The sequence below is a fragment of the Schistocerca piceifrons genome, chromosome 1 (genome assembly GCF_021461385.2).
Source record: "Schistocerca piceifrons isolate TAMUIC-IGC-003096 chromosome 1, iqSchPice1.1, whole genome shotgun sequence".
NCBI classification, from domain to species: domain Eukaryota; kingdom Metazoa; phylum Arthropoda; class Insecta; order Orthoptera; family Acrididae; genus Schistocerca; species Schistocerca piceifrons.
Genome location: NC_060138.1, coordinates 76374914 through 76447002, shown reverse-complemented (window position 1 = coordinate 76447002; position 72089 = coordinate 76374914).

Here is a 72089-nt window from a genome sequence, read left to right as displayed (position 1 = left end):
GTCTCGGACTATTCGTTTGCCAAGGAGACACTTATTCATTTTTGGTTTACCAGTCGTGACGTTTGGTATCCTTGCGCGCTCTGTCAGATAAGTGAGCCAAATTGATCCTTGGTACGACCAACGAACGGGTGTGTCACACACTGAAATCTACCGTGATTTCAGGGCTCTGATAGTAAATTACGGTCCATCTGGCTGATCGCTAGACCGTGATATTTTTGCATTTGTTTCGTGGCCGCGATCGATTCACAGGTGCCGCCTCCAGGTATCGTCTTCACCACAACATCTCACCAGCTGCAAGTTACATCGCCGCACGAAGCAAACAGGGTAATGTACTGCAGCTATGGCACTGTCAGGGCGTACAGATCTCAATCACCACTTGCTCTCAGCTGCACCTGTGTAGAGCAACTACAGTAGATTTTATCACTCAAAGTCTGATGAGCGTCAGATTAATTCAGACTGCGTTATACACATTTTTAGGGCCAGAGTACTTGACTTACTCCACTAGTTAAACTGCCACCCAGGATCCTTACCCAGTGTAGTCTTAAATCACCTGTTAGTTGTTTATGGTATTCAATCAATAACTTGTTTAGCATAATTTATGTCTGTTTTAGGAAAATACGAGGCCTGTTCAGAAAGTAAGCTCCGATTGATTGCCAAATTGAAACCACAGTGAACATCAGAAATGTTTTACTTGTTACAATTAGCTACACCTTTCAGCTACTTCTCTACGTAGTCGCCGTTCTGACTTAGACTTTTGTCATAGCGTTGTACCAACTTTTCAATAGCCTCATCATAGAAGGCAGCCGCCAGTGCTTTCCGCCAATTCTCCACCTAGCCTACACCTCGTTGTCTGTGTCAAAATGTTGTCTTCAAAGACAGCGGTTCATGTGACCAGAGATGAAACTCAGGGGGAGACAATTGCGGACTGTATTGTGGGTAATCTCACATTTCCATTTGAAATCGATGCAGGAGCATCTTCATTGCCCCTGCAGAATGCGGCTGAGAATTGTCTTGAAGAATAAACAGCACGACAGTTATGTAATGTTAGCTGCATAGCTTCAGGCGAAATTTCTCACCAGGCCCTCGTACTTGGGGGCAGACACTATTTTCTAGACATCTTTACGCACTCACAGCGAGCTCAGAAATGAGAAGAGCGACGTGATGCTAACTGGGGTTATACTAGAGACACTACCCAACACATCTGTGCAAAGCTTTATCGGATTTTCATAGTCGTTTCCATTTCGCGACCGATCGGAGCTTACTTTCTGAACGCCCCTCGTAAATGTTGTTATTACACAAAATTTTGCCTACATTCTCAATCATTCAAATAGTCCCACCTGGGTAACATTTCAGGTACAATGACGTAACCCAATGGTTCACTGAGCTCTACACCATAGCTGTCTAAATGATTACAAATACCATTCATCAAGGGTAATCTATTACAAAAATGCTTAGCTGCCACTCACTATTTAACTGTCATCCTTCTACAGACTAAGTATCTATGTACACATCAGTAACACCACCTGCCCTTTCCTGTTCATACGGTATCAGTCATATAGAAGAGAGATTTAACAATAACTTGCACCTGAAATAAGGGGAGCACTGTATGAAAACACACTCACGTGGCTCAAGATGTTGCCCCAATTCGTGCTTTTCGTCTACTGCCAATAACAGACTACTTTACAGCGAACAGCACCAGACGTATCTTATTTGCACTGTCTGGGCAGTACATTTTTCATATTGGCCCCACACTGGATCATGGCTACCCAAGCATTCAATAAAATTCGTTATGTTCGGCTGTACTGGTGGTATTCCAAGATTCCGTCTCACATTATATGCACAGCTGTATTCCCAGTTCAGCCTGACGTGTCTAGGTGGCCTCGCATATCTACTCACGTCAGCACTGGTATCATGGTGTTCTCGCTGACAGCACACTACAGTGTCATGCTGTTGCAGCGGCAACTCTATTCGCATGGCTGTTCAAACTGCCACAGCTCAGTGAGGTCTTGTGATCGCACAAATGGTTCAAATTTTACATTTGAATATTAAGGTTGACACAGTCGAGAGCTTTATCCACTAAAATAATAACGATGTGTGAGTTTTTTTCTGAATATTCATCAATACTTGAAAGTATCACAAATCTTAAATGCTGTAAGTGGACTAAATACTACTCATGTGAAACGAGAATACGGCGCTTCGAGCTGCTAACAGCCAGTGGACACACTGGTGATAGTGGGTGAAGGGGAGGGGAGGGGGAGGGGATGCGCTTAAGATCCAGGGTGGCCGAGCTGTGTGCCCGCCACCCTCTAGCGTCGGCACGCGGTCGCCAACGAAATTTTTAACTTGTCTCTTCCCGAAATTCTGTGAATACTGGAGAGTTAGCCGCAGTCGGTCCCAGCTTGTTTCCTCTCTGGATCCGATTACTTACCGAAACACTTCTGCGCTGGAACGTACCACTAAAATCGGAGGTATCGTTTGTGATGAGAGGCTCCATATAGGTGGCACTAGATTTTACAGTTTATACCCCACATACCGCCGTTGCTACACTAGTCACAGGAATTCTGGAAAAGAGATTGAAAAACTGTGAATAATTCAGTATCCCACATCTGATGAATGAACCTATGCCTCTGAAACACGAAAACATTGTGTGATTCATACACATTTAGAATGAAGTATTACTCTGGCATCAAGTCACAATCTAATCTCTCTGCCAACTCACATGGTAGCGCAAGGAATAGCCTATGCTTGCCAGTAAGAACAGCTATGTAATACTTTACTTTCAACTGATGATGCTCCTGTAGTGACTGAAACGTATTGTAGCTGAAGTATTGTGTCTAATGCAGAATTATATGCTCATTTTTTAATCAGCATTTGCTATCCTCACTTCGCAGACCTTAATGAATGAAACTCTAGCTCCTAGAACTTGTAGCGTGATGAATAAATTAATTCACATTTGTGGGGTTTGGACACTCTTTTCGCAAAATTTTCGGACAAAATACGCTTATAGACAGTGTGAGTTGTAAACTCGCCGATCAAACTTGCAAATTATTTAGCTACAGATGATACTGGAATACAACAGAGTAAAGAGGGTCTTACAGAATCCAGAATAATCCATATATATATATATATATATATATATATATATATGTGTGTGTGTGTGTGTGTGTATGTGTATGTGTGTGTGTGCGTGTGTATGTGTATGTGTGTGTGACTCTGTGTGTTGTGTGTGTGTGTGTGTGTGTGTGTGTGTGTGTGTGTGTGTGTGTGTGTGTGTATGCACATGCGAGCGCGCGTGTGCGATCCGCATCTCCTCCTAAGCAACTGGACCGGTATATATACCTCCTCCTGTCAGGCAACAATCACTGTCAGAATAAGAACCACCTTCAAGTCATAGTTCAGGAGATATGGCGTCATAGCAAACGACATGCGTGACGAATTGCCGCATTGAGCATGACGCTTTACTTTGTTGCATCATTGTATTAACTCTGTTCGTAACACATGCATCCACAACAGCCGCTGAATGCAAGTACAAAATTATATCATTGTATGACACACAGATTAGAAGCTACGACGTCGTGAACACCGAGATGCGTGAGAAGCTGCCTCAACATGCATTATATTACAATTTATTACATCTTTGCTACTAACTCTATTCGCAACATTTATCGCAGACAGTATCCACATATGCCGCTAAATGTACCTACGAAAAAAATGTCATTGTACGACATATTGTTCAAATATGACGTCATACAGTAAGATGCGTGAAAAAATGCCACATGAAGCATGTAGTTTTAATACATTTATTCTTTACTACTAAGACACTCCTGCAGTCGTGTTAACTTAAAAAATTTTTGTGTAACTGGCAGAGCTTTCGACAGCTTTCAGTTGTAAAGCGCAAATGGCTGCAGGCGAAAACAATAGCCATGTATAGGGCTACGAAGAGACGTTTACAAAATAGTGTTTTGGACGTGCGAAGCATCTGTTCTATATTACAAGGGAAACACAGTTAATTTTTTAGGTTTTCGTTTGCAATTGAAAACTGGCAAAATGAATACTTGAGCAATATCAGGTTAGTGAGACAGTAGAAAACAAAATAACAACCACAATTAACAAAAATTGGTTTTAGGCTTATATTTCGTTTGAATAATTGGTATCTGAAACATTTGAATTTCGCAGGTCTCAATAAAAGTACCCACTGATGTCGCAACAAACGTGCTGAATCGGGTTTAAGCATTTGTAAACGGTAGTTGTTTGCGAAGTAGCCAGCAGGTCTACAAACACGGCTGCTGCTACATCTTCAGAACCAATATGATTAGCACAACATATGTAATTATTACTGCAGTGTTCCTTGAGCTATAAAAAGGCGGAAAAGCAGGTGCGAAATCAGACGAGTATCAAATATTTCAGCGTTGTAAGAGAAATATCCTTTTTGCAACTATAACTCGGTTATGTAAAACGAACTGTTTTCAGTCTACCTTAGCACGCTCTGTGTCTCGGTTTGGTAACAACAGCTGCCTTCTCGTAATTGGCCTGACAGCGAGATACACGCCCTCCAGGAAGATCCCTCAATTAGCAGCGCGGGATCTAGGAGCCGCCCCCGGCTAGATGGGCCGCTAAGACCAGGACAATAGAGCGCCCCGGTACGGGGAACCAGGTGCGCGCAGCTGCGCCTGCGGCTACAGACAACCAGGCGGTGCGTTCCGCTCAGCGTCTCCGGCAATACAGTGAATTCTGCGTGTCCAAGAAAGGACTCCCTGATCTTGAAGCTAAATTGCACGAGCACAAATATCCGTAGAAGAATGCAATAAGCAGTACGTTAAATGTTAAATTTGTAAGAATTTTATACAAAATTTTCAAAATAATAGCTGCCGTCACAATGAGCTACACGGTGTACAGCTCGTTCAGCAAGCTTCAATAAACTCGTCCTTTGCAAGATGTCTCTGTAATCACTTCACTATTTTTTCGAAATGTCCTCTGCTCATGGTAGACACGTAGTGCAAACTGTAAGGTCTTCTACCGCAAGGAAGCAAGGGAGAGGATGTTATGGGTGAGCAGTATCATCTTTCTGAAACACAAAAGCACACATGGATTAATACGGTTCTTTATTTACATGAACTGGAAACATTTTCTTAACTTGAATAGAGTCCATGTTTTCTGGTACAAGCTCATCAGTTTTAGTTCTCTTGCAGACTGATGTAACGTCAGCAGCGATAATCTTGCCAATACAAACTTTAGTTTCTCACTGCTAATAAAGTACAATTCTACTTGAGGTAAGCTAGTCCCTCTGTAGTCACTAATATAGTCACTGTGTACTGTCATAGCATGTGATGAACTAAACCCGCTCTGCGAGTAAACTGACAGACGCCACACTGGATGACTGAATGAGGCCCTCTACCAGTGATGGGCAGCCTTAATACATGTTACCCAGAGGATGTTGTCGGCGTGTTGCTAGTGAGTGTGTCTGTGGCTTCTCTCATGATGGGTGGACTTGATCCAGCGCCTACTAATCGATCTTCGCACTTCATCTTTGCCGACCGGCGTGCTGGTGACAGCTTATGCAAGCACGCAAACGAGCACTGAAATTTGCCATCATATTTTATAGTCTACCAAACTAAATGGATTCAGTTGTCACACAGATGAACGGTTCCAGTTCGTACAGCACAGTGGTACAGTTCTGGTAGTCAGAGTCTTTTAATATGCCGCACAGAAAGTAGTCAGAAGCAGAGAGGTCAGGTGAATATGGGAGCCAGTCCATGCAAGACCTACTAAATTTTAGATAATGAAATGTATGTCTTCAACAGAGAAACACATTTTCGATGCTATGTGGTGAGGCTCAGTACCAAGTGAACCACATGGCAAGAATGATACCTCTCCCCACGTTGCTGCCAAATTCACTGTCAATAGTCATCTGGGATAGCGCAGAAACGTGATTCATCGCTGTAAACATTGCGACGCCATTAATCAGCAGTCCATGCTTCCTTGTCACGGCACCACTTCAAATGCAGCTGTTTGTGTTGTGGTACTAACGGCAGACGACTCATGGGGCGGCAGATCCCGATTCCGGCTATTGCTAGCCTCTAACCAATGGTGCGGGATGTCACAGAACGTTGGAGGCAGTGTTTCACTTGTTCTCGGATGGCCGGCGCCGATGTGAACTGGTTATGATGTGTTTGGGATACAATAATGTTATCCTCCCTTGTGGTGGTCAGTGTGGTCCAATGGAAGTTTGACGGAACATGCAGGCCAACATCAAGCCAGTGTCACATACATATGCCCCACAAACCTCGACATTGCAGTACTGGTCATCCAGCCAAATCGAGACTCACAGTGAAGGTACACTCCTGGAAATTGAAATAAGAACACCGTGAATTCATTGTCCCAGGAAGGGGAAACTTTATTGACACATTCCTGGGGTCAGATACATCACATGATCACATTGACAGAACCACAGGCACATAGACACAGGCAACAGAGCATGCACAATGTCGGCACTAGTACAGTGTATATCCACCTTTCGCAGCAATGCAGGCTGCTATTCTCCCATGGAGACGATCGTAGAGATGCTGGATGTAGTCCTGTGGAACGGCTTGCCATGCCATTTCCACCTGGCGCCTCAGTTGGACCAGCGTTCGTGCTGGACGTGCAGACCGCGTGAGACGACGCTTCATCCAGTCCCAAACATGCTCAATGGGGGACAGATTCGGAGATCTTGCTGGCCAGGGTAGTTGACTTACACCTTCTAGAGCACGTTGGGTGGCACGGGATACATGCGGACGTGCATTGTCCTGTTGGAACAGCAAGTTCCCTTGCCGGTCTAGGAATGGTAGAACGATGGGTTCGATGACGGTTTGGATGTACCGTGCACTATTCAGTGTCCCCTCGACGATCACCAGTGGTGTACGGCCAGTGTAGGAGATCGCTCCCCACACCATGATGCTGGGTGTTGGCCCTGTGTGCCTCGGTCGTATGCAGTCCTGATTGAGGCGCTCACCTGCACGGCGCCAAACACGCATACGACCATCATTGGCACCAAGGCAGAAGCGACTCTCATCGCTGAAGACGACACGTCTCCATTCGTCCCTCCATTCACGCCTGTCGCAACACCACTGGAGGCGGGCTGCACGATGTTGGGGCGTGAGCGGAAGACGGCCTAACGGTGTGCGGGACCGTAGCCCAGCTTCATGGAGACGGTTGCGAATGGTCCTCGCCGATACCCCAGGAGCAACAGTGTCCCTAATTTGCTGGGAAGTGGCGGTGCGGTCCCCTACGGCACTGCGGAGGATCCTACGGTCTTGGCGTGCATCCGTGCGTCGCTGCGGTCCGGTCCCAGGTCGACGGGCACGTGCACCTTCCGCCGACCACTGGCGACAACATCGATGTACTGTGGAGACCTCACGCCCCACGTGTTGAGCAATTCGGCGGTACGTCCACCCGGCCTCCCGCATGCTCACTATACGCCCTCGCTCAAAGTCCGTCAACTGCACATACGGTTCACGTCCACGCTGTCGCGGCATGCTACCAGTGTTAAAGACTGCGATGGAGCTCCGTATGCCACGACAAACTGGCTGACACTGACGGCGGCGGTGCACAAATGCTGCGCAGCTAGCGCCATTCGACGGCCAACACCGCGGCTCCTGGTGTGTCCGCTGTGTCGTGCGTGTGATCATTGCTTGTACAGCCCTCTCGCAGTGTCCGGAGCAAGTATGGTGAGTCTGACACACCGGTGTCAATGTGTTCTTTTTTCCATTTCCAGGAGTGTATTTTGAATATCCGTCAGATGCTGATACGCATGAGTACGCAACATTTCAGTGTCCTGCACAACGATTACTCAGCATCTGACGCTCTTCACGCCTCTTACACAGGGTGTCCCAGGAGGATTGTACAACATTCTGGAACATGTTAGGAATGAAAACTGGATGAAAAAATGTCTTGCATAGTCAGAGCTATCAGCAGTTCTTCATCTTCGATATGTGGAACTAATCTACTGCAGAATCTTTGCTTTTCGTATTTTGAGAGATAGTTATATGGAACAAAACAAGAAAAAATGCCTAATACTACTCTCTCTACCGTAAATTCACTGGTGTCCAAGATTAAAGCAACAAACCTCCATTTCCCTGTACTGTGCCTAATTCGCGATATAATCGTACAGGCTGTCAACAGATGTCCGTATTATCGTGTTCTGCACGGAAAACGGCATTCCGGTCGACGGACAACCACGTCATCGAAGACCTACCAAACGGGGTAGTTTTTGCCGGATAGTCCCACATCCACAATCGCTGTGTACTTTCACGGACGGTGCAGTATTGCACAGAGAAGACACCAACCAGAATCTCTGCAGTGGAGGGGCATACGAAGAATGGAAGCAGGACAGCCACTAGCTGATGTGGCCCGATGGCCTAATATTAATCGTTCTGTTTTTTCTCCGATGTGGTTACAGTTTATAGAGACCGAAACTATCCTGAAGACCAGCACAGGGACCACCACGTGTGACATAAGAAAAAGAGGACCACTATTTGGCTGTAAGGGCACGACTCTACCGCCGAAGTGCCGGCCGCGGTGGCCGTGCGGTTCTAGGCGCTCCAGTCCGGAGCCGCGCTGCTGCTACGGTCGCAGGTTCGAATCCTGCCTCGGACATGGGTGTGTGTGATGTCCTTAGGTTAGTTAGGTTTACGTAGTTCTAAGTTCTAGGGAACTAATGACCACAGCAGTTGAGTCCCATAGTGCTCAGAGCCATTTGAACCTCTACCGCCGAAGTAGTGTACGGAAACTCGAGTCTGACCACGCATCATTCACTGGACGTGCTGTATCGAGCCAAACTGTGTACGGAAGACTTCGGCAAAGTGACCTTTACTGTCGGAAACCTGCTGTATGCGTATATCTGACGCGTTTTCACAGAAGGAAACGTCTAAAATGGAGTCGTCAACGTTCCACCTGGACGGTCGAACAGTGGGCCGATGATCTTTTCACAGATGACGCCCGATGTGATGTTGAGAGTGATTCTCGACGGATTTGCCTCTCGAAGAAACTTGAGAAACGGATTCTGGGCCCAAACTTTGTGGAAATAGACTGATATCAAGGAGGAGGGCCAGGGCTTATGTTGACCACTCGAAGGCTTCTTCAGGAAATTGTACGGGTGATTCGGTAAGGTTTAACTGCTGTCAGGTACCGTGACGAGATCTTGGGATATCCAGTGCGGTTGTTGCTAGGTGCTGTGGGCGCAGACTTCCATACTGATGGACGATAATGCTCGACACCATAGAGCACACGTGGTTGATATTTTCTTGGAGATGGAAGATATTACACACATGACTTGGCCTGGTCGCTCTCCCGACTTGAATCCCGTAGAGTATGTCTCGGATTCACTAACGAGACGTGTTGCTTGACGTCAGCATCCATCTCTCCAAGAGTGAGCAGCTCTGCTGGAAGAATAGGCATTGTCACCTCAACATGATGTTGATGACACCATTCACAATATGCCCCGTCTTGCCTGGCTTGTCTTGTTGCCAGAGGTGGCCGAATCCTGTATTGAACGCATTAAGGGGGGTAGGGCGTCAAACGGGCAGACTTGGAGCAGGCGAGTCACCACATGACATTTTAATTTCTGCTGTCTATACTTTTACAAATAAATTCATAAAACTTTGTCACCATGACCAGGAAGGATTGAGGACGCACCCGTATCGCAGTGGACGTTCGAAAACGTAGCAAAATACCTTTTTTTACAAGTGAAATTTCATCATTTCTTCACTTATTACTGACTGAACTTGTTCCTATAGGTACACTTTTCTTCCTAAGTAAGAAAGATTCTTCGATGAATTTTTCATAGCATACAAACAATAGTTACAGGTGCATGAGACTCTAAAATTTTCAAAATCTATTAAAGAACTGTGGAAAAATTTCAGATAATGAACTGTAAAACTTGGATTTTTTCGAAGCATGAAGTTTAAAATGTGACAGTTCATTCATTTTTTCATATATTAAATAACTTATAGAGTTTCATACACCTGTAACTATGGTTTGTATTCTGTGCAAAAGTCATCGAAGAATCTCTCTTACTTAGGGAGAAAAGTGTACCTATAGCAACAAGTTCAGTCAGTAGTAAGTGAAAAAATGATGAAATTTCACATTAAAAAAAATGTGTTTTGTTACGTTCTAGAGCTTCCACTGCTATGAGTATGAATCCTAAATCCTTCCTTGTCATGCTGTTAAAGTTGTATGAATTTATTTGTAAAAGTATAGACAGTGGAAATTAAAATGTCCTCTGGTGCCTCTCCTGCTCCAAGTCGGCCCGTTTGACGTCCTACCCCCCTTAACCAGTGGTCGGAAAGTGTGTTCGTTCAAATCCGTTGAGTTGGAAAAGACGAAAAACATTTTTGTCTACCGTTATGCTTGTTGCAGTTGTTTACATTCTGCAATCTTTACATTGTTTCTACTTTAGTATCACTTGTTTGTACTGTTATGTGGCAAAATAAATGCAGCATTGCAAAATATCCATTTATTGCCTTAATTTTGGAGATCTGTGTACTTAAGGTCAAGTTCCTATTCAAAATGGTGAAAAAGTTGACTTTTTGTTGCATTTTTCGAAAGTTATACGTGTCTAGAATGTAGGGACGAAAAGGCCTTTTTAATTCGTGAGTTACAAAAATTCCACAGCGCTTTGTTCGTAGCAGTGTCACTACCGCCGTAGGACGCTCTCGGGTAGAGACGCTCGGTTCGGGTAGAAAACATGTCGTGCCGTGACGCACGTTCACAAAATGATTTATCTACATCTACATCCATACTCGGCAAGCCACCTGACGGTGTGTGGCGGAGGGTTCCCTGAGTACCTCTATCGGTGGTTCTCCCTTCTATTCCAGTCTGGTATTGTTCGTGGAAAGGATTGTCGGTATGCTTCTGTGGGGGCTCTAATCTCTCTGATTTTATCCTCATGGTCTCTTCGCGAGATATACGTAGTAGGGAGCAATATACTGCTAACAAAAGCCCGTACCGAGCTACTGAGCGTCTCTCCTGCAGAATCTTCCACTGGAGTTTATCTATCATCTCCGTAACGCTAAATGATCCTGTAACGAAGCGCGCTGCTCTCCGTTGGATCTTCTCTATCTCTTCTATCAACCCTATCTGGTACGGATCCCACACTGCTGAGCAGTATTCAAGCAGAGGGCGAACAAGCGTGTTGTAACCTACTTCCTTTGTTTTCGGATTGCATTTCCTTAGGATCCTTCCAATGAATCTCAGTCTGGCATCTGCTTTACCGACGATCAACTTTATATGATCATTCCATTTTAAATCACTCCTAATGCGTACTCCCAGATAATTTATGGAATTAACTGCTTTCAGTTGCTGACCTGCTATTTTGTAGCTAAATGATAAGGGATCTATCTTTCTATGTATTCGCAGCACGTTACACTTGTCTACACTGAGATTGAATTACCATTCCCTGGACCATGCGTCAATTCGCTGCAGATCCTCCTGCATTTCAGTACAATTTTCCATTGTTACAACTTCTCGATACACCACAGCATCATCTGCAAAAAGCCTCAGTGAACTTCCGATGTCATCCACAAGGCCATTTATGTATATTGTGAATAGCAATGGTCCTATGACACTCCCCTGCGGCACACCTGAAATCACTCTTACTTTGGAAGACTTCTCTCCATTGAGAATGACATGCTGCGTTCTGTTATCTAGGAACTCTTCAATCCAATCACACAATTGGTCTGATAGTCCATATGCTCTTACTTTGTTCATTAAACGACTGTGAGGAACTGTATCGAACGCCTTGCGGAAGTCAAGAAACACGGCATCTACCTGTGAACCCGTGTCTATGGCCCTCTGAGTGTCGTGGACGAATAGCGCGAGCTGGGTTTCACACGACCGTCTTTTTCGAAACCCATGCTGATTCCTACAGAGTAGATTTCTAGTCTCCAGAAAAGTCATTACACTCGAACATAATAAGTGTTCCAAAATTCTACATCTGGTCGACATTAGAGATATAGGTCTATAGTTCTGCACATCTGTTCGACGTCCCTTCTTGAAATCGAGGATGACCTGTGCCCTTTTTTAATCCTTTGGAACGCTACGCTTTTCTAGAGACCTACGATACACCACTGGAAGAAGGGGGTCAAGTTCCTTCGCGTACTCTGTGTAAAATCGAACTGGTATCCATAAGGTCCAGCGGCCTTACCTCTTTTGAGCGATTTTAATTGTTTCTCTATCCCTCTGTCATCTATTTCGATATCTACGATTTAGTCATCTGTGCGACAATCTAGAGAAGGAGCTGCAGTGCAGTCTTCCTCAGTGAAACAGCTTTGGAAAAAGACATTTAGTATTTCGGCCTTTAGTCTGTCATCCTCTGTTTCAGTACCATTTTGGTCATAGAGTGTCTGGACATTTTTTGTGATCCACCTACCGCTTTGACATAAGACCAAAATTTCTTAGGATTTTCTGCCAAGTCAGTACATAGAACTTCACTTTCGAATTCATTGAACGCCTCTCGCATAGCCCTCCTCACACTACATTTGGCTTCGCGTAATTTTTGTTTGTCTGCAAGGCTTTGGCTCTGTTTATGTTTGCTGTGAAGTTCCCTTTGCTTCCGCACCAGTTTTCCAGCTCGGTTGTTGTACCACGGTGGCTGTTTCCCATCTCTTACGATCTTGCTTGCCACGTACTCATCTAACACATATTGTACGATGGTTTTGAACTTTGTCCACTGATCCTCAACACTATCTGTACTTGAGACAAAACTTTTGTGTTGAGCCGTCAGGTACTCTGTAATCGGCTTTTTGTCACTTTTGCTAAACAGAAAAATCTTCCTACCTTTTTTAATATTTCTATTTACGACTGAAATCATCGATGCAGTAACCGCTTTATGATCGCTGATTCCCTGTTCTGCGTTAACTGTTTCAAATAGTTCGGGTCTGTTTGTCACCAGAGGGTCTAATATGTTATCGCCACGAGTCGGTTCTCTGTTTAACTGCTCAAGGTAGTTTTCAGATAAAGCACTTAAAAAAATTTCACTGCATTCTTTGTCACTGCCACCCGTTACGAACGTTTGAGTCTCCCAGTCTATATCAGGCAAATTAAAATCTCCACCCAGAACTATAATATGATGGGGAAGTCCACTCGAAATATTTTCCAAATTATCCTTCAGGTGCTCAGCCACAACAACTGTTGAGTCAGGGGGCCTATAGAGACATCCAATTACCATGTCTGAGCCTGCTTTAACCGTGACCTTCACCCAAATTATTTCACAGTTCGGATCTCCGTCAATTTCCTTCGATACTATTGCACTTCTTATCGCTATTAACACGCCTCCCCCTTCACTGTCCAGCCTGTCTCTGCGGTATACATTCCAATCTGAGTTTAGGATTTCATTACTGTTTACGTCTGGTTTCAGCCAACTTTCTGTCCCTAGTACTATATGGGCGTTGTGACCGTTTTTTAATGAGGGCAGTTCTGGGACCTTTCTATAGACGCTACTGCTGTTTACTATTTATATTGCAGTATGCACGCAAACAAGTTCGCTTGAAAAGTTGGCGATAAACGTCGCAGGCTGCCAAACGCAGGAGACCCAACTCAGCCAGATCGCAATTCTCGCCAAGAAGAGCAAGGGAATTCCTCTCCTGGAACAATTCGATTAAGAGGAAGGGTAAATATACCGTGCTGGAATTGCAGACTAAACGTAACTAACGAAAATACTTTTTTTATCAAATTTTGGTCAAAACATAATATTTGATCCGCCATTTTGGATTAGCCGTTTTGAATTTTGAAAATCTAACTTCAGATTTGTGTTCAGCAACATCAAAATACATAACACGTAGTTTGTAAGCAAATTTAACTACCAATACATAGAAAAGTTTTCCCTAAATTTCAAACCGGTTTTTCTCGAGACACGATTTCTCAACAATGTGTGCAGCATAAAATACGAACAGTTGAACCTATTAATGTCTACCTTTGGCCCCAGAAAAGTAAACACTTTGTTGGGCACTTATACCTCTTGTTTCTTTTTTTTTGGTCATCAGTCTACTGACTGGTTTGATGAGGCCAACCACAAATTCCTTTTCTGTGCTAACCTCTTCATGTCAGAGTAGCACTTGCAACCTACGACCTCAATTATTTGCGTGACATATTCCAATCTCTGTCTTCCTTTACAGTTTTTGCCCTCTACAGCTCCCTCTGGCACCATGGAAGTCATTCCGTCATGTCCTAGCAGACGTCCTATCATCCTGTCCCTTCTCCTTATCAGTGTTTTCCACATATTCCTTTCCTCTCCGATTCTGCGTAGAACCTCCTTATTCCATACCTTATCAGTCCACCTAATTTTCAACATTCGTCTATAGCACCACATCTCAAATGCTTCGATTCTCTTCTGTTCCGGTTTTCCCACAGTCCATGTTTCACTACCATACAATGCTGTACTCCAGACGTACATCCTCAGAAATTTCTTTCTCAAATTAAGGCCGGTATTTGATAGTAGTAGACTTCTCTTGGCCAGAAATGCCTTTTTTGCCATAGCGAGTCTGCTTTTGATGTCCTCCATGCTCATTGGTTATTTTACTGTCTAGGTAGCAGAATTCCTTAACTTCATTGACTTCGTGACCATCAATCCTGATCTTAAGTTTCTCGCTGTTCTCATTTCAACTACTTTTCATTACCTTCGTCCTTCTCCGACTTACTCTCAAACCATACTGTGTACTCATTAGACTGTTCATTCCGTTCAGCAGATCATTTAATTTTTCTTCACTTTCACTCAGGATAGCAATGTCATCAGCGAATCGTATCATTGATATCCTTTCACCTTGTATTTTAATTCGACTCCTGAACCTTTCTCTTATTTCCATCATTGCTTCCTCGATGTACAGATTGAAGAGTAGGGGCGAAAGGCTACAGCCTTGTCTTACACCCTTCTTAATACGAGCTCTTCGTTCTTGATCGTCCACTTTTATTATTCCCTCTTGGTTGTTGTACATATTGTATATGACCCGTCTCTCTCTATAGCTTACCCATACTTTTTTCAGAATCTCGAACAGCTTGCACCATTTTATATTGTCGAACGCTTTTTCCAGGTCGACAAATCCTATGAAAGTGTCTTGATTTTCCTTTAGCCTTGCTTCCATTATTAGCCGTAATGTCAAAATTGCCTCTCTCGTCCCTTTACTTTTCCTAAAGCCAAACTGATCGTCAGCTAGCGCATTCTCAATTTTCATTTCGATTCTTCTGTTTATTATTCTTGTAAGCAGCTTCGATGCATGGGCTGCTAAGCTGATTGTGCGATAGTTCTCGCACTTGTCAGCTCTTACCGTCTTCGGAATTGTGTGGATGATGCTTTTCCGAAAGTCAGATGGTATGTCGCCAGACTCATATATTCTACACACCAACGTGAATAGTCGTTTTGTTGCCACTTCCCCCAATGATTTTAGAAATTCTGATGGAATGTTATCTACCCGTCTGCCTTATTTGACCGTAAGTCCTCCAAAGCTCTTTTAAATTCAGTTTCTAATACTGGATCCCCTATCTCTTCTAAATCGACTCCTGTTTCTTCTTCTATCACATCAGACAAATCTTCACCCTCATAGAGGCTTTCAATGTATTCTTTCCACCTATCTGCTCTCTCCTCTGCATTTAACAGTGGAATTCCCGTTGCACTCTTAATGTTACCACCGTTGCTTTTAATGTCACCAAAGGTTGTTTTGACTTACCTGTATGCTGAGTCTGTCCTTCCGACAATCATATCTTTTTCGCTGTCTTCATATATTTCCTGCAGCCATTTCGTCTTAGCTTCCCTGAACTTCCTATTTATTTCATTCCTCAGCGACTTGTACTTATGTATTCCTTATTTTCCCGGAACATGTTTGTACTTCCTCCTTTCATCAATCAACTGAAGTATTTCTTCTGTTACCCACGGTTTCTTCGCAGCTACCTTCTTTGCACCTATGTTTTCCTTCCCAACTTCTGTGATGGCCCATTTTAGAGATGTCCATTCCTCTTCAACCGTACTGCCTACAGCGCTATTCCTTATTGCTCTATCTATAGCGTTAGAGAACTTCAAACGTATCTCGTCATTCCTTAGTACTTCCGTATCCCACTTCTTTGCGTATTGCATCTTCCTGACTAATGTCTTGAACTTCAGCCTACTCTTCATCACTACTATATTGTGATCTGAGTCTATATCCGCTCCTGGGTACGCCTTACAATCCAGTATCTGATTTCGGAATCTCTGTCTGACCATGATGTAATCTAATTGAAATCTTCCCGTAACTCCCGTCCGTTTCCAAGTATACCTCCTCCTCTTTTGATTCTTGAACAGGGTATTTGCTATTACTAGCTGAAACTTGTTACAGAACTCAATTAGTCTTTCTCTTCATTCCTTGTCCCAAGCCCATATTCTCTGGTACCTTTCCTTCTACTCCTTCCCCTACAACTGCATTCCAGTCGCCCATGACTATTAGATTTTCGTCCCCCTTTACATACTGCATTACCCTTTCAATATCCTTACACACTTTCTCTATCTCTTCATCTTCAGCTTGCGACGTCGGCATGTATACCTGAACTATCGTTGTCGGTGTTGGTCTGCTGTCGATTCTGGTGAGAACTACCCGGTCACTGAACTGTTCACAATAACACACCCTCTGCCCTACCTTCGTATTCATAATGAATCCTACACCTATTACACCATTTTCTGCTGTTGTTGATATTACCCGATACTCATCTGACCAGAAATCCTTGTTTTCCTACCACTTCACTTCACTGACCCCTACTATATCTAGATTGAGCCTTTGCATTTCCCTTTTCAGATTTTCTAGTTTCCCTACCACGTTCAAACTTCTGACATTCCACGCCCCGACTCGTAGAACGTTATCCTTTCGTTGATTATTCAATCTTTTTCTCATGGTAACCTCCCCCTTGGCAGTCCCCTCCCGGAGATCCGAATGGGGGACTATTCCGGAATCTTTTGCCAATGGAGAGATCATCATGACACTTCTTCAATTACAGGCCACATGTCCTGTGGATACACGTTACGTGTCTTTGATGCATTGGTTTCCATTGCCTTCTGCATTCTCTTGTCGTTGATTATTGCTGATTCTTCCGCCTTTAGGAGCAATTTCCCACCCCTAGGACAAGAGAGTGCCCTGAACGTTTATCCGCTCCTCCGCCCTCTTTGACAAGGCTGTTGACAGTATGAGGCTGACTTCTTATGCCGGAAGTCTTCGGCCGCCAATGCTGATTATTTATGAAAATTTAGGCAGTGGCGGGGATCGAACCTGGGACCGAAGACGTTTTTCATTACGAATCAAAGACGCTACCCCTAGACCACGGGTAACCCCTTATACATATAATATGTGAAATTTGTTACTATCAGCTATTTTTTGTAAAGCCGTAAAGAATGAAGAAAACACAAAACTGAACTGAAAGTTCAAGTTAGCACCATATCGTTAAATTTAAGGTTGTTTTATTGCGGTCAAGAATAAGCTCCCATAAATTTAATGCAGTGTCTACTGATGTTATCCATTATTGATTTCAGGTAACTCCTTGGAGGCTACACTGCGCGCAGTCTGCGTACTTCAGACTCCCAGACCATTGATCTACCCATAATTACGAGCGTTACTTTTATTAAAATTCTAAATTAAAGTTCAAAGTATGGTCAGCCATAGTTGCCAGACCGACCCTTTGTATGTCTTTTCATTGTCTCCAAAAAATTCTATACTTTGCCTATTTTTTGATCATTTGAATGAGAACCTACGCTATTGTAAAACACATCATTCTACAAAAAAATGCCCATAGCTCTAAAGGTTTGCATTTTTTCTTGTTTTTGTTCGTACTACCTCTTCTAAAACTATGGAAGGCAAAGAGTTTGCAGTAGATTAGATTGACAGTATCAAAGGTGAAGAAATGCTCATAATTCCGAAGGTATGAATTTTAAAGCCTATATTTACTAGACATTTTAGTCTGGAACGGTCATTCCTGTCACATCCCTGAATACTGAGCATTCGTTCAGGGACACACTGTGTACCTCACCAGGCCCGCTTACGACGCTAAACACGAACAGCACTAAAGCACACTGGTGGCCGTTCTACAAGTCACAGAGAATCGCAAATCCATATCTGCCAATGGTGAGTACGTGTACGAATTCACATTGACATTCGACCATATATTTTGGAGGCTTCACTTTTTTGTCAGACAATGTATAATTGCTCGTTTATCACTTACTGCGGGCGGGCACTCCATACGAATGGCCAAATAGAGCTTGTATGCCAACCAGCAGACTCAGGTTCAGGTGAAACTGAGTGTTTTACACACAGAGCAGCTCCCTGTTCGACTCGTCTGTCAGGGTTATTGTTCAGTGGTAGCAACACAATCCATGGGTACAGTGTAAGGGGAGCAGGTGCACATTAAAACTGGTACTGCCACTTGTTGGGGCGAGTAATTTCGATACATATCAGCACAGCTACAGTTGAGATTTGACATCACAATATCACAGTCAAGTGCGACTATTTGTTTATAAATAAAATCGTTTTCGCAATAAATTCTCTAAAAACGTTTCGTAGGAAAATTTCATCGCCTAATGACGTGTACCTTCAAAAGTCGTATGGAAAACATTTAATTCAGAATTGTGTGGATACAAATGAAATGTTCTTTACAATATTTGAATATCTTAGATAAGTAAGCGTGTCAGTGGGTACTGAAATCTAAAAGATATAAATTAAGAAACTATCACTCTTTTGCGAGCTTAATGAAGGGCATATAGGAAACATGAGAGTAGGAAGCTAACTGTACAGGGTTAGTCAGGAGAAAAGGTACATACTTTGAGGGATGATAATATTAGTGATTCTGAACAAAAAATTTCATTTGGACGTATGCCCATTCTGGATGGTTTGCGAGTTAGAACACATTTAATACCACTTTTGTACGTTCTTCTTGAATAACTCGAAAACCGCACCGTCCAGCGAAAACGTGTCGCATTACAAAATTAAACTGTATTAAATATCCTACGAAAAAGGTCCTATTCACTTTTTCTCTAGAACTAATAGTTTGTGCGAAGAAAGCGCGAGAATGTTGAAACACTCGCTCGACGCGCATTCGCTGTAGCCTACGTAGTTTTTATAGGACAATTGGAAGTATTTTGCCGATTTAATAGACCACAAGTGTTCCGTATAAAACTGTCCGTCTCAATTTGCTACCTCAATATGCTACATCAAATTGGCCTAGAAAAACTACGTAAGCTACAGTGCATGCGCTTTGATCGAGTTTTTCAACATCCTCGCACTCTCTTCGCACAAACCTTTAGCTCTAGAGAAAAAAAAATGAATATCAACTTTTTTGTAAGAAATTTAATATAAAACTTCCTGGCAGATTAAAACTGTGTACCCCGACCGAGACTCGAACTCGGGACCTTTGCCTTTCGCGAGCAAGTGCTCTACCATCTGTGCTACCGAAGCACGACTCACAGCTTTACTTCTGCCAGTATCTGTGAGGACCGGGCTTCGGTAGCTCAGATGGTAGAGCACTTGCCCGCGAAAGGCAAAGGTCCCGAGTTCGAGTCTCGGTCGGGCACACAGTTTTAATCTGCCAGGAAGTTTCATATCAGCGCACACTCCGCTGCAGGGTGAAAATCTCATTCTGGAAATTTAATATAGTTTAATTTTGTACTACGGTTTCCGAGTTATTCAAGAAAAACGTACAAAAGTGGTATTAAATGTGTTCTATCTCGGAAAGCATTCGGAATAGGGCATACGTCTATATGAAGTTTTTTGTTCAGAATCAGTAATACTATCACCCCACAAAGTATGTACCTTTCCTCCTGACTCATCCTGTGGATGTACCTTTGAGCGCTGGTGACCGAGTACTGAGTGAAACCACACTGCCGCATTTATGTATACAAATATGAATTGAGCAGTATTAACAAGTGCTTTTAAAAGGGAGAAATAGCTGACACGCTAAAAGCTGAAAAGGACGTATGTGCTCGCCACCATACTGTTTGGCTCGGCAGGAGGCATGCATGACAGCAGAGACTTCAGGACAGGTTGACTCAATAACCCTCATGGCGGGAGCACGGAAAATCACATACAGACTATGTTAGCAGCGCAGAAAAGGCTGCCTGGGCTTCGTGGTAGCGTGACTTGCCACACATACTCGTACAATCCCAACCGTGCAGGTCTGTAGCTTCGCTGACTCAGTAGAAAGACAGACTCTCTTTGAAAGCAGTGATGGGCCAAGTCCACATAAGTAATGCCGTTTTCAGACAAGCTGTACCAGTCACCACCTGCAGCATGCTACGAGAGGAAGTCTAAGCCAATCATCGTCCTGAAATGGGTCACCTGACTCCCGCCGTTAGAAGCTCTTTGCACTAAGCAACGTCTCTGCTTTCTGCGCCTGTGTCTATAGGCTGCTTGGAATCGAACTGGTACCATGCACATGGAGGACCACCTGCTGGCTGACTTCCATATACGCCACCTCTTGTAGTAGAGGAACAATGGTTAACGCCCAAGTCTAGGTTCAAATGGTTCAAATAGCTCTGAGCACTATGGGACTTAAACATCTGAGGGCATCAGTCCCCTAGAACTCAGAACTACGTAAACCTAACTAACCTAAGGACATCACACACATCTTTGCCCGAGGCAGGATTCGATCCTGCGACCGTGGCGGTCGCGCGGTTCCAGATTGAAGGGCCTAGAACCGGCCAGCCCCAAGTCTAGGTAAGAGCCCTCTGTAGGCATACTTCGGAGCAGCCTGTTTGCTTTGCACGGGCATCATCAACTGCTGCTCGTTCGCTCTGCGGGCACACTCTACTGTTGCCAAACGCAGGCGCTGATGTCTATGCTGAGGTCTATGGGGCCCATTCTGAACACTCTGGTGTGACCGACAGCGCGGTCACCCAGCGTGGAGGCCATCGTAGCGGCATACTACCCAACTTGGAGTCCGGCCTGGCAGTTATCTTGCCACCATTCTGCTGACGTGATGGAGGGACGCTGACCCGCTACGGCCTGCTTATGCAATGAGATGGCTGTACCAATGAAAAAACGCATTGGACTTGCATTCCGGAGGAAGACGGTTCAAACCCGCGTGCGGCCCTCCTGATTTAGTCATTCCATGATATCCCTATGAATTGGTATCATGAGTGAAAGTGAAGAAGAATTAAATGATATGCTGAACGGAATGAACAGTCTAATGAGTACACAGTACGATTTGAGGGTAAACCGGAGAAAGACGAAAGTAATGAGAAGTAGTAGAAATGAGAACAGCGAGAAACTTAAGATCAGGATTGACGGTCACGCAGTCAATAAAGCTAAGGGATTCTGCTACCTAGGCAGTAAAATAACTAATGACGGACGGAGCAAGGACGACATCAAAAGCAGACTCGCTATGGCAAAAAAGGCATTTCTGGCCAAGAGAAGTCTACTAATATCAAATACCGGCCTTAATTTGAGGAAGAAATTTCTGAGGATGTACGTCTGGAGTACAGCATTCTATGGTAGTGAAACATGGACTGTGGGAAAACCGGAACAGAAGAGAATCGAAACAGTTGAGATGTGGTGCTATAGACGAATGTTGAAAATTAGGTGGACTGATAAGGTAAGGAATGAGGAGGTTCTACGCAGAATCTGAGGGGAGAGGAATATGTGGAAAACACTGATAAGGAGAAGGGACAGGATGATAGGACATCTGCTAAGACATGAGGGAATGACTTCCATGGTGCTAGAGGGAGCTGTAGAGGGCAAAAACTGTAGAGGAAGAGAGAGATTGGAATACGTCAAGCAAATAATTGAGGACGTAGGTTGCAAGTGCTATTCTGAGATGAAGAAGTTAGCACAGGAAAGCGTGGCGGGCAGCATCAAACCAGTCAGTAGACTGATGACCAAAAAAAAAAAAAAAAAAAAAAAAAAGGATTTCCCTAAATCGCTTCAGGTAAAAGCCGGGATTGTTCCTTTGAAAGGGCACAGCCAATTTTCCTTCCCCTTCCTTCCCTAATACGATGTGACCCATGACCTCACTGCTGTATGTCCCCCCCCCCCTCCAAATCAACCAACCAGTCAACCAGCCAACCAACCAATGAAGAACTGAGTGCTGACTTCAGAACTTCCTCCGTTCTCCACGGCCAGCGCATGACCTGGACAATATCTGTGACATCACGTCCACTGTATATGGGGCATTACGTGATTGTCATTTTAACTCTCTCGATTTGTTATCGGCCTTCCACTTGGTTCGTGCATCTACACTCCTTGAAATGGAAAAAAGAACACATTGACACCGGTGTGTCAGACCCACCATACTTGCTCCGGACACTGCAAGAGGGCTGTACAAGCAATGATCACACGCACGGCACAGCGGACACACCAGGAACCGCGGTGTTGGCCGTCGAATGGCGCTAGCTGCGCAGCATTTGTGCACCGCCGCCGTCAGTGTCAGCCAGTTTGCCGTGGCATACGGAGCTCCATCGCAGTCTTTAACACTGGTAGCATGCCGCGACACGGTGGACGTGAACCGTATGTGCAGTTGACGGACTTTGAGCGAGGGCGTATAGTGGGCATGCGGTAGGCCGGGTGGACGTACCGCCGAACTGCTCAACACGTGTGGCGTGAGGTCTCCACAGTACATCGATGTTGTCGCCAGTGGTCGGCGGAAGGTGCACGTGCCCGTCGACCTGGGACCGGACCGCAGCGACGCACGGATGCACGCCAAGACCGTAGGATCCTACGCAGTGCCGTAGGGGACCGCACCGCCACTTCCCAGCAAATTAGGGACACTGTTGCTCCTGGGGTATCGGCGACGACCATTCGCAACCGTCTCCATGAAGCTTGGCTACGGTCCCGCACACCGTTAGGCCGTCTTCCGCTCACGCCCCAACATCGTGCAGCCCGCCTCCAGTGGTGTCGCGACAGGCGTGAATGGAGGGACGAATGGAGACGTGTCGTCTTCAGCGATGAGAGTCGCTTCTGCCTTGGTGCCAATGATGGTCGTATGCGTGTTTGGCGCCGTGCAGGTGAGCGCCACAATCAGGACTGCATACGACCGAGGCATACAGGGCCAACACCCGGCATCATGGTGTGGGGAGCGATCTCCTACACTGGCCGTACACCACTGGTGATCGTCGAGGGGACACTGAATAGTGCACGGTACATCCAAACCGTCATCGAACCCATCGTTCTACCATTCCTAGACCGGCAAGGGAACTTGCTGTTCCAACAGGACAATGCACGTCCGCATGTATCCCGTGCCACCCTACGTGCTCTAGAAGGTGTAAGTCAACTACCCTGGCCAGCAAGATCTCCGGATCTGTCCCCCATTGAGCATGTTTGGGACTGGATGAAGCGTCGTCTCACGCGGTCTGCACGTCCAGCACGAACGCTGGTCCAACTGAGGCGCCAGGTGGAAATGGCATGGCAAGCCGTTCCACAGGACTACATCCAGCGTCTCTACGATCGTCTCCATGGGAGAATAGCAGCCTGCATTGCTGCGAAAGGTGGATATACACTGTACTAGTGCCGACATTGTGCATGCTCTGTTGCCTGTGTCTATGTGCCTGTGGTTCTGTCAGTGTGATCATGTGATGTATCTGACCCCAGGAATGTGTCAATAAAGTTTCCCCTTCCTGGGACAATGAATTCACGGTGTTCTTATTTCAATTTCCAGGAGTGTACATCTACATCCGTGATGCGGAAGCCACCGTACGATGCGTGGCGGATAGTACCTTGTACCACGACTAATCATTTCGTTTGCTGTTTGATTTGCAATTACAGCGAGGGAAGAACGCCTGTCTTTATGCCTCCGTATATGCCGTAATTTTTCGTATCTTATCTTCATGGGTGCTACGCGAGATATACGCTGGCGGCAGTAGAATCAGTCTACAGTTAGCTTCAAATGCCGGTTTTCTAAGGCTTCTCAATAGTGTTCGCCTTCTCTCCAGGGATTCCCATCTGTGTCCCCGAAGGTTCTCTGTAATACTTGGGAAAATGGTTCAAATGGCTCAAAGCACTATGGGACCTAATATCTGAGGTCAGCAGTCCCCTAGAACATAGAACTACTTAAACCTGACTAAACTAAGGACATCACACATATCCTGCCTGAGTCAGGATTCGAACCTGCGACCGTAGCAGCCGCGTGGTTCTGGACTGAAGCTACTAGAACCGCTCGGCCACCGCGGCCATCGTATGATACTTGCGTGTTGTTGGAACCTACCAACGACAAATCTAGCAGCCCACATCTGAATTCCATCGATGCCTTCCTTTAATGCGACCCGGTGCGAATAACAAACAGTCGAGCAGTACTCAAGAATACTTCGCACTAGAGTCTCCCGATAAACCGAAGTAGACTAACGTCTTCCATACCACAATCCTCACATGCTCGTCCCATTTCATATCGCTTTCAAACGCTACACGCAGATACTTAAACGACGTGACTGTGTCAAGCGTGACGCTACTAATGCTTAATCTTAACATTACCGGTTTGTTTTCCCTACTCATCTACCTAAATTACATTTTCTACACATTTAGAGCTGGCTGCCATTCAACACACTAACTAGAAATTTTGTCAAAGTCATTTTGTATCCTCCTTCCGTCACTCACCTCCTACACCGTGCGTACACCGTAGCATCGTCAGCAAACAGTCGCAGATTGCTGCCAATCCTGTCCTCCGGATCATTTGTTTATGTATAAAATATCTGCAGTCCCATGGCACTTCTCTGGTGTACTCCTGACGATATCCTTCTCTGTAATGAACACTTGCCGTCGACGCCAATATACTGGATTCCATTATTTAAGAAATGTTCGAGCCATTCAGATATCGGGGAAATTATTTCATACGCTCGTATGCGGCTGGTCCCGGCGGAGGTTCGAATCCTCCCTCGGGCATGGGTGTGTGTGTTTGTCCTTAGGATAATTTAGATTAAATAGTGTGTAAGCTTAGGGACTGACGACCTTAGCAGTTAAGTCCCATAAGATTTCACACACATTTGAACATTTGAACATACGCTCGTACCTTCGTTAACTATCTGCAGTGGGCTACCGTGTCAAATGCTTTTCAGAAATCTATAGATGTGGAATCTGCTTGTTGCCCTTCATCCACAGTTCGCAGTGTATCATGTGAGAATGATTGATGCAGCGACGACCAGGGCGGAGGGCTAAACGTCATGCTGTACTCTAGAAGATGGACTCTTCCACCCGCCATAAGGGTTATGTCAGCTCAGATCTGTACAGTACATATGATGTTATTAACCTCTGGCAGAGCTCCTACTCACATTGTCAGAGAGCTTACAGAAGGACAGAACCTTTCAACTATGAACGATAAACTATAACAAAGGTGTTTGACTGGTGTGGTCGATGAGAGTTCGTTATTTTAATTTTATACATTTCACATTTTTTTCCTCTTCTTTGACGAATGTGTCGCTTAGTGCAGAAGATGCTGAGTATCACTCTCGTTCTTATTTTCTCAACACTGACAACGCGCTTCACACCAAAAAATTTTCATCATATGCTGCCCTTTCTTTTGACCCAGTATCCATTTGTGCGCAGCGTACGAGAGTGTTTCCGTTGCTAGGTCCATGTCTGTTGTTTATTCCTTCTCTCTTATTCCTCTAAACACCTTCCTTGTATAATTTCCTATTGCATCTCGACGCAGTAAATTTGGTGTTACTTATGCCTTATAACGTCAGGATTTCTTTTATGTTACTGTTCAATTGTTTGAATGGAACACAAACAAGGACTGCCCACAAGTTACACGAAGGATTGTTGTAAAAATTTTCATTTCCACATGAATATGAAACTGAACAACCTGACGTCTAAACTATAAAAAAAAAAAAAAAAAAAAAAAAGAAAAAGATTTAGTTGCTTAAAAGTAATCAGGTTCAGATGGCTCTGAGCACTATGGGACCTAACTTCTGAAGTCATCAGTCCGTCCCCTGGAACTTAGAACTACTTAAACCTAACTAAGGACATCACACACATCTATGGCCGAGGCAGGATTCGAACCTGCGACCGTAGCGGTCGCGCGGCTCTAGACTGTAGCGCCTAGAACCTCTCGGCCACTCCGGCAGGCGAAAGTAATCAGGGAAGGTATAAAAAACTGAAATAGTGATTTGAGAGGAAATTGAAATACACTCCTGGAAATTGAAATAAGAACACCGTGAATTCATTGTCCCAGGAAGGGGAAACTTTATCGACACATTCCTGGGGTCAGATACATCACATGATCACACTGACAGAACCACAGGCACATAGACACAGGCAACAGAGCATGCACAATGTCGGCACTAGTACAGTGTATATCCACCTTTCGCAGCAATGCAGGCTGCTATTCTCCCATGGAGACGATCGTAGAGATGCTGGATGTAGTCCTGTGGAACGGCTTGCCATGCCATTTCCACCTGGCGCCTCAGTTGGACCAGCGTTCGTGCTGGACGTGCAGACCGCGTGAGACGACTTTTCATCCAGTCCCAAACATGCTCAATGGGGGACAGATCCGGAGATCTTGCTGGCCAGGGTAGTTGACTTACACCTTCTAGAGCACGTTGGGTGGCACGGGATACATGCGGACGTGCATTGTCCTGTTGGAACAGCAAGTTCCCTTGCCGGTCTAGGAATGGTAGAACGATGGTTTCGATGACGGTTTGGATGTACCGTGCACTATTCAGTGTCCCCTCGACGATCACCAGTGGTGTACGGCCAGTGTAGGAGATCGCTCCCCACTCCATGATGCCGGGTGTTGGCCCTGTGTGCCTCGGTCGTATGCAGTCCTGATTGTGGCGCTCACCTGCACGGCGCCAAACACACATACGACCATCATTGGCACCAAGGCAGAAGCGACTCTCATCGCTGAAGACGACACGTCTCCATTCGTCCCTCCATTCACGCCTGTCGCGACACCACTGGAGGCGGGCTGCACGATGTTGGGGCGTGAGCGGAAGACGGCCTTACGGTGTGCGGGACCGTAGCCCAGCTTCATGGAGACGGTTGCGAATGGTCGTCGCCGATACCCCAGGAGCAACAGTGTCCCTAATTTGCTGGGAAGTGGCGGTGCGGTCCCCTACGGCACAGCGTAGCATCCTACGGTCTTGGCGTGCATCCGTGCGTCGCTGCGGTCCGGTCTCAGGTCGACGGGCACGTGCACCTTCCGCCGACCACTGGCGACAACATCGATGTACTGTGGAGACCTCACGCCCCACGTGTTGAGCAATTCGGCGGTACGTCCACCCGGCCTCCCGCATGCCCACTATACGCCCTCGCTCAAAGTCCGTCAACTGCACATACGGTTCACGTCCACGCTGTCGCGGCATGCTACCAGTGTTAAAGACTGCGATGGAGCTCCGTATGCCACGGCAAACTGGCTGACACTGACGGCGGCGGTGCACAAATGCTGCGCAGTTAGCGCCATTCGACGGCCAACACCGCGGTTCCTGGTGTGTCCGCTGTGCCGTGCGTGTGATCATTGCTTGTACAGCCCTCTCGCAGTGTCCGGAGCAAGTATGGTGGGTCTGACACACCGGTGTCAATGTGTTCTTTTTTCCATTTCCAGGAGTGTATTTCACAAGCAGGCGCTACCAGCTATAAAATGAAGGTGTCTGAGAGTTCAGCTCTTCAAGACGCAAGTACGTTGTGCATGAGAAGTCATAGGTTTCCATCGAATGAAGAACTAAATTTAGGATGTAACAGAACAGGGAGGCAAGTGAGGTGTCAAAAAGTTTATCTCCTTCAGGTATAGCTGTTTCGCACAGAAAATGGTGCATTGATGTGAACACTCTACGATAAAAAAAGCGAAGGATATATGCGAATGGGACGGAAATCGGTGGATGTGATGTGACTATAGAGGCAAACAAATGTCGCCGCATCTCCCCCCAATGGAGTAGACTTGGAGCATTATGGGCAGGGCCCGCCAACCAGTTGGGGATTTTGACGATCTGTCGCACCAGATAGAATTTGGCACGATATCTCTCAGGAGGGTATCCAACAACTCTATCAATCCATACCGAGCCGAATAACTGCTCCAATAAGAGCCAGATGTGGTGCAAAGCATTATTGACTTGATGAATCTGTGCAGCTCTTTTTCTTGGATAAATTATCTATTTCTTCTGAAATTGTAATCGTTTGCTTGCCTGTACATGTACATAGCACCTACTGTTTTCCATTCCATTTGGGTAATTCCTTCTTGGTGCTTCTTTTTTTGTCTTAGAGTGTATGTAACTGTCAAAAGGGCTTCCCTTGAATCAAGTGCTAAATTCAGAACCTTCCTAGAAAGGAGGACGCTAGGGAAGCAAATAAGGTGTCAAGAAGTTCATGCTTTCCGCAGAAAAATTTAAAACAAAAAAATCTGAAATAAAATGGTGAAATGTTTTGTGAAACGATTTGTTTAAATGTGAGAAATAAAATAGGTTAGAGGAACAAACCCAATGCGCCTTTGAATGGTGCTTAATATCGTGTAAAATAAATAAGGTGCCGACTCAGAAAAATGTGCAATCTCGCTGCCGATATCTGAAGCATTCTCTCTCGAAATATTTTTGACATCGTAAAATTGATGTAAAATTTTTACACCTTCGAACATGAAGGTGGAAATACTATGTGCAGGCACACAATAACGCACTACACGGTCTGGCCGTCTGAAATTTAAATGCTGACTTAAATCCTGAATCGGCACACTAGCTATACATGACTTTACACATTATTCAAAAAAGCGTCAGATGCTTCTGCAATCTATTTATTTCTTGCTTTTAGACAGTATATTTCACAAAAGATTTGTCCACTTTTTAAAATTCTTTTTAGGTTTTTATAAAAGCGTCAGATGCTCCTGCAATCTATTTATTTCTTGCTTTTAGACAGTATATTTCACAAAAGATTTGTCCTCTTTTTAAAATTCTTTTTAGGTTTTTATAATTTGTACTTATCATCATATTTAGCCAATAGTGGGAGAAAGATAGTAGAAAATGTCAAAACAAGCGACTTCAGACCGAAATGACTGCAATGAGATTACAATTCATGATGAAAGGACATCAGTAACAAGATTTGCTGATGAAGCGAAAGTGAAGGAATAAATTTCTGAGGATGTGCTCATGGGGCACAACATCGTATGGAAGTGAAACATGGACTGTAAGAATACTGGACAAAAAGGAAATCAAAGCTTTTGATGTGTGTTGCTATAGAAGGATGTTGGAAATTAGTTCGACTGATAAGATCAGAAATGTAGCGCCCTGTTATTCAGTTAACACTACAGAAGTATTGGGAAGCACTGTTCTCGTTTTTCAGAGTGACATTTGGCTTTGCCACTTGGGTGTTGTGTGTTTGATGAGTCGGCGAGAGTTCCAGTAGTCTTCAGCAAGGCAGACGGTGTTTATGACTGTTTCAGCAAGCTAGTGTATCTACTGGTGAGTGACACAGTTTGGCATCGATCCACGGCGTCTGTCGTGAAGACCTCAGTAGCTGCTGCACTCACTGCTGCCCAAGCTTAGGCAACCTGATGCGGCGGACTAGTACAACTATGCTGAGCAGGGCATACTGGCAGCCTCTTCATCCATGTTGACTGACAGAGGCGTATATACTTGATACACGAACTCCAGTCCAGTGTCTGGTTGAGTGGATATAAAACTGGCAGGTGCCCTGTGGCTCGCTGCCTGGAAGGACTAACTTCGACCCACGGCCCTTCAATACTGCAGTTACATGCCCTGGCAAGCAGTACTGTCGGGATGACAGCGCAACGGTAGCGACCTTACAGCAGAGGTCAATACAAGAACGGTCGATGACTTCATGACTAGCTGATTCTATGACCTGCTTCGCCACTTAGCCATTTTCTATGTGCGCCAAAATGGGACTGTTTCGTTGTTTCGTTGTTGGTGCCTCCTGCCGAAATGTCCCCTGTTTCAGTAACCAACTCGGTAGTGACCAGCAGGCGGAGCATGATGGACAATAGATGTTGTGGCTGCGTACTGCTGCAGGTGTTTTTTTTACAGCACTCAGTCCTCTTACCTAGGGTTGCGCCTTAACAGAAATAGGTGTGTCCTCGGCAGATTCACTGAATAATGAACCATATGGAGGACAGTGAGAAGCAGAACAGTGTGGTAGGACATGAGTTAAGCAAGAATGATGTAGCAAGACTTTGCCTCCGACGTCGATCGGCAGACTGGTACCACGTGGGCCTGCATGCTGTCCCAGTAAGGTGACATAAGGCCGTCGCATTGAAGGGAGGTTATGTTGAAAAATAGTATTTTATAGCCAAAAGAATGGTGTATAGGAATCCCAAATACAACCAACCTGCTTCCAGAAAATACATGCTTTGCACTGGTTACGGAACACCCCTCGTACTGCTCAGAGATAAAGAGGTTGGCGTAGGAGAGGAAATACTTGGTGGTCCTCATAGAACAAGTCAGAGAACTTACGGAACTAAAAATATGGGGAGTAACTTTATGTTGTGCTGAATGCTGCAAGAGTAAGTTCCTTTGTGTTTTACATAAGACTGTGCAGCAGACTGCTTTTATCTTTACAGCAAACAAGGTACTTACATCATGTAATTTTATACATGCATAGATTGGCAAACTTTTAGTTACTGATTTTTATGGACGGTGATCGTAATTTTTTTCGAAAGCAAATGCCAGTTTTTCTTGTGGCCACTACGTAAAACGATATGTTTAATGATTTTCCACCGAGGTACTGAGCCTGAAGAAAGTGTGAGGTTCAAATTATAAATATCTGTGATCTTGAAGTCGAGCTACAGCATATTTTAAATGACATTACGCGGTTCCTCTAATAACGTAGAATCCTAAACCCACAACTCACGTGGACATACCTTGAAGTTGTTTGTTGACAAGAGTTGCAGGTCCACCATTTCATGTGTTGTTTCAGGTGTTGCATAAATTTTTAAGTAACGAAGAAAAACTTTGAATTATATTTTTTTATTGTTTAGTACAAAAACAATAACACAAGTACGATACACTGAAATAGCGCGCTGTCTCAGTGTTGCCACCTTCATGAAGGCAAAAACTGTAAAGCGCCATCTTGAAAACATACGCAGGCATCACGTAAACCCTATGTTAGCTTTACAGCTTGTCTGACAAATGAAATTTATGTATTATGTAATTTTGAGCTATGTGGATGGCCAAATATATCTGCGTAAAATGTCATTGGGAATCACTCACAAACTGCCGGTTCTTTTCGCATGCAAGTCGAGTTTACAGTCTACTGACTGAACCACAGCGAAGAAGATGGAACATCTGAATCATTGAAAAAAACTGTAAAAATGACAGAATAAAAATTTTTACGTATATCAAACAATTACATTTGGTGAGATGATCATGAAAGTGAATTTCTATTTTGCCTTGGCAAAGGATTGCGAAAGTTATCGATGTTTTAATTAATCGGCACTTAAGTAAACGCAGCAGACTTTTAAGTCAAGTGAAAATCATTGACCTCAGCGGGTATTGAACCCGGGACCCCGTGCTCGTGAAAAGAGAACGCTACCGTGAGATCACGAGCTGCGGACAAAGAAAAATGTATATAACCTAAATTTAATATACTGCCAGAGAATCTGACCAGGGTATATCTGAAATATGTGGCCAAGGTCTGCGTTGTATTCCTCCATTCCCGTTTATGGTGCATCCTCTTCCATTTGCTTCATCGTTTTTTGTTTGTTTCTTTGTTTGTGTGTGTGTGTGTGTGTGTGTGTGTGTGTGTGTGCATGTGTGTTTGTCTGTATGATGACAAGTTGTAGTCCCTCACTGCGGTAAACGTTTATACTTAGGGCGAACATAGACACCTAGCCAAGTTTTATATCGTCGACAACTATTTCATTCTAAATTTGCTTTGACAGCAACGTAAAAAAAAGAAAAAAGCCGCTGCCGTCAGATATTTCGAGTACGCTTTTATTGAACTATCTGACCCTCCGCGGACCGCCTACATTAATAAACCGGAACGGACGTTAATTGCCGTGTATTGTCCGTGCAAACGGCCGCAAACGTGGATTGATAGGGCTGGAAGTATTTGATTTGAGGCGCGCGGGCTCCCCAGTGATTTGTGTGGATGGGTGGTCAGGGAGGCCGCGCCCGCATTGTGCCAGTAATGTGTGCCGCCGCCATTGTGGCGACAGGCATGTGTGCTGCTGAGCGGACCGGACGGCTGACGCACGCTCTGACACGCCCATTAACGCGGCAAATAAGGTTTCGTACGCGCTATTTGCCGAGGGGCAAAAATGTTTATACGACGCGATAGTCCTCGCTTGTCGACAATGTAACACGTACCTTCTATCCGAAGAGCTACTGCTTTTCCTGTTCGAAATGTGCCTGAAATCAAAGCGGTATGATACTGATTCCAAAGGAGAAAACAGCAGTTCGTCGTGTAGGTCATGAGCGTTCGTACCATATATGCTGGCGTAAGCTGTCGTCAGCACACCAGTCGGGAAAGATGTAGCGTCAAGAGCAATAGTGGGCGATGGAGCAAGCACGCCTATCAAGAGAGAGGTCAGAGACATACTGACAAGCAACACGCCGACAACGGCCTCTCGACAGCAAGTATTTTGGCCGCCACTGCTGACAGGAGCGACTCAATGACTCTCACTGACTCACTCATCCAGTTGGGCGTCTGTCAGTACATTCATAGTGCAGGCACAGTTCATTGCAGGTTACCATATTATGTAGCGAGCAGATTAGTGATTATAGCGGGACTAGCAATGAGACTAAAGTTTGTAATAGCAAGATTAACGATACTGTCTGCAAGATGGCTATTACTGATGAGCTTGTACCACAACATGTGGACGCTTTTCAAGATGTACATCTACATCTACATTTATACTCCGCAAGCCACACAACGGTGTGTGGCGGAGGGCACTTTACGTGCCACGGTCATTACCTCCCTTTTCTGTTCCAGTCGGGTATGGTTCGCGGGAAGAACGGCTGTCTGAAAGCCTCTGTACGCGCTCGAATCTCACTAATTTTACATTCGTGATCTCCTCGGGGGGTATAAGTAGGGGGAAGCAATATATTCGATACCTCATCCAGAAACGCACCCTCTCGAAACCTGGCGAGCAAGCTACACCGCGATGCAGAGCGCCTCTCTTGCAGAGTCTGCCACTTGAGTTTGCTAAACATCTCCGTAACGCTATCACTGCTACCAAATAACCCTGTGACGAAACGCGCCGCTCTTCTTTGGATCTTCTCTATCTCCTCCGTCAACCCGATTTGGAACGGATCCCACACTGACGAGCAATACTCAAATATAGGTCGAACGCGTGTTTTGTAAGCCACCTCCTTTGTTGATGGACTACATTTTCTAAGGACTCTCCCAATGAATCTCAACCTGGCACCCGCCTTACCAACAATTAATTTTATATGATCATTCCACTTCAAATCGTTCCGCACGCATACTCCCAGATATTTTACAGAAGTAACTGCTACCAGTGTTTGTTCCGCTACATATAATCGTACAATAAAGGATCCTTCTTTCTATGTATTCGCAATACATTACATTTGTCTATGTTAAGGGTCAGTTGCCCCTCCCTGCACCAAGTGCCTATCCGCTGCAGATCTTCCTGCATTTCGCTACAATTTTCTAATGCTGCAACTTCTCTGTATACTACAGCAGCATCCGCGAAAAGCCGCATGGAACTTCCGACACTATCTACTAGGTCATTTATATATATTGTGAAAAGCAATGGTCCCTTAACACTCCCCTGTGGCACGCCAGAGGTTACTTTAACGTCTGTAGACGTCTCCCCATTGATAACAACATTCTGTGTTCTGTTTGCTAAAAACTCTTCATTCCAGCCACACAGCTGGTCTGATATTCCGTAGCCTCTTACTTTGTTTATAAGGCGACAGTGCGGAACTGTATCGAACGCCTTCCGGAAGTCAAGGAAAATAGCATCTACCTGGGAGCCTGTATCTAATATTTTCTGGGTCTCATGAACAAATAAAGCCAGTTGGGTCTCACACGATCGCTGTTTCCGGAATCCATGTTGATGCCTACAGAGTAGATTCTGGGTTTCCAAAAACGACATGATACGCGAGCAGAAAACATGTTCTAAAATTATACAACAGATCGACGTCAGAGATATAGGTCTATAGTTTTGCGCATCTGCTCGACGACCCTTCTTGAAGACTGGGACTACCTGTGCTCTTTTCCATTCATTTGGAACCCTCCGTTCCTCTAGAGACTTGCGGTACACGGCTGTTAGAAGGGGGGCAAGTTCTTTCGCGTACTCTGTGTAGAATCGAATTGGTATCCCGTCAGGTCCAGTGGACTTTCCTCTTTTGAGTGATTCCAATTGCTTTTCTATTCCTTGGACACTTATTTCGATGTCAGCCATTTTTTCTTTTGTGCGAGGATTTAGAGAAGGAACTGCAGTGCGGTCTTCCTCTGTGCAACAGCTTTGGAAAAAGGTGTTTAGTATATCAGCTTTACGCGTATCATCCTCTGTTTCAATGCCATCATCATCCCGGAGGTTCTGGATATGCTGTTTCGAGCCACTTACTGATTTAACGTTAGACCAGAATTTCCTAGGATTTTCTGTCAAGTCGGTACATAGAATTTTACTTTCGAATTCACTGAACGCTTCACGCATAGCCCTCCTTGCGCTAACTTTGACATCGTTTAGCTTCTGTTTGTCTGAGAGGTTTTGGCTGCGTTTACACTTGGAGTGAAGCTCTCTTTGGTTTCACAGTAGTTTCCTAACTTTGTTGTTGAACCACGATGGGTTTTTCCCGTCCCTCACAGTTTTACTCGGCACGGACCTGCCTAAAACGCATTTTACGATTGCCTTGAACTTTTTCAATAAACACTCAACATTGTCAGTGTCGGAACAAAAATTTCGTTTTGATCTGTTAGGTAGTCTGAAATCTGCCTTCTGTTACTCTTTCTAAACAGATAAACCTTCCTCCCTTTTTTTATATTCCTATTAACTTCCATATTCAGGTATGCTGCAACGGCCTTGTGATCACTGATTCCCTGTTCTGCACTTACAGAGTCGAAAAGTTCGGGTCTCTTTGTTATCAGTAGGTCCAAGATGTTATCTCCACGAATCAGTTCTCTGTTTAATTGCTCGAGGTAATTTTCGGATAGTGCACTCAGTATAATGTCACTCGATGCTCTGTCCCTACCACCCGTCCTAAACATTTAAGTGTCTCAGTCTACATCTGGTAAATTGAAATCTCCACCTAAGACTATAACATGCTGAGAAAATTTATGTGAAATGTATTCCAAATTTTCTCTCAGTTGTTCTGCCGGTAATGCTGCTGAGTCGGTAGGTCGGTAAAAGGAGCCAACTATTAACCTAGCTCGGTTGTTGAGTGTAGCCTCCACCCATAATAATTCACAGGAACTATCCACTTCTACTTCACTACAGGATAAACTACTACTAACAGCGACAAACACGCCACCACCAGTTGCATGCAATCTATCCTTTCTAAACACTGTCTGTGCCTCTGTAAGAATTTCGGAAGAATTTATCTCTGGCTTCAGCCAGCTTTCTGTACCGATAACATAAGATAAGTAGAATTGCCAGTTCTTGTAAATAAAGAAGCATATTAACCAACGTTTGCATTTGTGTTGAAGATAGAGCATACCAGCAACTCATAACAACATCCTCTCCTTTGCTTCCTAGCTATAGCTAGTTGTAGAAAGCTTTATGGTCAACAGAACAACGTTTGTTGCTTTCCTTGACCTCAGTTAGGCGTTCGACATTCTAAATGAAGGTATGCAGATGACATAGCTTCAGATGCAAGAAATCACCAAAGAATCTTCGAAATTACAATAGGATAAATGAAGGTTTGCGGATGACATAGCTACAGACGCAAGAAATCTCCAAATAATGTTCGAAATTACCGATACACTAGCACGAGGACAAAATGGATATGGCAGAAATACTCGCGGGAATCAAGGAACCATGAAAAACTAATATAATAACCAGTGGAAACAATATGAAACAAACAAGGCCATACAAATATTTAGGAAAAAAGATAGCAGACTTTGATAGAAGCAGAGAACACATAAAACAAAGAATCTGAGAAGAAAACACAATATCCATATCTAAAGTAAAATACTTAGTTCAAACAATATTCACTACATACAGTACTGGCCATTAAAATTGCTACACCAAGAAAAAATGCAGATGATAAACAGGTATTCATTGGACGAATATATCATACTAGAACTGACACTTGATTACGTTTTCACGCAATTTGGGTGCATAGATTCTGAGAAATTAGTACCCAGAACAACCACCTCTGGCCGTAATAATGGCTTTGATACGCCTGGGCATTGAGTCAAACAGGGCTTAGATGGCGCGTACAGGTACAGCTGCCCATCCAGCTTCAACGCGATACCGCAGTTCATCAAGAGTAGTGACTGGCGTATTGTGACGAGCCAGTTGCTCGGCCACGATTGACTAGACGTTTTCAGTTGGTGAGAGATCTGGAGAATGTACTGGCCAGGGCAGCAGTCGAACATTTTCTGTATCCAGAAAGGCCCGTACAGGACCTGCAACATGCGGTCGTGCGTTATCCTGCTGAAATGTAGGGTTTCGCAAGGATTGAATGAAGGGTAGAGCCACGGGTCGTATTGTAACGTCCACTGTTCAAAGAGCCGTCAATGCCAACAAGAGGTGACCGAGACATGTAACCAATGGCACCCCATACCATCACGCCGGGTGATACGCCAGTATGGCGATGGCGAATACACGCTTTCAATGTGCGTTCATCGCGATGTCGCCAAACACGGATGCGACCATCATGATGCTGTAAACAGAACCTGGATTCATCCGAAAAAAATGACATTTTGCCATTCGTGCACCCAGGTTCGTCGTTGAGTACACCATCGCAGTCGCTCCTGTCTGTGACGCAGAGTCAAGGGTAACCGCAGCCGTAATCTCCGAGCTGATAGTCCATGCTGCTGAAAACGTCTTCGATCTGTTCGTGCAGATGATTGTTTGTCTTGCAAACGTCTTCATCTGTTGACTCAGGGATCGAGACGTGACTACACGATCCGTTACAGCAATGCGGATAAGATGCCTGTCATCTCGACTGCTAGTGATACGAGGCCGTTGGGATCCAGCACGGGTTTCCGTATTACCCTCCGGAACCCACCGATTCCATATTCTGCCAACAGTCATTGGATCTCGACCAACGTGAGCAGCAATGTCGCGATACGATAAACCGCAATCGCAATAGGCTACAATCCGACCTTTATCATGGTCGGAAACGTGATGGTACGCATTTCTCCTCCTTACACGTGGCATCGCAACAACGTTTCACCAGGCAACGCCGTTTAACTGCTGTTTGTGTATGAGAAATCAGTTGGATACTTTCCTCATCTCAGCGCGTTTTATGTGTCGCCACCGGCGCCAACCTTATGTGAATGCTCTGAAAAGCTAATCATTTGCATATCCCAGCATCTTCTTCCTGTCGGTTAAATTTCGCGTCTGTAGCACGTCATCTTTGTGTTGTAGCAATTTTAATGGGCAGTAGTGTAAATACTGAAGTGGGGGTAAAGATTATTAAGAACTGCATTTGGAGCATACCACTGTATGGCTGTCAATCACTGACAATGGGCAAAAATGCAACAAAATCTCCTGAAGCGTTTGTGGTTTGTCGCTGGAGATGCCTGTTGCAGATGAGCTGGACAGATAAAGAAAGCCGCCAACCTGGCTATGTTCTAAAGATCTAGCTAAGGAAAATCATTTAGGTAAAAAATAGGTTACACAAGACGTGTGTACAGTCACATAACACAACACAATTAGTTACGTTTAAATATCCTAGAAGGAACAGTGCAAGGGAATATAGTCCTAGGAAGACCGAGACCGGCATTTTTAAACTGATCTATACGTAATTCAGGAGTGTCTATTTATCCAAAAATGAAGAAATTAGCTCCTTATACAAGCAGGTGGAGAAGTGACATCAATAGGAAGTCTGATGATGAAGGAGAAGTTGCCAGATCGAACATAGCGTTTCATACGAATTCACACAGACCAGTACAGCAACATATCGCTGAACTGTAACGGAACTGCGCGACCGCTACGGTCGCAGGTTCGAATCCTGCCTCGGGCATGGATGTGTGTGATGTCCTTAGGTTAGGTAGGTTTACGTAGTTCTAAGTTCTAGGGGACTAATGACCACAGCAGTTAAGTCCCATAGTGCTCAGAGCCATTTGAACCATTTTTTGAACTGTAACATAATTTGCTCTACTCGTAGACACATTCCATCCTATTTATGAAAATCTGCTCCAGTTGTTGATAAGAACCCGTTAAGTCCACAAACGGTTCTCATCATTACAATGGCCATTTTTGTGCTGGTGTAAGCTGTCGCCAGCGCACCGGTCAGCAAAGAGGCTGCAAGAAGATCGATAACACGCACTGAACAAAGCGCGCCTATCAGGAGAGAGACCAAAGACAGACTCGTAAGTAATGCGCCACCAACGCTCTATTTAGATCGCCGCCGCGAGCTGGACGCCCAGTCAGTCACTGATAGTCACCCAGTAAGTCACAGTTGCAGTCGCAGTCAGTCGGAGTCACAGTCTCTAGCTCAGAGTCAGTCAGTACCTAGCGATGAAAGTAGTGTACATAGAGTAACCCTATTAATACTTGTGTGCAGTTGTATTGCAGAAAGAGGACACCGGCCACCAAACAACATGGTCTCCTTACTTCCCGTGGTCCAAGACTCTACAGTGGCAACGACGGCGCAAAAGTTTTCAAGCGGATATGAAACTGCGAATGTTAGTGCGCATTATGAGAGATACTTAAATATTTTAAATAATAAGTGACAAACAAAGCTTAAGTGTGTACATGTAAGTAAAGAAAGAATATATAACTTACACAGCCCTTTAGACAACGAACGTCAAGCGTTAAAAATAAAGTAAAAAGTAGTGTGCCCAGTGGCAGGTAGTGGGTAGCCGTCGGACTGTTGGTCATACACCTTTGCGGCCACATTGATCACTGCTAAGAGGCTGCATAGATGACAGTTCACTGAGACTTTTGAATTGACAGTTTATCTTGCCAGAACATTTTCTTTATCTGGCCTGATAATGGCCCATACATCTTGTAAGATGAACAAAACTATTTACAATAATTGTGTCAACTTTTTTCATGTGAGTAATTTACAAGTTCACAGAAAGCTATACAACACACCTTTGTGCACTAATCTGCACTTTTCACAAGAACGTGAAATTACCTAAACGTCTGCATCCTGCCACTGTCAAAAATAGTGTGTGTACTTCGTCCTACGTTAGCTTAGCAGTGGCATGTCTTGTTTCTAGGAAATCAGGACAGAGCCACACTATCTTTTGAAGCGATGAAGACGCTATATCTCTATTTATGTGGCTTCTAGTGATTTTTATCCATCAGTGGGAGACAGGGGAATGTGTTATTACCCTATAAGGCAATACCATGCGACCCATCATGCATCAAGCACATAATCATGAATCTTTTCTTTCCTTAAAGTACTGCGTCTAAAAGAACACAGACCCTCCAACAGCTTGACTGGTCTTATTGATATATAGAGCTAATTATCCTACCTGCAACCGTTTATTATGCAGCACATTTAATTGAAGATGACATCCATCTTCGTCATGTGGGAAAGTCTGTTGCAGTTTCTGATTATGACTATGCACTGTTTTGATCCAATAACCCCGCCTATCTTTCAATAAATCAGCGTGCAGCAGAAAGGAAATGGAGGTAACTTAAGACACGTCGTCTAGAGGTAGCACGTTTGACGAGTAAACATCACGTCCTGGGCCCCGTATTACAGCCCAGACACTGCTTAAATTTAGAATAAAAGTCATCACCAATTTCTGTCAAAGGATTGCAATATAAGAAGTCACCCTCGTCCTGAAAACGGCCTTGTAAAAGATGGTGGAGGAGCAGACAGAGGTTCGGATCACTGTATCGTTCTTGGGGTGGGAATATGCCCCTAAATGTCAGAAGAAACAACACTGATCAACAGCATGGGGATGTAGAAGGCAACGGGATCGTGTATCCGAAGGACATGTTGCTTGTAGTTGAAAAAGTGTCATGATTATTAGCAAAAGATTACGGATTAGCCCTCCATTCAAACTTCGTGGAGGGTCTGACAAGAGAACGAGTAACCATGAGAAAGAAAAGCTGAAAGCCCAACATCTACGTGTCGAGGCGTGGAAAGCAAATATCTGAATGTGGTAATATAGCTAGGAAAACTCAAAAGAGAAGGCACATTTTAAGTTTACATTTAGTGTTGCCGGTGAAGCAAAATGGAAGGCATATAAGGATTTCTGGTTAGACGACTATAACGCAGCACGAGCAACAGCAAAAAATTAACGGCGATAGGATTCCTCGTGAATTGGAAGGTAGGACAGAGAATGAGTTACGATCAACAACTTAGTACTGAAATTTTTCTCAGTGGAATCAGTAGCAAACTAACAGCAAGAACAAGGTTTCAGGAATACATACACAATCGGAGAACGAAGAGACAGAGAAAGAGTATAAAGACTTTGAACATGTGCTTTAATGTGTAAAGTGAGACAAACTCTCTAAACGTAGTCCGAACAGGCCTCGGAAGGTCCAACAATGCCGATCGACCGCCATGTCATCACCAGGTGAGAGGCGTTACTGGATGCGGAGACTGTGCGGCATGTGGTCAGTGCACCGCTCTCCCTGCCGTTGTCAGTTTTCGTGAGCGGATCCGCCACTTCTCAATCAGGTAGCTCCTGAACTGGCCTTACAAGTGCTGAGTGCTCCCCATATGCCAACAGCGCTGAGCAGACGCGGAGTGTCACCCCTTCAAATGATAGCTAAGCCCGACGGTGCTTAATTACGGTGACCTGACGGTAACTGGTGTTACCACTGCGGCAAGGCCGTTGGCATGTAAAGGAAGATGCGAGTCTAATAACCACTCGTGACTTGAACGCTGTTGTTCTGTAAGAAATATAAGACGAATTTACAGGACGGCACAGCCTCGTTAGTGGGAATGAGAAAGAATACAGACTGAATACATCTATAAATTTCAGATGAAAATAGCGACTACTCTGTTCAAAAACTACAAGAGGCATACTTGTAACAGCGCTCGAGACTTGGGAAGATTAGAGCTAGAATACATCATTGTCAGAGAGAGATATCGAGATCTGATGGATTCTAATGCGTATTCAGCAGCAGATATAGACTAAAATCACAGTGTTTCATTGATGAAGAGTAGACTGAAGTTCAAGAGCGACCCGCCAGAGTAGCCAAGAGCGCTAATGCGCTGCTTCCTGGACTCGGGTAGGAGCGCCAGCCTCTGATCGAATCCGTCTGGCGGATTAACGACGAGGGCCGGTATGCCGGCCAGCCTGAGTGTGCTTTTTAGGCTGTTTTCCACATCCCGCTACGTGAATATCAGGCTGGTCCCCACGTTCCGCCTCAGCTACACGACGCACAGACATTTGAAAACGTTCGCACTATGTCATGACTTACACTGGACGCAGACAGCTGGGGTACATTGCTTCCGTCCCAGGGGGTTCAGGGTGGCGTCAGGAAGGGCATCCAGCCACCCTCTGCACTTAAAGCTGCCAAATACGTACTATCAAAGCAGACCTCGCGTTGGAGCAGGAGAAAGGCCTAAGAAAGAATGAAAGAGACTGACGTTTAAGAGAAACGTACAAAGAATAAGTGTTGAACAAAGTACGATACTGAAGTACTGATGAATTATTAAGTCCATCCGAAGGTCTGTAATGCTGAGCATATTGCTACAATGAACACAACAGTAGGCGGTGTAGCTTAAGAGGAATGCTCATCTCTAAGTAGGGCAGTCAAAGTACTGCGAGAGACAAATATAGATACACAAAAGGTACAAACAACCATTCTGTTACAGCTGAAATACTGCATTCAGTCAACGAATGAAGGAAGTAGAAATATGTTTCTGAAAACACAAGAATACGGCTGTAAAACTCACTTAACATGGGAAGTGCAGGGAACTTATAGTAAAGTGGCTACGATGGAGCAGCTGTGCGGACAGTACATCATTTACCTTTATGTTGCCTTGACCAACACAGACACACAAATATTGGCAGAAAATGCGAGAAAGTCGTCTGAAAAGGTGTGGACATGTGCTGCAGGCAGAAGACGATACCATTTCAAAGTCAGCCTACACAGCGGAAGTCATGATAAAGAGGCCCAAGAGAGGACCCAGACAGCGATGGGCCGACAATCTGCACAACGAGCTGAAGGCTGCAAATCTTCATTCAGACATGGCCCACGATCCAACAAAATGGAGACAGCGAATCCAATCAGTGGACACTGCCACCAGGTGGGACAGACGGTAAAGCAAAAGAAGAAGAAAGAAAAAAGAAAACTGTTTCATAACTCAAAGACACATTCGGTCAAGCTCCCTACCTGCCTATACTGCTAAAACTAGAGAGAATGACAGCCTATTGAGTTTCAATGAAATCACGAGATGCTAACCGATGATGTAAGCATGTTACCTGCTTGCTGACTTCAACGCCGAAATGCAGCGAACCTGATACTTACTGTGCTGGCGTAAGCTGTTGCCAGCACAGCGGTTGGAAAAGAGGTTGCAAGAAGATCAATAATAGGCGCTGAATAAATGTGGCTGTCAGGAGAGAGAGGCCAAAGACAGACTCGCAAGCAACGCTCCGCCAACACCCTCTTGACTCCCCGTATTTAGATCACTGCCGCAGACTGGAGGGCCTAGTCAATCGCTGTCGGAGTCGCAGGTGCAGTCAGTCGAAGTCTCTAGGTCAGAGTCTGTCAGTACATTGTGACCAGCATAGTGTTTATAGCGCGACTTGTACTTCACCAGCAGTGAGGCTAATGTGGACTATTACGGAAGAGTTTATGCTACAACACATGGAAGCTTAAACATAAGTAGCTTCTTGTTCTTGTTAATGAAGAACCCTGTTAACACATGTGTGCAGTTGTGTTGTGGGAACAGGATACCAACCATGAGAGAACATTCTCTCCCTTGCTCCCCCTGGTACAAGACTTTGCAGTGTCAATGATGACACAAAACTCACCACAGCCGTTGTCTGTTTTGCTGATTACTGGGTCAGCACAGTCAGTCTTCCTCCACTACTGGACTAGGGCCTACTATGGATGACCTGCAAGCTGTCACCTACTCACGGACTGGGTGAGGAATGTGCGCGCAGCTCGTTGGCCGACTCGTGGGCGTCTGCTGCCGTCTTGGTCTAGCCAACAGCCTCCATCTGAGTGCACAATGGGTTATCTTCGAGAGTGCGGAGGTGGATGCCACACTGTGCCGCGAAACGTCTGGGAAGGCGATGTCTACCTCATCCCCCACAGCCACCAGCACAACACACGATCATGGCACTGACCTGCGAAAGCGTCTACGCTTCTTCGCAATACACGCGTTTACACCTGTTTACCTACTGGCACTTAGAAGACTTGCCTCTGTACACTTTACACTATCAGTAAGTGCCATTGGATGTGCCACTGCATCACTGATGCATCTGGTGTGAACTGAAGTGCTCAACCAGAATCTGTACTCGACCCACTGTTCAGACGCGACCTCACCTCTCTAGATTCCAACAGCGTGATAGAGGTAATGGAGCTGTGAATAAATGATGCGACAGCCCTTTTCAGGTTGTGGCATCCTCTAATATCCGAGGCCCCTTGGGGGGGGGGGGGGGGCACCAAAAAAGCCTGGGCAGTTTGTGCGACATTCACCTTTAAGGTGATATGTAACCCCTTATATGAGCGCAATGTGTATACACTGGCAGAAAAATGTATGCTAAAGCTAATGCTTAGAGGTACTCGTTGGGAAAATGAATATCACGGGTACTTCGGTATGAGTATGAGGAACCACACCAAAGAGTGCGCAGTCACGGAAAACCGTAAGCGTATCCGTTATTATGAATAGGAAAACAGAATCATTTTACGATTGTATTTATTAATACAAAATCTACTTGTTAAGAAATCTACAGCAGCAGAGAACATTTCACAATTACAAAAAGCGGGAAATGCGCACTCTTTCGTTCACCTGCGCTTAAGAATACGCAAAACTTGCCGAAAGAGTACGCATTTAACAAAAGTCATAAATGAACGCAGTATCACCCTCAAATGAAGCACACTGTTCGTCCCACCATCTGCCACATTCAATGCACTGGAACTGGTGCCCCGGAAACGCCAAAATCTATGTTCTCTACTCACAGCTCTCAGTCTTTTTCTTTAGACAGACTCCTTCACATCAAGAGAAGCGGCAAGTTTTTGTTAGATTTCTCCGTTTTCAATTCGTTGTTTGACCTCATTGAAGAGCTCTTCAGTTTAGATGAGCTTCCTGTCCGATTTCCGTACTTAATTTTAAATCATTCAGAAACAAAACCTATACTTCGTATTCCACAACGCGCTCAAAAGGTACAAATTTGCAGTTTCGCCTTAGAGAGAGAGACCGAGCGAAATGGCGCAGTGGCCAGCACGCTGAACTCGCATTTGGGAGGACGATGGTTGAAACCCACGTTCGGCCATCCTTATTTAGGCTTGATGACCTCGCTGTTTGGTCCCATCCCCCATATCAACCAACTAATCAACCCTAAAGAGAAAGCACGCACTCCTTGGGGACGTTATATGCTGTTTCATACAGAAACATTGATTCTAAGCGAAGTCAACACATGGCAGCACACGTCACATTTACAAAACATGTGGATGCAATATAGTAGATTGAAAGGCAGCTTTTCAAAATGCAATCAAGAAATAGAAGCTATTGCTCGTGTATTCTGTGTATAACTCATCCAACAGACTGCCAGAATTACATCAAGAAAGCTGCAAAGTGATTCTTACCTGTTTTCTTTTTTTACACAACTTCTACTTGTTTCCGATACCGTTCTGAACACAACTACTTCAGTGGTGAGCTCATCAGTCTAGTCAACTATCAGGAACACAAGCTGCGCTCTCTTTGGGACTGTGAACTCTTTAGTACATTTACCCCACGTGGTTTCCATGGTAGGTGACCTGAGCTCGACAATAGGTAAATCTGACGAATCATGCATGCATGTATACTCACTGCAAGGTTATTATGACGGCGCCAGCTTTGTATTTTTGGCGATGGATACTATCGAGTGGTTCTCACAACTGGTCCATGCTCACAAACGCTGTTTAATAAGCCGATTCCTCTGGATTATTTTCAAAGGTGGTGTGTGAGCGGACTGTAGTCACCACGAACTTCCATTACACACAAAGAGACAGGGAAACCGTATGATACTGGTATACTGGTGCAGCTCTGGACGAATAAATTTTTCCTGAAAAAAAAAAGAAAAAAATTCGTAATCCAGATCCAAGTACTGCACTGAACTTTCGTCACGCACTCAGCAAAAAAGTGAAATTATATGTATAGCGGCCGGCTCTGGATGAACAGCAGAGGCTGTCGTGGAACTGATTTAGAAAAACGGAGATATCAATAGAACGAAAAAAATGACGAGACTGAAGACTGAACTCTGTTCTTCAAGAATATGACGCAGCTACCTTGACGATAGTTTCATGCTAAATTACCTTGTGTCTTCGGAAGGTAGCCAGAGCACCGAACGTTAAGAGGATATCATGAAACAGTTCTACTTAACTCTTAATCGCTGAGATTTAAGGGAGAAAAGCACGAGCCATCGACGGGCGTAATGGCACCACACACCACTGAGAAAATATACAGAAAACTGAACGGCTGAGTCTGCGTGCTACGAAACAGCAGAACCGAGCTCTAAGTTCGGTCAACCTAGTAATACAACCCCTAAGTCAAGGGAGTGACTCACCGGTGATCAAGCTGCTCAGTTTCATCGTTGGGTAAAAGAGTTGGACTAGGTTGTTTGGGGAAGGAGACCAAACAGCGCGGTCATCGGTCTCATCAGATTAGGGAAGGAAAACGTAAATCAGGGTGGCCGGACGGAGCTACTGCAGTCCACCAATGGTGTAACTGTTTTAACAAAATATCCCACCCAGAGAAAGTGTAATGTCATCAAGCCAATGAAATTAATATCCTCTCCTCTTCTGTGAAAAGTTTCCCAATAAGTGCTGTGTCGTCCTGACGTCACTTCCGTCACACCAATCCCTGTTCTCATTACTACCTCCAAGGCTCATATTACAGTTCCTGGGAAATGTTAAAAAACGCTGCACGAGGCTAGCTGCCGCCTTTACTGCAAATTCTGATCCTTTGTTAGGTCAGAGCTGTTTTGTCACGTTTTATTGGAACGCCAGGTGGTATTTCTCTAGTGGAGTATTTCTCCATTACGTGATCCTTGTGCCTACTATCCACTGACAGTGTCCCCACTCCGGAACGAATGCTTTTATCTAAGCTATCAACAGCAGACCCATTCTGTAAACTGCACAGTAGCCGCTGTGTCAGCGCAGTACTCAGCAAAGCGACTTTCTCCCCAAAAAGGCGAGATGGCTTTACCTGATGCTCTTGTCCTCTATAGTCCTGCAAAAGCCTGCATGCCCTCATCTCCCCGGAGACCATTTCGCCAAGCCTCGCTACAAGTTACCTGTCACATGTTCACAGCACTCTTGCCATCCAAAGTTCATCTATAAAAGTAAAGTGATAGAGCCAGTACCTTGTTATATTAAACACTGTTAAAAAGAGGAAATGAATTCTGCTCACGCAACTCTATAGCCACATTTAGCCCACTGAACTAACTTAACTCCCTTCCAGTTGCATTATTAAATGAGAAGAGACAAGTCAAAAGGCTTCACTCTGCTGGCTGTCCCAACACAATAATCCCACTTCGGTTTATATTGATGGATCCACCTCTTGTGATATACTATGGGCCAATTCCACAATAGATAGGTGTATCTGAATAAGTTTGATTAGACAGTGTACGTTTCTTGTTTGACGAAGGCTCTGGCAAGCCATAGCTCATCGTCTGCCCTGGTAAAACACTCGATCCTAATCTCATAGAAAATATCTAGGATTATTTCAAACAGTAGACGAAATACAGCAGTTATTAGTACCGCCATTTGCTAGCTCTACAGGATATAATCACCATTGTGTAGCTCTTTTATTCGCATAAGGGCGGCCATTTTCAGGGCTATACATGTCTTCGTGGTTACTAAGTTTTGTTGTCGTGTGTTTACTTTTAACCGAAGCGAGGTGGCTGTCTGGTAATACACTAGTCTCGCATTCTGGACGACTATCATTAGAATCCCGTTCTAGTCACTCAGAGTTACGTCACCCGTGGCTTCCTTTATTCACTTACGGCAAAAGTCGACATTGGTCCTTTGGCAAAGATACTGTTGATTTCCTTCGATATCCTTCGTCAATCTGAGCTAGATCTCTGTCACTAATCAGTTCGCCATTGACGGGATGTTGAATCCTTATTATCTGTTTTTCTTTTCTTTTACTACCCGTTCTATGAAATGAGAATCAAATCAAACGGAAGAAACCATCATGTACTGAATATGGTAACTGACATTGAACAGATTCGTATTTGAAAAAGCGCAGATTTATTTCTTTTACTTTCCTTTGTCGGATAGTTCCAGTAACACACGAGTGTGGTCCAGTTTCCTTATTGAGCTAATGGAACATATTGTTTGCTCGCAACAAAAGAAGTATGCGTCAATTTTCATTTTTGGATAGAATATGTGGCCTAGACACAAAATACCTTCTGCGATTTCTGTTGCAGTCATAGTGAGTTTTTACTTATCCCTTCTCAAACAAACATTTTGTAACGCCGGAAATGCATATCCTCCTATTTTCGTCTATTGTACTATTATTTTTTTCCTTGTTTTGTTACCTCAAGATATGACATTTCTGTCTCTTTATATATTGTAATTGATTTACTGTTTGTATATATATAGTTATGCACTTATGTCGATGTATAATTGGTTTGTTTCGTAAATATTATTTGTATTTTTACGCTGGGTCTTGCCTAGGGAAAACTGCTATCGAACGATTACATCGATAGGTCGTGTGAAGACTCAAAGTGTGTAGGATCTTTGGTAGTGTTAACTCTGCCGCGTGGAGCGTGGGCAGACGGAGTCTGGCGGGAGTAGCGAGTGGAGCAGGTGGTGTGACGCTCCCGCGAGTTGCCGCGCTTTCGGGGTTTGGCAGCATGTAATTGCGCTCGACTCGCGATGATAGTTTCTGACATGGTGTCGCGGACGGGAAGCATTAGCTGGCGCACATCAAGAGCCCGTTTCGCCTGGTGACCGTGTCGAGAAGAAGGCGCGCCAACATCCAGCTTCTGCAACAGCGACGGCCGACAATGAGTGACTGTCGCCACCTCCTCGATCGACGGCTTCAAACCTTCAATCAACCAACAAGGAAGACTAAAAGCACGTAAAGTTTCAGAACTGTATGGCAGACCTCAGCTTTTCAAATTGTTCCATTTGCCTCGCAAAATTACAGCAACTTAGCATGAACCTTTGTTGCTCATTGTCCCAATTGCATTACCAAGCAAGGTCCCTTCCTTTTCCGGAATGAACCCGAGTATCGTTGAAATTCAGACGCCAGCATTAAAGTAACATCATTTCACTGCTTTAATCTCAAAGGTATTCATAGCTGGCTTCAATATTCAGATTACACAAGCACAAATTAAGAGTGCGAGTTTTGTTATCGTATTTTAGCTTACCTGTGACTGCAGCTCAGCTTGGTACGTACTAAATTTTACTATTGTTAATTGTTCAGGATCATCTAATTCAAGTTCAAAGTTAAATCTCTTATTTCCAAATTGCGTAGATTCAAGTAGTTTTTGAAATGATTGTTGAGGTAGTCCAAGACTAACCGTATTTTACTGAATTTCGATGTGCTTCAGAAAGAAAGCTCACTATTAACTTCAGTCACTAAATTAACTTTCGATTTTCCGGTTATTAATTCTTTTGCTAAATTAAGTCAGGGTGTAGCGAAATTTATTACTTCTGACAAACTTTCAGTTTTCACACTACACGTGTCAACCTTCAGTTGCCACGCTTCTAGTGTTAATTATATGTGTAATAACCTTTCTTTTTCAGTTAATATAGTAATTGTCCTTAGGACTGGCGACCGTGATTTCCCCCAAATCTCAAATATCTAATTACCGCTAGTTAATTGTTAACGTAACGGCCGCACATTTACTTTCTTTATTAACTTTACCCCTTTTCAAAATTAATTTCCACCAGTTTCATTTGCATTTTTCCTTTCATTTAGATGTAACCCTTTCCTCGCTCTTTACCGATAGATTAACTTCGGTGACGATTGCTTTTCCCAAATTTCCATTAGGTACACGCGGTTTAATTTTTCACTGTCTTTAAGGTCGATAAGTGAGGGGGGAGGTTACACGTGGCGACCTGGTGACAGGACAATCTTCAGTTTTGAGGTTGTTCTGGACACGAATTTTGTATGGTGCAAATCTCGTAACAAAGTATTGGTTACGAACAGGTCGTTACGTCAGCGACATTAAGTAGTGGGAGTAAATCTAATTATATTTGAGATTTGGCATTTATATTGAAAATTATTAAAATGAGTGAAGGCAACAATTACCAAAATTTGGTAGACTTGGATACGGAACAATCGGTCGAACAGTGGGAAACGCGCACGGCGGTTCCCATTGTTCAGGGGCAGGCGGCTAGCATGAAAGACGCGACCGCCGAAACGCAACAAAGAGCAGAAATGGAATTCCAAACTTTAGAAAATGTTTCGGAATCGGAAGCGAAAATCAAATCTGTACCCCTTGATGATGAATACGGGGGAACATATATAGAGGAACCAGCTACGGAAGTAAAACCGGTAGTCTCCGGGAATTTAACTGATTTATTGAATGTTTTGATTAATGAAATCAAGAGTCAATCGGTAGAAATTATAGCTCTGTCTGCCAAGCAAGAAGCTCAGTCTGAAAAAATTGAACGAAAGCTAGACAATCAGAACAAAGCTATTAATGTTGTTAACAACAATGTTGGAGTTGTTAATACAAAAGTTGATAAAATCAAAGAAGATATTGTTGTAATTAATACCGAAATCGGTAATCTTAAACAGGAAATGATAGGCGTTTAGGCGGAAATTGCGAGCATAAATACTCGTTTTGATTCCGAAATTAGCAGAATCGAGAAAAGTGTAGGAGAATCAGTTGCTCCGATCATCGAGAATAAGGTGACGGAACAAATTCAATTAGTGAAAAAAGAGGATCAAAAGAAGGTGGAAACTTTAAAGGCTTTAGTATCCGAAGTAGATACCAAAGTGACGAAGCAGGCTAATACCTGCGAAGAGAAAAAGAGGGAAGTGGAAACGCTTGCGACAACCACTTGCCAAGTAATTATGAGAGTGTCGGAATTAGAAAAGAAACTTGATGAAAAACAGAGCTATGTGCCAATCTGTGCACATAGTTCGGAATTGTTGACGAAAGAGGAGCGGTTCGACCCTTTGAAAAAAGGCGGTATACACGCGACGGATTTCATTAAGAATTGTGAAAGAGTTTTACCCAGATCATGGACTAATGAGAGAAAAATTAATGCGGTTATTGATGTGCTGGCTGGTGATGCCAAGCGTTGGGGCTTAAACCTCAACATTACGAACCTGACTTTTGACGAGTTTAAAAATTTGTTTCTGGCTGAATACTGGTCAGAGCAAAAACAGCAAAGTGTCTGGCGCGAATTTGTCGTATCGAGGCCTTTCGATGCGAATTCGCGCGGTTCGATGAGGGAGTTTTGTGAGGGCTGGATCCGCAAGTTGGAATATTTGCGTGATCGCCGCACGGAATCCGAAATAGTCTGGGAACTCTACAAGAAGCTTCCAGATGATACAAAACGCTACGTAGGAAGCAATTATAGGACAATCAATGATTTCCTGGAAAGAGTTGAGGACGAGGACAATTGGCGCAATAATCGCGACAGTGGTAGAGGCCGTGGTAACAACAACGGGTACCACAGCAACCACAACAACAATAACCATGGGAATAATGCATACCGCAACCATGGCAGCAATAACAATAATGGTTCGGGCCGTAATAACAATCGGTACAATGCAAATAATAACAGGAATGACAGAAACCAGTATCATACTAACGTGATACGGGCTTCACAGAATAGTAATAACGCCAGAGGGTGTGATCAGCCGCCTCAGCAGCATCCGGGGAGCGTATCTGCTGGGACGAGACAGGGAAACCATTAGCCGCGCCGGTGAGGGGCCGAGCGGGCGTGGAGAAATTTTGGCGGCCCAATAACAAGAGAAAACCCAGGTGTCGCCGTTATGAAAATTCCGTATGGAATAATCAACGGCGGGAGAGTGTGCCAGTGTTAAGAGAAAGGAGTGCGCCCACAAGTAGTAGATCAGCAGTATACACGGCAGTAGGTAGTACATTCACTGTCAGTGAGAACAATTTAAGTAGTGTTCCGGAAATCGATTATAAAGTGGCAGCTGTAATACCCACAGCGGAACTGGAGATTGAGTTTAAGAATGATTCGCAATTGTTGAGAGAAGATCAGATGTCGGATAAAACGTCCGTCATCGAGCGAGGGGATGCAGAGAGGGATGAGGTCTGGTTAAGGCAGTTCGGTCGCTTATACGACGAACTAAGAGATTATAGGGGCCTGTACGGGAGGAGTGTTTATAGGGAGCGCGGGCAGGATTTGCCGCGTCTCGTCCCACAGGAAGATAGTATTTGTGAAATGATGGAAAGTTCTGGCCCTAACCGGCAGACTTTACCAGAAATAGTTGATGTTAATGGGGAGCACGAGCAAGATTCGTCGTGTTTCGTCCCGCAGGAGTTAGATGTTGAAGTAGTAACGGAAAGTTCTGGCCCTAACCGGCAGACTTTACCGAAAGTTATAGTGGTAGAAGTAGCCGACCCATCCGACGCAAACCTCCAGTTTAAACATTGCGAGAGTATTAAGGAGAAAGATTACGAAAATTTTAGTGATAGCCGGACACAATTGGTAGAAAAGCACATAGATACAGCGTGTATGAGGTTAGAGCTGACATTATACAGTCAGACAATAGCAGTGTGGGTTGCGCAGATCCAGAGGAAGTAATTTCAGATGCTACTGGGCACATTCCTCCAGGTAGATTGGCAGATGAGATCAATCTGACCAAAGTGGAATCAACGAAGGTGACAATTAGTGAATTGATAGCAAAGCAACACTCACTAGTTGACGAGTTACAGGAAAAGGTTTCGGTATTGGAGGCGAAGCTAGAGACTAAGCCTCAGGACAAACGTGTTGAAATTAAAACTGTATTTGAACAGAGGCTGAAAAAGCCGCCAGATAAGCCGGATTTAGGATCAAAGCCGGATGGTTTTTTCTGGAATGACCTGGATATAGACGAGGATTTACTGTGGGAAAATAAAGAAACAGTCGAGGACAAGTGTAGACAGATAGTAGTGTCCGTTAATATGCACGACCTACAACTAAACGTGTTGATTGACACCGGGGCAGAATTGAGTGCTGTATCTGGGAAAATATTTGAGTTACTGAAAGACAGAACTGGCATCGTAGTTATGCCAGTAACAGGAGTGAAAATTATCGGTGCTACTGGGAAGGCCAGTAAACCGGTCACAAAACAGATTTTTGTCAACTTCGAGATATGTGGGGCACGATTTGAACAAGAGTTTGTCGTCGTGCCAGACTTAACTACGGAAGTCATTATCGGGTTAGATTGGCTATTAAAGTACCGTGCAGTGATTAACTGCGAAAGCAAAACTTTGACATGTATGTCACTAGATAAAACAATAGTAGTTAGTTTTGACGAGGCAGGAGACGGTGTGCATAGGCAATACCAGCCTATACACGTTGTTAACTGGCCGGATGACATTGACGTAGGAATGAGTTTGAACTGCCATAACATGAGGAATTTCGGCATTGACAAAAGTGTAGAAAGTGAATTGGAAGAGATAATCAAATTCCCTCCACGGATTAACATTAGTATTGGTGTGAAAAAAAGATCATTTGCGAGAAGTAATGAAGCTAAAAGCCGATGCTCGCATACGTCGTCATGACGCTAAAGCGCGTTTTGCTAAGTTTGCAATCGGAGACTTAGTACTTGTAAAAGCTCATGAGAAATCGAGCGAGATAGACCATGAAAACTCTAAATTTAAGTTTGTTTATAATGGACCATATAAAGTCATTGGTATGCCTCACACAAATGCTTACGGAATATTGTAGACTTGAAATTGTACCAACCTAGGATCGATTAATACCACACAATGGGTAATTTATACAGTATGTAAAATAGAGTGTAAGATTTAACGATTTGCTAGATTGCCATGCTTTTGACTGACCAAGGTCACTAAAGAAGTTGTAATTAATAAGTAATTAATTTTGATTAATCAATTTAATTTTAATCAATTTAATCATGATCTAATCAACTGAAAAATCCAAGCTGCTAGTTTAAGTTTTCAGCTGAGTCACAGTAGATTAAGGAATGTAAATATGATTTTGTAAATAACTGTAAGATTTCATAAATATGAGATTTACTAGTCATTGCCGATGTACTTAGACGCTGCTTTAAGTTTCAGGCTAGTACATGCGTGTGATGATGGACAGTGTTGAGTTATCCACTGTGATAGTGTTAATGGACTCCTTGAGATTACTCGGGAGTGAGTTTTTCCCAAAGAATTCAGTGAAACGGACGTTCTGGAAACGCCGTCATAAGGGCGAGTGAGATCAAGCGTGCCGCACACGCGGGCGCAACAATACTGGCGAGGCGAGCCGCTGTCGGCTCTTGTGCCGCCGTAGGCTCTCCGTGCCGCTCTCGGCATTCTTTGTACTTGCGGGTACGAAAGGCGGAGTAGTTTTTCTTCCCGGACAGCTGATGTGAAAGAATTCTGCTGTCAATACTTATGTTTTTTTCGATCTACTGAATATTATTTTCTTGTTTAGCATTAAGTGGACTCTCATGGCAAGCGTATTAATTACGAAAAGGTTATATAAAATGTGTATTCTATGTAATTAATAATTAATTTGCGTATTTTCATCTACCTGTTTTTATGACCATGTACTCTGATTAATTTTGTAAATAGTATTCCATTTCTTGATACTGTTGGGAATTTTGACAATTTTAGAATAGCTAAACCATTTTCTATGTTTTCTATGAATTTTAATATGTTGTCAACCTGTTTTATTTTGTGCAAGATGACAGAGTGGAATAAGATTAGGAGTGTCTCCACTCAATTATTATGGTCTAAAAATTGATTTATGGTTAATTAGACGAATGCTAACTTTTGTTGATGTTTTGAGCATATGCATTTCCGCTGTTTCTTTTTTGGGACATTTTCTGAGTCTGTTTACGTTACACGAACATCCTCAGACAATGTGGGGCACGTGTAACGCCGGAAATGCATATCCTCCTATTTTCGTCTATTGTACTATTATTTTTTTCCTTGTTTTGTTACCTCAAGATATGACATTTCTGTCTCTTTATATATTGTAATTGATTTACTGTTTGTATATATATAGTTATGCACTTATGTCGATGTATAATTGGTTTGTTTCGTAAATATTATTTGTATTTTTACGCTGGGTCTTGCCTAGGGAAAACTGCTATCGAACGATTACATCGATAGGTCGTGTGAAGACTCAAAGTGTGTAGGATCTTTGGTAGTGCTAACTCTGCCGCGTGGAGCGTGGGCAGACGGAGTCTGGCGGGAGTAGCGAGTGGAGCAGGTGGTGTGACGCTCCCGCGAGTTGCCGCGCTTTCGGGGTTTGGCAGCATGTAATTGCGCTCGACTCGCGATGATAGTTTCTGACATGGTGTCGCGGACGGGAAGCATTAGCTGGCGCACATCAAGAGCCCGTTTCGCCTGGTGACCGTGTCGAGAAGAAGGCGCGCCAACATCCAGCTTCTGCAACAGCGACGGCCGACAATGAGTGACTGTCGCCACCTCCTCGATCGACGGCTTCAAACCTTCAATCAACCAACAAGGAAGACTAAAAGCACGTAAAGTTTCAGAACTGTATGGCAGACCTCAGCTTTTCAAATTGTTCCATTTGCCTCGCAAAATTACAGCAACTTAGCATGAACCTTTGTTGCTCATTGTCCCAATTGCATTACCAAGCAAGGTCCCTTCCTTTTCCGGAATGAACCCGAGTATCGTTGAAATTCAGACGCCAGCATTAAAGTAACATCATTTCACTGCTTTAATCTCAAAGGTATTCATAGCTGGCTTCAATATTCAGATTACACAAGCACAAATTAAGAGTGCGAGTTTTGTTATCGTATTTTAGCTTACCTGTGACTGCAGCTCAGCTTGGTACGTACTAAATTTTACTATTGTTAATTGTTCAGGATCATCTAATTCAAGTTCAAAGTTAAATCTCTTATTTCTAAATTGCGTAGATTCAAGTAGTTTTTGAAATGATTGTTGAGGTAGTCCAAGACTAACCGTATTTTACTGAATTTCGATGTGCTTCAGAAAGAAAGCTCACTATTAACTTCAGTCACTAAATTAACTTTCGATTTTCCGGTTATTAATTCTTTTGCTAAATTAAGTCAGGGTGTAGCGAAATTTATTACTTCTGACAAACTTTCAGTTTTCACACTACACGTGTCAACCTTCAGTTGCCACGCTTCTAGTGTTAATTATATGTGTAATAACCTTTCTTTTTCAGTTACTATAGTAATTGTCCTTAGGACTGGCGACCGTGATTTCCCCCAAATCTCAAATATCTAATTACCGCTAGTTAATTGTTAACGTAACGGCCGCACATTTACTTTCTTTATTAACTTTACCCCTTTTCAAAATTAATTTCCACCAGTTTCATTTGCATTTTTCCTTTCATTTAGATGTAACCCTTTCCTCCCTCTTTACCGATAGATTAACTTCGGTGACGATTGCTTTTCCCAAATTTCCATTAGGTACACGCGGTTTAATTTTTCACTGTCTTTAAGGTCGATAAGTGAGGGGGGAGGTTACAATTTGCAGTACAGTTACAGAGTTCAGAATACGGTTAATAGTCTTTCTGAATACAACTGGGGTTTAGCACGCATTTAGATGCCGAAAATGTTTGATTTCGCTTCAAAATAGTGAAATATGCAAAAGTCAAAGAGCTTGATTTCAACGCGTTTAGCTCGCAAAATGAGCGAGAGGAAGGCGCTCTTAAATATTTCATACACCGTTTTACTGCAAATCTGTCACCTCCCAAATAGCCCGGTTCGTTAGCAAACTGCGAGGACCGATTATAAACGGCAATTTAACACAACGTTTGTGTGTATATTCACAGTCCATTGATTTTCCGATAACGTTTTGCTCGCATAATAAATGTACCTTCTATTGTGGCGGGCAACACAATATGGCGAGGAAAGTTTTCCTGCATACAAAAGTCTACTCTTCTACTCGCAATGAAAATGTTTTGTGTAGCAGTAGAACTAGATCAATAACGCTATCCTTGTTATATGTATTGTAGAAGGGCAACCAGTGGTACAAAAAGTACTTGAAATTCATCCCAACAGAATGCTCAATAAGGGATTTCCGTGACATATTTTGACATGTTACCAGAGCTCTCTTTAGAACTGTTTACATTTAAAATTATCCGTATCGAAAATTTTGATTCAAGTATGTATTTCCAAAATTAAATTTAGAACAGTAAATATTGAGTGGAAAGATCTGAAAAATCACGTTAGGAGTCACCAAAGATTCTCTCAACTTCTACCACAAGATAATAAAAATTGTCAGTTTGACTGATGGACACACATACTGCCTTCTGTTACGGCGGACAATACAATATGGCGCGGAATGATTTCCTGCATATCAAAATCTACTCTTCAACTCTTAAAGAAAATATTTTAATTTAACGAAAAGTGATTGCACGGAACCTGTTGACACTCTTCCCAGTCATAAACGTCAGTCAATTTAAAAAATGTACGACGTTTACACTACCAGTTAGCGCCCCTCGCTGATTTGCTACAATCCAGCAGAAAGAGTGACTGATGTAGAGTTTGTTCACTGAATCCATGTAAACGGTTCACAAATTTCGTAAACGTGAAGGCTAATGTTACTAATTGTGGGAGAGGTAGCCAGAATATATAGGATATATAACTGGGTGGAATTTAAAAATGTTTTAAAGTTTTAAATGTATGGACCAAAAAAGTCTCAAGTATTTTTTGGCACAATCATCAGTTTCTTCCGTAGCTTTCAAACATTTTCCAGTTATACGCAGTCTACATTTTTTTCTCTTCACTTCTTTGTTTTCCTGCATTTTATAATTTCTTGAGCTCGTAATTTCTTTTCCATTTGCCCTCAAATCTTTAGTGGTAAAAAGAAAGAGGACATAAAGAAAAGTTTTTTAAAACTGCAGTTTCACTTAAATACGTTTTATAGTCAAATAATTAAAATAAGAAACGTGAAAAGAAAGAAAGTAGAGAAGCAAATTATGAGGAACACAACGTAGTCGAGCATATGTAGGCGCAAGAGCTAAATTTCCTCTAGTGCATCGTACACCACCGGTTGCTTGACTAAAATTGTGTCGTCTTCTATTTCTTAATTCATATATTTACCAGCGGAAAAATGTTCCTACCATAACACAAAAAAAGGGTAATATGTACCTGTTTATCGAAAGACTGACTGAAAAGTGGGGCACCGGCTTCCACATTCTATCTTCCTCAATGCATTTAAAAAAAAAATTTCCAAAATGTTGGTATACGTACATATTCGCGCTCAAGACACAAAGGAATTAAAGACATTAGCTGCCAATGGATATTGATTTATATCAACGGGGAAAGTTGAAAATACGAGCCAGCCAGAGATTCGAGCAAGGTCTTTTGCTTACTGGGCAGATGCGCTGACCACTACGCCATCTGGAAGCAGCGGTCACCGCAACTGCATATAATTCCCAAGTACGTCTCCCGTCAGACCCAAATTCTCAGCTTATACCACACACTACAGCTGTAGTGGCCCTGTACATTAAGACTTATTACTCGCGGCATCCCTCCGATTCCCGTAACAAGTGTTAGAGCTTGAGAGCATCTACACTGAAGAGATCATTGGCAGTCATCGCCTTAACTATATATATATGTCGTGCCTATTCTTTTATACACGTCCAAAAGAACAAACATACACTGAAAAGCCTAGAGAAACTGGTACACCTCTCTAATATCGTGTAGGCCATCCATGAGCACGCAGAAGTGCCGCAACACAACGTGGCATGGAGTACACTGATGTCTAAAGTAGAGCTACAGGGGACTGACACCATGAATCGTGCAGGGCTGTCCATAAACTCGTAAGAGTATTAGGGGGTGGAGATCTCCGCTGAACAGAACGTTGCACAGCGTGTCAGATACGCTCAATAATGTTCATGTCTGAGGACTTTGGTGGCCATTGGAAGTATTTAAACTCAAAAGAGTGTTACTGGAGCCACTCTGCAGCAATTCTGGAAGCGTGGGGTGTCACATTGTCCGTCGGAATGCACAATGGACATGAATGGATGAAGGTGATCAGTAAGGATGCTTATGTACGTGTCACTTGTCAGAGTCGTATCTAGACATATGACGGATCCCATATCACTCCAACTGCACATGGCCCGTACCATTAAAGAGCCTCTACCAACTTGAACAGTCCCCTGCTGATATGCAGCGTCCATGGATTCATGAGGTTGTCTCCATAACCGTACAAGTCCATCCACTCGGTACAGTTTGCAACGAGACAGTTTGCAACGGGACTCGTCAGTCATCAACAGTCCAACGTCGGTGTTGACGGGCCCAGGCGAGGCGTAAAGCTTTGTGTCGTGCAGTCATTTAGGGTACACAGGTGGGCCTTCCGCTCCAATAGCCCATATCGATGAAGTTTCGTTGAATGGTCCTCACGCTGACACATTTTGATGGCACAGCTTCGAAATCTGCAGCAGTTTGATGAAGGGTTGCACTTCTGTCACGTTGAACGATTCTTTACAGTCGTCGTTTGTCCCGTTCTTGTAGGATCCTTTTCTGGTCGCAACGACGTCGGAGATTTGAAGTTTTACAGGATTCCTGATACTCACGGTACACTCGTTAAATGATCACAAGGGAAAATCCCCACTACATGGCAATGTCGGAGATGCTGCGTCCCATCGCTCGTGCGCCGACTATAACATTACGTTCAAAGTCACTTAAATTTTGATTATCTGCCATTGTAGCAGCAGTAACTGATCTAACAACTGCGCCAGACTCTTGTTGTCTTATATAGGCGTTGCCGACCGTTGCGCCGTATTCGGCCTGTTTTCGTATCTCTGAATTTTAATACACATGCCTATACCAGTTTCTTTGGCTCTCCAATGTATATTCACCCTTTATTTAACATGCAGCTCACCTCCCACTACCACTACACCATCGCTGCAAGTCTCTCATACCCACAAACTTCCATTTGTCCTCTCTCACTCACTCATTAGCCCACCTCATTGTATTTGTGTCTCTCTATGACTGTCTCCTGCATCAGAGCCACACTCTCCTTCGTTCCGTCCTAATACTGCTGTCGCCTTACAATGTCTCGCTCTTAATACAGCTGTCTCATTCATTCCTCCACAGCGTTGCTATCTGTTCTCACTATCTCTGTCTGTCTCTTCGATATATTCTCATTGTCATAGACTCTGCCTCTCACTATCACTGTCAGTTACCTGCTTCCACTTCCTCCTTCTCTCTATTTCTTTTCCACTGCCACTGTGTTCTTCACACTTCTCCTAGCTCTGTTCTGTTTCTGTCAGTAGTGGGACAACATATCTACCACCCCACCTTGCATTGTTGCAAAATTTATTCAAGATGGCGGATCCAAGATTGCAGAGACAGATAGCAATGATGTCATGACGGGGTGCTGAAATTTTCGCGGGAAGATAGGCCAATTGGACTACCTTCACTAACCTAACACCCTCCCCTCCCAACCCCCTTCACTCCCTCAGAAAATGTCAGGAAAATAGGTGACTTGGGCTACCTCCACTAACCTAAGTCGTCCAGCCGCCACCTCTTCCTTGGAATTGGTGGGGAAACAACTCAGCCTGTGCTGGGCTGCTGGATAGGATGGACGTAAGTCTCTATTTTGCAGGCAGTCTTTATTTAAACGATTTGAGGCAGTACGCAGTACTGCCAACAGAGGGTGCTCTCGTCCCATGGCGGTCTGGGGGGAAAATGGTGGGAAAAGGACTCAGCCTGTTCTGGGCTACTTGATAGTAAGGACTGTACTTTATTGATTTTCGAACAATTTATTCAGGCATGGATTTGACATAGTGTATTTATTACATGGATACTAAACATTCACTCTCACGCGCTTGGAATCACACTACCTAACTTACAGACTGGTAAACTACTTGTACATCACTGAAATAATGCAAAAAACTGATGTGCAGACACAAAAAAAAGCAACTAGTAAATTGTCAAAATAATGCATGTAAAATGCTCTGCAGGCACACTCACTAAATCTAAACTGTCCAAAGAATGCAGTACACAGCACACAGACCTGCAAACTACTCGTAAAGTACCTAAATAATGAAGTACACAGATGTACAAACACACACACTAACTATAAACTGTCGAAATAAAGCATACAGTTTACTTAGGGACGCCTGGTGTGGCTGGGGTCACAGTAAGTAATCTACAGACCTGCAAACTACTCGTAAATCACCGAAATTATGAAATACACTGATGTGCAAAGAAACAAACAACTCGTAAATTGTAAAAGTAATGCATGTAAAAGGCTCTGCCAACATGCTTACTAATCATCAACTGTCGAAATAATGCACTGCATAGCCTGCACATCTGTCCACAAAATAATGCAACCGACACGAAAACAACTCGTAAATTGTCAAAACATAATATATGCATAACGCCATGAAAACACGCTCACACTACTTAAGCAGCCGAAAATAATGCAGTGCACATACAGTCATTGCACGTAAAAACACTTCTGAACTATCGTCAACCACGACATATCAGGAAAATGCCCCGCTACAGGATGCTAAGGCATGCACAACAGGTGGGGCACTCATGCTGGTCCCATACGCGAGACACTTCTCGGCCACGTACACGTGTTTTCCGTTCCTGGTGTGGTACCTTTCTGCCTACAGATACTAACGTCACATGTCTATGTAAATAACAGCCAAGTCGCTGAACATGCTATAGAAATATGTTGCAATGCTTCGTAGAATAGCACAGGTTGCATTGTTCCTAGCGATCCTAACGGGATATGCGAGATGCAGCCAGCTATGCACATGTTTACGTACCCAGCGTGGCTGATGCATCATAGTGAAATGTTCACGTACCAACTCACCATCGCAGGCACAGCATAGAGGGTCTCAGTGTTATGCTGATGTCACATGGCTATGTAGATAAGATCCAAGTCTACCTCTCGGAAATTGTAAAGTGTCGCAGAAATAGTTATCTGTCGCTTTTGTATGAGCTTCCATGACGTCTCAGTTTGTCTGTATGGAAGTTCTTGTCCTAATAGGACCAGTTCACGAAAATAGCACAGAGTAACACCGAATGCATTCCTCCTGATGGTCCTAATGTGGCACCCCATCCAAACCATGTTACCCTTCCAGGAAATCATTAAGTCCTGCTTTCAACAAATACGTCAGAAACGTTAAGTGTCCTCACCACTGTGTAGAGGCTCTTATGTCCCAGCACGAAGGATGTCTTCTGAATGAATTGAGCATTCTGATTGGCTCTTACTGAATTTACCCACCAAACTGCTGCTGTTGCCATTGTGGAAGCACTGTCTGTCTGTCTTTTTCTTTCTGTAGATGAGACTTTATTTTGTACAGATCGCAATATTGCAGTGACAGTTAAACCTTGTGAAAGTGCCCTACAGATAGTCAAATATGGAAAGACTCTCGATCAGTTACACTGCTCTGCCACTAAGGATGGAAACTGGTATATTAGAGCATGCAACCGCTCTCCATCCCAGCAAAATATCATTGTGTATCGTGTCGATGTAATAAATGTACAGTTCGAATCCTGCTCATAAAAAATCGCCCCTTTTGCATCATGCATATTGCTATCAACCGCCAGACACTCATACCACGGAGACAGACAGCATAAGCACATGCACCATTTTTACTCCTCGCAACACTAGATGTTTCCCTCAGGGTTGGGCAGTCATCCACCTCAGCCAACAGTCCCAAGTCATTTGCCCTTGACATGTGACAAGAGCGCCCTCAGCGGACTGAAGTCACTATCTGAAATGTTGTTCAAAGTTGGGCTCGTTTCCCCTCGGCACAAAGGCATTTGTATTTCTGACCCTGATGTGCTTGCTTGCTTACTATCTACAACCATCTCCAGACCCTGGGATTGCAAGAACACATGTACTTTCACATAGTTTGCCAGAATATGATACCATTTACGCGACACTTCTCGATATCAACAACACAGCAATATCGCTTGCATACCAGTATCGCTCGAACAGTATAATTCATAAGCTATAGACTCTATATTATTTCTCTAGAAACTTGAAACTTTAGCGACGTGGAGCGTGCTGTAAACCACTCGACTCCACAGTACCTAGAACGTGTCTTGTCTCTGAAGACTTTTACATGAAAACTCGCAAAAAGAAAAAATAGAGGAAACTGATATTTCCACTGGCGAATACCAATGTCGGTGGTGTAATAGATTCCAAATCATAACTATAATTTGCAAAGTCGACTAAGGTGTTTCTTTTGTCTAGAGAACCAGCAAACGTGTCTCCCACCCGTCTTTCACCTGCTACATGCACACACCATAGTCGATGTTCTTTGAACTAAATAAAGGCGAGAAATGTGCACAAGCAGTCAACCAGACAATTTACATGGGTGTGAATAATGGTCCAGCGCAAACACATGACAATATTGAATCTTCTTAAATTTCAACGCGATCATGAAAGCTATTCAACACATACTATGTATTAGTTCGCTTTTCGGCCTTCTAGAGGACGACACATTTAAGTCAGCCACGTTCCTGCATCACAACATGCTTCTCCATTCGGACAGCTCCTGCCGTTAGCTTGAAAAGTGAATCATCCACGCCATAGGCCACCGGCCCTGGGTGCCATGTACCCCTGCACAGAATCGCTCAAAATGTTCAAAGGTGTGTGTAATCTTATGGGACTTAACTGCTAAGGTCATCAGTCCCTAAGCTTACACACTACTTAACCTAAATCATCCTAAGGACAAACACACACACCCATGCCCGAGGAAGGACTCGAACCTCCGCCGGGACCAGCCGCACAGTCCAGGACTGCAGCACCTAAGACCGCTCGGCTAACACAGAATCGTCCTAGGAAACTGGCCACATACATATTTTATCACTATACTTCCAATTAAATATTACGATCGCAGTCTCAATTGGACAACATCCGACAATGAGTGAAGTATCAGAAATACACCCTGCTGACGGCTGTGGGTGTGGAAATAGAAATATCTATACCATTCTTATAAGCCTTCTGCTCAAGGTGAATCTATCACGCATCCCCTACTACTAAGTATAATACTTCGCCAAAATAATACTGACCGTAAATCAGAAATGGGTAGACATGTTTCAAGTTTTTCTTGCGAGTGGTACCACTGGGTCTTAGAGAGGCGTAATTGTCTTACAAACCGCCAGATATTAAAAACATGACCATATTACAGTTGGTCTTGGTTCTACAGGTGCACACAAGTGTCCATGTTAAAAGTTATACTGGCTTTATAAATCGAGCTAGGCCGTTACCTTCAAATGAAGTGGTCCTTCCAGATAAATACCGTGGCACTGAAGATGACGGTGATCGCCAAAGAGTATATTATCAGACCAACAGTGAGGTTATACATTTCCAATAGTGCACCTCCTAATAAAATTACCGAATCTAGAAATTGATCCAGCTAAGGAATGTGGTATGAAACCACTATTTGCGACTCACTTATGCCACCGGTAGGCGATTCTCCTGTATTTGTAATGCATTATGTCTTGATGCGATATAAGAGGTTCTGCGGTATATCCACTGGGTTATACCTGATGGTTGATTGAGAAGGATCACAAACATTAGATGCTGTGCTGATTGAGGTCGTAAGAAATGTACACTAACTTTTCAGATCTCTAGTGGTATGCTTTGTGGCAGAAATGATGTCTATGATTTCGCATCAAGTCTTCGCTTTCAACCACATACCTGTGTTGGATCCTACTGAGAAGTCCTTTAACGAATACAGTCACTAGTGAATCACACTTCTGGGACTCTCATATCTCGAAACGAATCAGCATTTTCGAACCAATCTGCTACAGTAAAATTTTAGATACTCAATATGCATCTTGCAACTGCTGCCATTCCTGCAACTTTGCACATATGATCGTCCGAATTCAAGTTGGAACTGAGCAGAAGTCGGAAAGTACTTTGTCTACCACCTTCTGCAACCCGTGTAGAACCAGAGTGAGCAGAGTTAATGGACAGGACCGAGTTTTGACCATTCGGTGGAAATGGGAACAGGTTATCATAGTTCCGCCAACAGTGCACGATGTGTAAGGTCAGAGCGAAACGAAGTCTGCTTCTGCAACACAAGGTAGTATAAGAGACAATATGGGAACTGTGAGAAGAAAAATAGTGCATTGGCGCTAGGTGTTGACAGCTGTACTAAATTTACAAGCAATTTTAGGACACGGAACGAGAGGTGATGTCATTATCGCATGGGTAGAAGTTATACAAAGTAGGTATAATTACGAAAAACGATGGAAAGTGCGTATAAACTGAGGGAAAATACACCGAAATACGAGGAAACTGAGGAGCTACTTACCTTTCTTCTGGTTTTAGCAGAACAGTTCTTTTACGTGGGAATGAGTATGCGACGCAAGAGAAATTCGAGAAACGTGTACATGGAAGCGCCGGGAACCAGGGAAACGTTCACTTTTTTTCTGTCTAGGCGTTGAGGTAACAGTGATACACGCGGGTTGACTGCTGTATTTGACGCTTTCCAGGAAAACAGGGAGCCATCAACCTCTGAGCTTACATGCATCTGCTTTAAGGGATGAGAAAAGATGGACGGAGTGATCGGCTGAGATCGAGCTTTAACAAGGTAGAATTTAATGGCAGATTGATGATGTATTCTAGAGAGGGAGCGAGATGTTGCTGCAGGTAATTTAATCTTTTTTTCTGGTGTTCTGTTAGGATGCATCAGTTGTGTGACACAGCCAGCGTTCGACTCGTACACAGCCACGTGTTCTGGGTGTGACTCAGAGCACTGCCTACTTGTGATCGTTAACAGAAAACCTCCGGGTCATCAGAGGACTTCAGCACATATGTGATGAAACGTCACCATCCTGTTTCGACACAATCCTCCCACGAACAAAGATTTGTGTGAAGTACTCCATTCCCCTGTCACATCTTGGACATAAAAGCGAGACTTCAGCTCCATCACTAAAATGATTCTAATTCAGCAATAGGTTTTTGTGGGGCACTGCAATTCCCTTGTATACATCTGCTTGGCAGATGTGTTGTTTACAGAGTTAGTGGCGGCATGACGTGTAATTTCACATGTGGGACGCCAATGCTATGCGTTTACATGTTTTCTTATAAGACGTATGTTACTGACGATCATTTTATAAAGGACTGATGCGGGCATAGTATAATTTCTGAACCATGATCGGTTGTGAACAGTGGACACCATACATCTCTGGAAAGCTATATTGTGCGTATATCTTGCAGAACCGATGTTTTAAGGAAGAAGTTTTTTCATTTTACAGTTTGTTACCATAGTTCATAGTAGAGAAACTTCAAGAAGAATGTATGCCATCTGCTGGAAATACATTTCATACATTGGAATATTAACAGCGTTGCATTCCACATGACCAGTAAGTCGGAAACTGAAATGATCTAACATTATAGCCTGCTTAAAGTGCAGAACCATGTTGCTTTACAAGTGCATGAGTTTACGTTCACTATACCAATACCCTCCTGATACTGATTCCAGACACTAGAATAATACTTTAGAATTGATAGGGTAGTTGATTTACGTAAAATGCTACGATCTCCATCATGCATAAAAACCACCCATTTCTGGTTCTTCTTAACCATCTGTTATTACATCACAACACTTTCAAATCTGTTACTATACACCAATAACGGTTGCTAACCTCCTCGACATGGATGCATCGGGAGAAATCTTATGCACTTGGATGGGCGAGGATTTGGCAACCTCCATTCATTCAGGAGAATGTAGTGGTCGACTTCTGGTCAGTTGCAGATTATATGTGTAAGGGTGCTGAAACTCGGGTTGGTCAAAGACAGTGTGAGTGGGTCTTCCGGTCTCTAATTTTATCCTAAGACTGAGAGAATGTTCTGCGACACTCATCCACATAGAGGTAGATCGTAAATTATACCTTATGCTCAAGGTGCTAGAAATATATAGAGCGCTGTCTGGTATACTTTCATGATGTACATGTTCGAGAATTAACAATGAATGGACGTGCTGCACAATCATCTATACATTCGCAAAGATGTTCGCAAAGGAGAGAAGGGGCAGTTTATTGACGACACTGAAATTGGGAAACATGCTGTTGCATCATTGGCCAGTGTTAAAATTACTGTAAAATTGCTAAAATTGTTCTCACTATCAACTGTGATGCTTGTGATTACAGTAAATCGACAGTGTCTTTTCCACCACATCTGTCCACTGGTATGCTGTTGTTTGCCATTTGAGATGGAGAAAGAGTTTTCGTGGAGGGCAGCACCTTCTGGGGACGACTAGCACCAAAACAGTGATCGCGTACATGACTGCAACATGAGGAATCAGTCGAACGCAGAGCCATGAACTATTCCATCACTGTCACAGATGAGTTGAAATGTAGGGATTGTCAGTCGCCTTCGTACAGTAATTTGGAAATGCTCCACAACGCCACCAAAATCTTCCTATTTCCTTATGTTTATTTAAAATCATTCAGTGGGTGGGGTGTGTTATGGATCAGCAGTAAGAACATGTTTTACACTGTGCGACAGCTAGTTTTCTGTGAGAAGCAGTGAATCAGAACGTGTTAATGTCAGTTTAGAACCTGACACAGACCTCGAAGTCGTTGAAGAAAAAACAAAATGTGTGGCAGTGTACAAAGCGTGTTATAGCAGAAAAAAACAATCTTTCAAACAGGATCTCACTGAGTGTCTCTTGCGCCTTATAGTGTAGTTTGTGGGATACAGTCATCCTCCTACAGTACATGTGATGCAATGTTACATTGGTCTGTGTAATGTATCAATAGTTGTATATTTAATAGGACCGTCGCCATGTGCACGATTGCATTTGTTATTGATATATGGGAGGAGACAGATGTGGTGAAAATCTTATCGAGTTCACTGTTGGATGAAGTTAGTGGAGCTTTGATAGTTTGTAAATTTTCTCTGTTGAATGGTACAGAACAACGATGATAGCATGTTGGGGTGATAGACGTGAATGGGCCCTGAGGGATGCGAATCTGCTACGGACTGCAATACTGTTATGTAATTTATAGATGCGCCACAATGCAGTAGCATAATCCTCATCCATCTCACAGTTTCCGTACTGTCTTTTATACTACCTCATGTTGCAGGAGCAGGCGTCGTTTGGCACTGACCTTAGACATCGTGCATTGTTGGCTGAACTACGACAACCTGTTCCCACTTCCACAGAATGATCAAACCACGGTCCAGTCGCACTATCTCAGGCCACTTAGGTTCGACACAGGTTGCGGAAGGTGGCTGATATAGTTCTCTCCGACATCTGCTCAGTTCCAACTCGAATTGGAACAATCGTATGTGCAAAGTTTCAGGAATGGCAGCAGTTACAAGATGCGTAGGGACTATCTAGAATTTTACTGTAGTAGATAGGTTTGAAAAAGGTGATTCGTTTCGAGATATGAGGGTGCCAGAAATATGATTCACTAGTGGCTGTAATCATTAAAGTACTTCTCCATAGGATCCAATGCAGGTATGTGGTTGAAAGGAAAGACTTGATGCGAAATCATAGACATCATTTCTACCAGAAAGCGTGCCACTAGAGATCTGAAAAGCTAGTATACTTTTATTACGACCTCAATCAGCATAGCATCTACTATTTGTGATTCTTCTCAATCAGCCATCGCCTATAACCCAGTGGATGTACCACAGAACCTCTGATATGGCATCAAGACAGAATACATTACAAATACTGGAGAAACATTTAGCGGTGGCATGAGTGGGTTGCCAATTCCGATTTCATACCAAATTAGTTAGCCAAATCATTTTCAAAATTCGGTAATTTTATTACGAGGTTGCACCGTAGGAAACGTGTAATCACACTATAGAAAGCGGGAAAACAACGCCACGTCAAGGCTGTCACCTGGTGTTCCATTCTCCGATTTCCACCAATCACAAGCACTAATGCAAACATCAGTCAAAACGGAAAATGAAAAGAAATTTAGGCTCATACAGAGGCGCACAAACAGTCGAGTTTCCCTCGCTCTGTGTGCGAGTGGAATAGGGAAGGAAACTGCTAATAATTGTACATGCATCCCCGGCTTCGCATGCTACGATGGATTCCAGAGTATGTAGGTAAATGTAGATGTAGATCGGAAATTGTCATGTGGAAGAATATTGAGAGATCTAAAAGTACTTCCGGGAGTACCGTGTTATACGGCCTTCGGTGTTTACAATTTATATCTAACTGATAAACGGTGGATGATAGCAGAAACTTGGTGTTTTGTCCGACAACGCTGTTTGTCTTTAGGAAGGATGCAGCCCCAGAAGATTTTGTCTAAATGCAGAAGAACCAGCGGACGACCGATGACAGTTGCATTTACTCCCAGATGACTCTGAACGTAAAGGTAAGTAATGAATAGCGCGTAATAGAAGCAGAGATCTCCTGCTGTCCGATTTCCCCATTGGTCTTGTGCAAGTCATATGATGGTGTAGCGATATGCACATATACAGGCTGCGGCAGTATCGAGTACACAAGGTATAAAACGGGAGGCCATGCCGAAGCTGTCATTTGCACTCAGGTAATTCGTATGTATTATTGTCGCACAGCGAGAATTGGCACACTTTGAAGGCGGGATAGTAGTTGCAGCTGGGCTCATGGAATATTCCATTTCGGAAATCGTGAAGAAATCGATTACTGCAAGATCTGCAGTGTCAGGAGTGTACCGAGAATGCCAGATATAAGGCTTTATCTCTCACCACGAACAACGAAGTGGCCGACGGCCTTCAGTTAACGACCAAGATCAGCGGCCCTTGCGTAGAGTTTGCAGTGCTAAGAGACAAGAAACACTGCGTGAAATAATCGCAGATATCAATGTGGTACGTACGACGAAAGGGGCAGTGCGGCGAATTATGGAATTAGTGGGCTATGGCAGCAGGCGGTGGACGCGAGTGCCTTTGCTAACTGCAGGACATCGCCAGCAGCGCCTCTTCTGGGGTAATGACCGTGGGGGTTGGGCCCTATACGGCTGTAAAACAATGGCCTGGTCAGATGAATCCCGATTTTAACTGATTATAGCTGATGAACCAGTGGGCTACAGAAAATGACTGGGGGCGGAAGGGGGGGGGGGGGGAGGAGGAAGCGTCTGTGGTTAGTAATCAAAACGTTTTCGGTCCGGGGTTCGAATTCAGCAACCGTTCAAATTTTGAACAAAAACCAGCATTTGTGGCTGAGGATTTCCAGCATAAGAAGTCACCCTCTTTCTGCCTACAGCCTTGCCGCATGAGACGGAAGACCGACAGAGGTTCAGGGCACTCTCTTGCCCTTAGGGTGGGAAAGTGCCCCTAAAAGAAGAAACAGAGGTTCAGAGAACTCCCTTGCCCTTGGGGTGGGAAAGTGCCAATAAGGAATAATCAACATAGACAAATGGCATGAGGAGGCAAAAGGCAATGGCTGCCACTGCATTAAAGACACATAATATATATCCACAGGACAAGTGACCTGTAATTGAAAAAGTGTCATGATGACCGCTCCATTGGCAAAAGCTTCCGGAACAGTCCCCCATTGACATCTTCGTGAGGGGTTTGTCACGGCGACGGTGACCATGAGAAAAAGATTGAACTACGAACGAGAGGGTAAAGTTCTACGAGTCTGGGCATTCAGTGGAAAAATCTTGTACGTGGTTGGTAAGCTAGATAATCTGAGAAGGGAAATGCAAAGGCTCAATCTAGGTATAGTGGGGTCAATGAAGTGAAATGGAAAGAAGACAAGGATATCTGGTCGAATTAGTTGAGAGAACTATCAACCGCGCCAGAAAATAGTATAACGTGTGTAGAATTCGTTATGAAGAGGAAGGAGAGGCAGAGTGTGTGTTATTGTTGGCATTCAGTGGTAGGGTTGTTGTCATCTGAATCGACAGCAAAGCAACACCGATGGCGATAGTTCAGGAACACAAGCTTACGTCTCAACCTGAAGAAGGAGAGGCGGAGAAAGTTAATGAGAATAATGGAAAGGTAACTCAGTACATAAAGGGAGATGAAAATCCAATAGTAATGGGGGACAGGAATGTGGTTATAGGGGAAGGAGTAGAAGAAAGCGCTACGGGAGAATATGGGCTTGGTGCTATGAATGAGAAGGAAGAAAGACTGATTGAGTTCTGAAATAAATTTCAGTTAGTAACAGCGAATAATCTTTTCAAGAATCGGAAGAGGTGGAGGTGTTCTTGGGAAAGACCGAGAGATACGGAAATATTTCAGTTAGATTACATCATCACCAGAAACACATTCTGAAATCAGGTACTGGATTGTAAGGCGTACCAAGGAGCACATATAGACTCAGATCACAATGAAGTAGTGATGAAGCGCAGCCTGAGGTTTAAGAGATTAGTCAGAAAGAATCAATTGGTAAAGAGGTGGGATATGGAAGTACTTAGGATGAATAAGTATGCTTCTGCGATAGGGATAGCTCAGAGGGCAGATCAGTTGAAGAGGGATGGACAACTCTAAGAAGGAAAATCACGGAAATTGGAAAGAAAAACGTAAGTACAAAGATCGTAACTGCGAAGAAACCATGGGTATCGGAATAAATACTTCAGTTCATTGATGGAAGAAGGTAGCACAAAAATGTTCAGGAATAGATAAATGCAAGTCACTGAGGAATGAAATAAATAGGAAGGCAGCGAAGGTAATATGAAATGCCTGCATTAAAAATGTGAAGAAATCGTAAAAAAAGATTGTCGGAAGGGCTGACTCAGCATATAAAAAATCAAAACAACCTTCGGCCACAGTAAAAGCAAATGGTGGTAATATTAATGGGGAAACGAGAATTTCACTGTTAAGTGCAGAGGAGAAAGCAGTTAGGTGGAAAGAATGGATTGAACGCCACTATGAGGTGAAAGATTTGTCTGCTGTTAAACAGGAGTCGATTTAGAAGAGGTAGGGGATCCAATATTAGAATCAGAATGTAAAAGAACTTTGTATGAGTTATCAAATAAGGCACAAGGGATAGATAACATCCCATCAGAGCTTCTAAAATCATTGGGGGACGTGGCAAATATTCGACTTTTCGTGTTTGTGTGTAGACTGTATGAGTCTGGCGCGATACCATCTGGCTTTCGGAAATGTGTCACCCACACAATTCCGAACTGAAACAGCGGACAAGTGCGAGAATTATCGCACAATCAGTACAACAGCCCATGCATCCAAGTTGGTAACAAGAATAATATACAGGAGAATGAAAAGAAAAGTGGAGATGTGTTAGATGACGAACCGTTTGGCATTGGAAAGTCTAGAGGCAGCAGAGAGGCAATTCGGAAGCGAGGCGAAAGAAAAATCGAGACATGTTCATGAGATTTTTTGAACTGGATAAAGCTTCCGACGATGTAAAATGGTGCTAGGTGTTCGAAATTCTGAAAAAAAGAGGGGTACGTTATAGGGGAAGACGAATATTACACAGTAGGTGAAAGAACCAAGAGGGGGTAATAAGAGTGGAGGCCAAAGAACGAAGTACTCGGATTGAAAAGAGTGTAAGACGGCGATATTGTCTTTCGCCCCTACTGTTCAATCTGTACATCTAAGAAGCAATTATGGAAATAAAATAAAGATTCAAGAGTGGAAATAAAATTCAAGGTGATACGATTCACTGATGACATTGCTATCTTCAGTGAGAGTGTAGAAGAATTACACGACCTGCTGAATGGAGTGAACAATCTATTGAGAAGAGAGTATGGACTGAGAGTAAATCTAAGAAAGACGAAAGTAATGAGAAACATAACAACAGGGCTGATAGTTACGAAGTAGATGAATTTAAGGAATATCTATGCAGCAAAATAACCAGTGATGGACGGAGCATGGAGGACATCTAACCTAGACTAGTAGTGGCAGAAGGGGCGTTTCTGGCTAAGAGAAATCTACTGGTATCAAACATAGGCCTTAATTTGAGGAAGAAATTTGTGAGGATGT